This window comes from Dermacentor andersoni, chromosome 6 (genome assembly GCF_023375885.2).
Source record: "Dermacentor andersoni chromosome 6, qqDerAnde1_hic_scaffold, whole genome shotgun sequence".
Taxonomy (NCBI): Eukaryota; Metazoa; Arthropoda; class Arachnida; order Ixodida; family Ixodidae; genus Dermacentor; species Dermacentor andersoni.
In genome coordinates, this window is record NC_092819.1 from 62,019,478 (window position 1) to 62,080,425 (window position 60,948).

At 45.8% G+C, this 60,948-nt stretch overlaps 1 protein-coding gene across 1 annotated transcript; it reads right to left on the reverse strand.

Moving 5' to 3' along the window:
- Positions 1-28,945: 28,945 nt before the first annotated feature.
- On the reverse strand, positions 28,946-60,663 carry LOC126523038 (uncharacterized). Its single transcript, XM_055066276.2, has 11 exons — positions 60,203-60,663; positions 59,964-60,084; positions 53,510-53,558; positions 49,423-49,520; positions 47,047-47,127; positions 42,221-42,350; positions 39,621-39,796; positions 37,613-37,738; positions 33,401-33,643; positions 32,543-32,728; positions 28,946-29,432 (listed from the first exon to the last, which is right to left on the reverse strand). Exons 2-11 carry the CDS (start codon positions 60,057-60,059, stop codon positions 29,301-29,303), a joined length of 1,317 nt encoding a protein of 438 aa, XP_054922251.1. The 5' UTR covers positions 60,060-60,084; positions 60,203-60,663; the 3' UTR covers positions 28,946-29,300.
- Between the last annotated feature and the right edge of the window lie 285 nt (positions 60,664-60,948).

The following is a 60,948-nucleotide window of genomic DNA, read 5'->3' on the forward strand; positions in this document are numbered from 1 at the left end:
GTTTGATGTTAATTGTAACGTTAATTAATGCCAATTCTATCGAGTAACTATGCCTAAACACCAAACTCGAATAGAAAAGAAGGTTAAATTTATTTAGGTAGGGCATTAGACGACTGTAAATAATTATTTCAATGGCATTACTAAAGAAAAAGGCAAAATGCAAATTGGGCGGTAGTTATTAATGTTGTCACGAGAACCCTTTTTGAACACAGGGACTACTTTACAACGTTTCATCAAATCAGGAAATATACCTGTCCTAAAAATTTTGTTCGCGATATCTGCAAAAACAAATGATAAGTCTGCCGCAACCAGTTTTATTCTAAGAAGGCTGTATAGCATCTAGGCCAGGTACAGTAACATTAAGACAAGAAATTACTTTTAAAACTTCTTCTGAAGAAACTGGACGAAGAAAAATATGACTGAGGGCTAAGTGGGATATGGCCTAGAACACTATAGGCGGCAGCGTATTCTGGCAAGCGGCAAAATTATCACTAAAAGCATTTGATATGTCAGTCTCGTTAGTGCATACCCCAGTGTTGTAAATTACTTTATTAATGCCCGTGTCAGACTCAGTACTATTAAGAAATTGTTTAGTATGCTCCCATCTGCGCCTGGTATTTGTTCCGTTCTGAATTAGCCGTCTTTCATAATAGTCCCGTTTTGCATGTTTAAAGGTGCCTGAAAGGGTATATTGCCATAATTCCTAAATCTAGTTCGCAAGGCTATGTTGCAAGGCTGTAATTTCACTTTTATGTAAAGGTTATTATTTTTTGTTATAAAGAGCAGCAGCGTATTCTTAATCCATGGATTTCGAGGAGACGAGAATCTCTGCTTAGCGGACACATTAGCCGTGCAATCATTATTATAGCTTGTTATTGTTGACAAAATTATCGAATATGCCCTCTCAGGACAGTTTTCGTGAAAGACGTTGTTCCAACAAGTGCCTCGTACTTTCTGTATAAATTCCGTAACACTGATAATGACACCGGGGGGAGACGAGCCAGTGCCACAATGCTTACGCATACTTAGACGACTACCAGAGGATTTTCTGCGTGAACTTTTTATTAATATCTAAATTGCGTTTTACTTCGCTAGATAGCTTAAGTAACGGTTATGTTATCTTTCCTTCACCCCCTTTCCACAATTTCTTTTTTTTTTGCCCTTCCACTTTTGGTTGCTTTTGAAGCCAAACGCGCTCCGCGTCTCTGTAGACACGCTCACCCTCCGCGCGCCAGAGTCGCGCATGCGCTGTCAAGCGGGACAACACAACAACGGCACGCATGGGACGAAAGCACCTGGAGCGTCTGTATAGTCACTATTTATTTATTTATTTATTTATTTATTTATTTATTTATTTATTTATTTATTTATTTGTATTACCCTCAAGGCCAGGGGGCATTGCAGAGGGGAGTGGTATCAACAGTTTCAAAAGGTTACAAGAATGCAGTATGTTACAATAAAAAAGAAGAAATAATCATTGCTGATATTATACAATGTTAGATAAGGTACAAGTGAAAGGAACATAAAGTCAGGTTAGGAAAACTAGGCTGTAATAGTGGTTGGCGAATCGCATTAAAAGAAAGAAAACATCCTGCTTCTTTCAAAGTGCTTTATACTTCTACGTGAATTTTGTCCTGCACTTTGTTGCCTAATGTATGTACTTTCGTTGGGCATTCATGCCTTATATTGCGTCGTCGATTAATATGTAGGCTATCCTGCTAAAGCGCTATTTTGCAGCAGCGTGTCACTTAACGTGTGGCGGCCTTCAGTTAAATTGATGTGTACATTAATCGGCTGTTATTCCGCGGCTTATCTACGTGCATTTCGTGCATTACGTGCAACTCGCACAACAGTTCGAGCCGACAAAAGTTCGTCAACTGGCATTTCAATTACCCTGCGTGGCTTATGATTATAACAGTGGTTATAACTATTGAACTTTGCTAATTTTGCCAGCAGTAAAAACGTTAGGAGTAATTAAAAAAGAAATTTAAAAAGAAATATTAGCTACCAAGTTTAATGGACAAAATAGCACGAGGACATTCCGGTGCTATAGTCCATGTCATCCAGCGTGGGAATGGTCATCATGCAGCAAATCGTATTTTTGCCTAAACCTCGACCTTCTAGCTTTAAACAATCTTCTTGAAGCTAATTTTGTCGCTCCTATATTTCAATTACTATCAACAACTAGCCTCAGTTATCGCTTATTGTTTGCAACTATATAGCCTTAGTTATGCATAATTGTTTCTGTTATGGTGCTTTAATAATAATATTGTAATAATAATAATATTTATTTCCCATCAATACAGGGTTTAATGGAAGGTGTGAAACTAAAAGCGAGGAACGCTTGACGAAGGTCTCACACCTTTTGCAGCAGGCAACAGCACGGAACATCATACATTTACATTCGTATTAACAGATAACTTATCTCAAATAGAACCAATTACTGAAATACGTTTTGAGGCGTTTCATTTTGCCTCGTACATATTATATAAACCTTTAAAGAAAACAAATTTGGTTCGCAAGCCTCCGGCAAGAGGTAAAATAAAAGTAAGAATGAAAAATGATCACACTTGACGGTAGAACAATAATTCTGCAAGTATATAGGGAATTGTAGCGTGTTTGTTTATGTAGATAGACATTGTCGATGGGCCATGTTAAGAAGCTGTCGCTATTACGCCACGGCCAATAATGTAAATGCGTAGATGTGCATTTGAAATGTCCTTTAAGGAAATTTTCGAGTTATTCAGTTCATTTAAAAGCTCAGTTGACTGGAACCTGATCATCTTGTAGCCGTAATTTGTTCGTACAGTAGGCAACATCCAGGCTGTCATCTGTCGGAGTTGATACGCAGATTTGAGAGGATGTAAAGACTCTAACTTTGATATAAACTGTCATGATTCTTTTTTGTTCTTTCCTATAATTGCGCTATAACATGTAAGCATATAAAGTGAATGCATCTATCATTTTGTGTTCGTTAAACAAGTGTCTGGTAGTATGTCGGTGATGTATACCAGACACAATAGGAAGAATTATTTTTTGTTTGACCGATATCTGTTTCAAGTTTGTAATGGTGGTGGTCGCCCACACTAATGGACAGTAATTTAGATAAGAGCAGACTGGGGAATTAAACAGAAGCAACTTTATGTGACAGGGCATAGCTGTGCCATGTTACAAAACCTATAACTTGATAGGTTAACGATAGGTTAACAGTAAGGTCATACTTTCTTATTTTTTGTGCGATAACGGACCGCCTTAGATTTCTTAACATTTGTGTCGCACCAAGCTCTCAGTTTTTTGAGAAAGTATTCGCCTGTACTGCCAAGTTAATGTAGATATCGCCTTCTAAGAGTATAGTGGTATCGTCCTGATATATTATGAAACGCTCGAGCATTACCATCAATGGTGACCAGATCATTAACGTAAATATTAAAAAGCAATGGTCCGAGGAAACTGCCTTGTGGCACACCACAATTCACAGCTTGCATAGTTGACTTAAATTTGTCCATTGAAACAAACTTGTCGCGAGCAATAAAGGCGAAAAAGAGAGAAAAAAATGTGTGTCTAGAAGATCAAGAACAATTGCCAGGGTTAGCTTCCAGAAAATATCTACATTAATGACCCTCGTAGCTTAAAATATCGAGGTTTACTTATGCAGCTAGAAAAATACGGGATGTGACAAATTAGTTGTGCACGTAAAAAAAATACCTGCACGTAAAGAGATCATGATTCATGATTATACTGCGCTTAGTGTTACATTGACGATTTTAAGTGAAGGACAGGACGTGGACGTACGTAGCGTCCACGTCCTGTCCTTCACTTAAAATCGTCAGTGTAACACTAAGCGCAATATAATCATGAACGTCCACCAACTAGCCCCCTTCATTGCTTTAGGTAAAGAGATGTCGCGTACCTAACTCACAACAAAATTAAACCATAAAGAACAATAAAAAAGCCGTAACTCGTTTTCTTAATGAAGTTCAGTCAAATTGTAGTAAAATTCTTGCTCTGCCCGTCATCCCCGCAGTGGTTTAAGCGCCAGATTTCCTTCTCGTAATCTTAATGTGTTTACAGGAGGTATTCAGAGACCTGGACTGGGAAGAATTGGGATAAGAGTAAATGGAGAATACCTTAGTAACTTGAGCTTCGCTGATGATATTGCCTTGCTTAGTAACTCAGGGGCCCAACTGCACTGCATGCTTACTGACCTGGAGAGGCAAAGCAGGAGGGTGAGATTAAAAATGAATCTGCAGAAAACTAAAATAATGTTTAACAGTCTCGGAAGGGAACAGCAGTTTACGATAGGTAGCGAGGCACTGGAAGTGGTAGGGGAATACATCTACTTAGGACAGGTAGTGACTGCTGATCCAAATCATGAGAGTGAAATAATCAGAAGAATAAGAATGGGCTGGGGTGCGTTTGGCAGGCATTCTCAGATCATGAACAGCAGGTTGCCATTATCCCTCAAGAGGAAAGTGTATAACAGCTGTGTCTTACCAGTACTCACGTACGGGGCCGAAACCTGGAGGCTTACGAAAAGGGTTCTACTTAAGTTGAGGACGACGCAACGAGCTATGGAAAGAAGAATGATAGGTGTAACGTTAAGGGATAAGAAAAGAGCAGATTGGGTGAGGGAACAAACACGCGTTAATGACATCTTAGTTGAAATCAAGAAAAAGAAATGGGCATGGGCAGGACATGTAATGAAGAGGGAAGATAACCGATGGTCATTAAGGGTTACGGACTGGATTCCAAGGGAAGGGAAGCGTAGCAGGGGGCGACAGAAAGTTAGGTGGGCAGATGAGATTAGGAAGTTTGGAGGGACAACATGGCCACAATTAGTTCATGACCAGGTTAGTTGGAGAAGTATGGGAGAGGCCTTTGCCCTGCAGTGGGCGTAACCAGGCTGATGATGATGATGATGAATCTTAATGTGAAAGAGAGAGAGAGAGAGAGAAAATCGAGGTGATTTATTGAAACGCGGAGGTTTGTGTTGGCATCTGTATAGTCCCCTGCATGTTGTTCTACATTGGGAAGAGAACGAGGGCAAGACCATAGCAGAGAGAGAGAGACAAAGATGGGGCGAACGAAAACAAAAAGGGACAAAAAGGCTGAACTACATATTTACTTGTGACGCGATGTAAAAATAAGGTTTGGCCATTCTAGCATGTATGGAAAGCATTTCCTAGACCACTTCAGGCAAGCCAAGGAAAACAAGCCAACAGGAAGTGAAATACCCGACGCTGCCGCCTAGAAGAACAAGTCATGGGACCTAAGGTGCTTTGCATTCGTACTGTTTGACAAACTTCGTCCGTTTGGCTTTCATAAAGGTTTCTTCATCTCTAGGGACTGGAAGTTCCAACAGAATGTGCTCAAAAATTTATAGACGATAATAATTTTTAAGTTTTACCGAATCTTTAAAAGTCATGTCCCGGGGGCAGCCGTGATCGTATAGTGGTTTGTACCACCATCTTTAAAAATCATCTGTTGCGGATAACATAACTCTATTCCTTGAGCAGGATTATTCAGAGAAGCGAACATTACTTGCACGAGAAATCGAAACACATATCCAGCTAATTAACAAAAATGAACTAATTACCTTCCTAATTAATTACTTTACGGTACATATTGCAATTTAAGAATTGCAGCGGTGAGTTTTCCAGGTGCATGCAATTATAATGAATTTATAGAATTACTTCAACATGGACATACGCGCCATCAAGTCGCCGTAAAAATGAACTGTTCCACTTACTTTTTTCAACGAAACTCTATTTCATGCACTGAATCACAAAAGCAACTGGAACGCCGATGTACTTCGTCCCACACTTTGGGAAATAATATCTCTAAGCTGGTGTCATCATGGAAATTCATTTCAAGTGGATACGTCTTGCAAACTCACCGGCTACAATTCTTAAATTGCAGTATGTGCCATAAAGTGATTCAGAAGTTAATTAATGAATACTTGTTAGTTATTTGAGTCTGCATTTCGATTTATTGTGCTAGCAATGTCCGCCTCTTCGAGTAATCCATCTCAAGAACAATAATTTTATTATGCTATCTGCCACAGGATATTTTTGAAAATTCCGTAAAACTTACAAAAAGGGATCACCCCGTATTGCGCTAAAGTTGTCACGATACGTCATTTGTGGTGCCTTGAGCAATTCACCAAGCTTGGCATGAAACTTTGTGGTGGAAATTTACCGTTGTTCAAACGACAGAAAAGCCAGCGAACACTCAGGCCCAAAGTGCGGCTTAGCCACGCAGCAGCGACTGTTATAACGCAGTGGAACAGAAGCGCGTAACATGTACAGTGGCCTCAGAATGTCACTCGACTAGCGTTCATACGCAGCTCGCTCTTCCCCGTCCAATTACCGGCAATTCGTCAAACTTCCTCGCTGTCTGACATGTCTGGACGCCCGAATGGCGCCTTTTGTTGTGGTCACTGAACTTTCCGATCACAGCCCTTTCGCCACTAGTCTGTCCGTATTCTTTCTTATGGTATATATATATATATATATATATATATATATATTGTCAGAAGTGCATTTACAGTGCTGCTGTGTACTGTGACAGGGCAGTGTATCAGCCACCATTATTCTGGTGCTCAATCACTAAGTCTATTTCGCAAACAAGTTTTTTGGAACTCTAAGTAAATGCGTGCCTCTAACTTGACAAGGAGGCTTCCTTGACAAGCAAGCCTCTGAACTCAGTGTCGTGACGTCACGCGCTGCTCGTTTGCGGGTGCCCGTATGTGGACTGTCAGACAGCTAGCGTACAGCGTGAGCGTCACTGGCTGGACGTCATGGATCCAACCTTGCAAGCAATATGCTAACCACGAAGCGGCATTCAATAAAGCTGTGGTTCGACAGCAACGAGAATGATATAAATGAGCAAATATCAATGCAGCGTACCGGAATAAATGCAATAATCGCAAAAGTCGCGCATGCAACACAACCTTAACATGCAATCCCCTGTTGTATATAATGTTACAGGAATATGAGGGCCTTAATATAAAGTTTAGCATGAACATAATAGATTATTTGTTATAAGGGGCTTGCGTGTTTTCTGTGTAGCAGGATAGCCTCTTCGTATGAGTTCACGCTGGAGCTTTGGGCGTGTAATCTGGCGCTTTCAGATTTTGCTTTCTGTGAAACTCTCGTGAGTTCCAGAAGTAAAAATAATTTATTTTTATTTTCTTGTGTGTGCGTATGTGTGTGTGTGCAGGAAGAATTTTACACACGCTTCCTCAAACACGATTGTCTAAAAGCAGAGAAAGGCGGTTAAATAGGTCTCGAAAAAGCGCGCCTTTTTTAGTGTGCTGCGTGCGAATACTGCGTGTGTTATTTGGAGCTCATGTTACTTCCGCTAAACGACGTAAGCATAGAAGCATCGTATTATATGCCACTAACTTTCCTACTGTTTGTGTGTACGTGCATATGCGTGCGTGTGTGTGTGTGGGGGGGGGGGCGTGTGGGTGTGCATGCGTGTTAATAGCATGCGCTTTTTTCTTGCTGAAGTTTAAGAGCTCTTGTTCGACTGAAGTTGCTGCTTCTCGACTTCTCCTTACCCCAATGCCCAGGAACAACTAAAAAGCGGTAATTAGACGAAATCCAGTAAAAGCAGTGCATTCTACTTCCTTTACGATAAAGTTCTGTGATCTTTCTCATGATTGCATCGAGATAGTATACGGTATCTCGATGCAATCATCACAAAGCTATTTCATTTGTTCATTCTAGGTTGTCTCTAACATTCAGCATTCTTACTTAAAACTTCAGCCTTCATGACGTCAGTGAAATGTCCCTCCATTGAGCAAAGTTCGTTGGATTAGTACGTACCTCTAGCAGGTTTTAGGAGTGGACCACATTAAGTGAGAAGTATGTAACATACTTATTCACTCGCTTGTGCGTAAGAACAACACCAAATGTGGCGCTTTTCCGAACCCGCCTGTATACTGCCTATGGTAATAAGCAGTTAGACACTCAAAGATCACTATTGCAAGGTAACGCAATGGTTTTCCAGCAGCGGCTTTCCTGGGGTTTTCAAACAATGATAACCTCAGCCTTGAGCGAACAGTCCCACAAAAAGTCTTCAAGTCCCTTTATCTAGGCATTGGTTCCAGACTGGAACATTCCGCGTTCACTCGATGTTTATCGCTTTGTCTCCATCTTCCTGCGACTTCATTGTATTGTTTGCATATCGAAGTCAGTGTCCTTTTATAGCGTTATGTCACTATACGGGTTGTCCCAGCTGCAAACCTGCCGTGCGACTGGCCTCTCGAGACACTTTGCGTGTATTCGCGGGCTTCTTTCACGCTCGGAAAAACACTTTTATGTACCACGTATTGATCAACAGAATGCTGTATCGGGAGTTTTCATGTCGCTCTGCAATTTTCTGACTGACACTGTTGATCTAAATATAATATTTGAGATGTTGATTGATTAATTAATTATGACTAATTATCTAACTAGGTGAAATGAGAAAAATAATTTGAGTATCTCCAAGCGACAGGAAACAACATTATCTTGGTTCTGTCCAGCTACGTGGCATTCGCATATTTTAAAACTCTGGCTAAAGTTAGCTGGGACACCCTATGTATGATTCGTGAAAAAACATTGCCCACGCCGACGGCAGCTGACTCTCTGGCCGCGTACACATCGCTTCTACGGCTTGCACGAAAAAAAAGTTTCCCTCGGTAAAGATTCACATGACATTCGGTCATCCATAACTGGCAAAATAAGTTTCCTCAATTATCACTACACTGAGACCTGTTCCTCCACAGCCTCTTAATGTATGTTTTTCTTTTAGTGGGTTTCGTGCTTGTAATGATTCAATCGATCATATATGATAGGCTATGAGTACAGTACGCACAGTGAACCGAACGAATTTCAGCGAGCGGCAGCAAATAGAATATTCAGAAATGTAGAATTAATCTTTTTTTTTTTCATTTCTTCAGTATCTTGTAGGAGAGAGGCTGTTTTGGTCTTTCGCAGGCAGTCATTGCACGGAATTAAGAAGCATGCTTCCTTTTCTCGCTTTTCTTTTATTAACTGTGTGCAAGGAGGTTGTGGTACCTGTTAGACGGCGCCGGCTACTCTTCTCTTAATTCAACGATAAGCTCAAGAAAAAAAATACTACTTCAATTTCTTGACGTTGTTGACGACCAATTTTTTAATGCTTTGGTAAACCAAATGCTAAAGAAACACAATGGTCTTACCAAGGTTCCTTATTCTTACAGCTGCTGCATCCCTTTCCTTGCACATTGAACGCATTGTAGATATGATCACAAGATAGTAAATTATCCAGAACATATAACTAAAATGCTATCGCGGTCGCTACTCTGAACTATATTACGAGAAGTTTAATGCCGGAGACTTTGGCGCACTATAGGTAAAAAAATACAAGTATACACCACAATAGTGACTGCTATAGTATAATTGCGCGTCAAGCGCCGTGCATGAATGCCGACCAATTCTCTTTCCCCGATGCTGCTTTACTATTTTTTTGGGGGGGGAGGGGGGAGGGGAGGGGGCTAAGCTATATGCTGTGTGTCGAGCCACACAAATGAAAAATTAATGACCGTGGAAGCAGGCACGGCCCGACACCCCGAGCGATATAACGCCGTGCTCCCCCTACAGCCTCTGTAAAACAGAAAACCAGCTGCCGTGGGCGAGGTGTATCACGTTTTCGAACCGCCGCACCTCAACTCCTCACTAAGGGATGCGTTGTCCGCTTTTAATGAGCTCGCGAAGCTGAATCAAGGGCCATACGGTCGCATGTATGAGCGCAGACACTCCTCCGAATGTTCGGTCGCCCAAACCCCACTTCCCAGCGACCCGCGCTGCACGAAAAAGAATCACGGCTGTGTTACGTTCCCTTCCTGCTCCTCTTCCTCCCTATATACGCGAAGTGCAACAATATAAACGAGTAACGCCGTAATTGCCACCAAAAATGTGTGAATGGGGCATTCATACTTGTGTCAGTTGCGCCAGCGAGTCGCAAAACAGCATCGAGACCAGGCGCAGATTGCGCAGTGCCGCGTGCGAGAAAGGTATACAGTCTGATAGACTTCTCGCGCAGACGCTTAAAACCAGGTCTCACCTATTCCTGATTTGCCTCAAAACGACGGCAGGTGCACCGACGACAACGGCGACGATGCGTATATCACCGCCATACGCACAACAGAAACACCTAATAAACGAGCGCGGTTGAACATCCTCAGGCATGCCTGCTGCGGCGATGGCGATGCTATTGCAACGGCAGCGCTATAGATTGTTTTTCTCATACATCTACAATCCTGTGCCAGCACCGTGATGCAAGCCAGCTTTCGGTTAAATCGTATAGCATAAGATAGGGGGGGCAGGGGGTGCAACAATGTATGCGTACACTCGACGTAGACGTTTGTGGACCCTCGCTGCAACATAAAAGCCAAGCTTCATGCTCTGCCATGGGCAAGCGCCTTGGAATTATAGCAACTTTAACCTGATGCTTTGTGCGCAGTGAGCACAGTGCACCGGTAAATTTGTGGCTGCACGCCTAGGTCTCGACTAAGTTCAGATATCAATTTGAGGAAAAATACGTCCGATAAGCAATTTCGCTGCATCCAGCTAGAAATAAAAAGGGCGGTGTTTGGACTCCTTGAGAGGTTGGCAAAAGAGGCCAAGGAAATTTGTAAGTTTGTTTCATTTTTTTTTACTAGCACAAGCGCTCTCACACAAGCACGAGCTCATTTGGTCTATGAGCTCGAACTCGGGAACCGTGAACTCCGCACAAGAGAAGGGTACGCCTATACTATAGATGCTCTATTCGAGATATCGTGATTGGTTCATTGCGCTCCTTGAAGTTGAGGTACAGCGGAAGGTTGCCGACAAGTTCAACAAGCTCCGCAGCCAAACATCTTGTATTATTGTATAGTCTAACAAGAGATAGCAGGTTCCACTCATTAAATGTGACGCCGGGGAAGCGTTATGTCGGATGCGCGCTGTTGATCGGGACCGGAACGAAATTCCCAGCGATATAAGTGGTATACACTCCTGCTCGCATGCTGTAGCATTAAGTTACTCTCAATTATAAGGCATAATTACCTTCCACAGGGATATTCTACTCAATTGGTAGAACATCGCGCGCGTAATGCGAAGCAGTGGAATCGTTCCCCACCTTCGGCAAGTTATTTTTTCATCCAGTCTCATTTTCCATTAATTTATTTCTTTAATTCAATTAGTGAGCACAAGTAATTTCCCCTAAGTTTTCTTTTGTGTCAGTGTTTGTTTGCTTCTTATGATATTATTATTAAATATCGGGTCCCTCGGTTAACCCCCTTTCTTCTCGTCCTTCCACAGGGACTAAGACAATCTGTCTAGATCTGCGAATAGCTCCTGCTCGCATCTTTTTCGTCACGGCGTATATCGTTCCCGATGCCTTGATTTATAGTTTAAATAAATTATGTCGAAAATCTTGACATAACGGCGAGCTGCGGCCATAGAGTGCCTTTTATGGCCCAGTCATCTGGCGTGTAGCATCGCGTCGACATCTAGCGGGCTTGGCACGACCCATGAATGCAGGGTGGGCCTCCGAGACCTGCGGTTCGGAGCTGCACAGAAATTTCGGAGGCAATTAATGCTAATGCTAGCCATACATCCGTGTGGTGCTTTATTTGCGAGTGGCTAACAAATTTACACGCGGCGGACCCAGGTTTGAAACCTGGCCGGAGAAGATCAGGCCGGAGATGTTGCGCTGTAGTGCGTATAATATCAATGCCAGTGGCCACTCGTGCGATATTGCCATAAGCTAGATAACATGGCACAAACAGCTTTTTGCTGTAGAGTGAGACTGTGGAGAGGCGAGTTCTACATTCTTGAACGTGTATGGTTGGAAATTACACTGCAGCACGGCAAGACACTCATGTGCAGCATCTGCTGTTTAGGGCTCATGTAGCGGCTACGAAAAGCACAGTGATATACAAAAGTGCGGCTGCGATGATTTACATGTGAAAGAAGAGGCAATACAGACCATCGTCACATCTGAACAAGGACGAGGAGAAGGCTCCATAAGAAGAGAATGCATGTTCCATAGTCCGAAACATAGCAGCCAGATTCAGTGCTTTCGTCATGACACTTTAGACGCCTGTTAAATGAGTTATAGAACTTCCACAGTGGGGGGTGTATGAACCTCATGACTTATGCGAGCAAAACCGTATTCAGCTTGTCAAAGGTGATAAGTGCAGTGATGCTAAACTTGTTGTGCTACGAGGCTTTCCATTGTGCCTTGCATATCCCAAAAGGTAACCGAGCAATAAAACATACTGCCCGGAAATGCTTCAACAAACGAAACTCCATGGAAGCTTACTTGTCTGAACGGTCATCTGTTAATTCATGTGCTGCTTGCAAGTGCATTCACGCCCTGCACGTTAACGAAGAATGAGCTTAGAGATAACTTTCTTTACCAAATTGGTTACCTATTCCTTTAAAGTACGTACTGACTCGAGCACACCATAATGTGAAGGTTTAAGGTGGAAAAGCGGGTGGAAATTGGCGGGTGGAAAAGCGACCTGATACGGTGACCGCACGCCATCGCTTTCACTACTTCTGTCGCGTTTAATTAGGCGCTCACAGATGAACGAAAGTAGAGATGTGGTGTTACTGGGTTTTCTTTTTCTCTCGATATACTGCCGCTCAATGAGATGCGCACTTGCATAGCACATGGAGCAGACGATTACTGAACAACGGTACGAAACGCTGCTCGCACTACTCATGAACGCACTGATTAAGAATTTTTTTTAATGGTCAGTCGTAAACTTAAGCTGTGTTTACAGTTATCACGACGAGAGTAAAAAAAAGCACTTCAGAACGCTGCAATGGCAAATTCAATGGGCCTTCTTATACGAAGTATCCACGATACACCGTTGTGATCTATCCGTTGCACAGATCACGCGAGCTTTGGATGCGGCTTCGGCGACTGTGACCACGACAGTGTGCATGAATCTGATCGCCAAACGTTGAGACACGACTCGTTCGATGTCACCACATAAAGCACTCTCCACAGACATGGCATATTCGCCGTCGGTAAAGGCGCATACTTGTATGCATCCACTTGTGCCAAGCTACTGGACTAAACGACCACGGGCGCAGAATGCAGACGCGTTCACTGGAACGACCTTGCCGAACACGGAAGTGGGTCTGTCGAAAGCGTAATCCACATGGCGTAGCTTTCTTGCGCGACATCGAGGGCAGCAAACCCACGGTTGCGGGAGCTCCCTGTAGTCAGTCAGCGGGTCTTCGTCGATGGTGAACTGGAAGTCCTGGTACTCCTAGATGTACGATGTCCGGAAACCGAACCGAAGCGTGATGACATGTATATCGGCGTGACGTGTTGCAGTAGCAGCAGTCGCTAATGCTGCGCTGCTGCTGCTGTTGCCTTGGGCGCGTAGAAGATTCCCGTAGCTAGTGGTGGAACTGCGGTCGTCGAGTCGACAACACGGTTATCAGTTTTATCGATACCACATCTCTGTCTTAAAGTACTCCAGAAGTGGCAGGCGCTACGTCTTCAACGACGCCTCTTTGGAGACTCAGACGTGTGGCGCGTATCCGTGAGCGGAGAACCGGACCTCCACCGTCGGCAGCGGGTATACGGGTAAAGGAAGACCGAGTCCGCAGAAGGCAAGCCAACGAGGTGGGCGCACGTCCTCTTCTGTCGGTCGCCGCAACCAGCTCTGGCTGACGACTGAGGGTGACCCGTCTGTGGCCACGTACCACTCGGATGCGTGAGTTATATTGACGCCGCTGCCGCTGTGAGCAGCGCCGGCTGCGACGCTCACGCAGAGGACGACGGGGCCGCCCGCAGGTTCGCATGCCTGGCGCTATTCCTTTTATTTCTCCCCTCCTTTTTCTTTTTTCGAACCGCTTCCTTTGCTCTTCCTCGCCCTCTCTTTCTCATCATCTTGACTACCATGGCGGGCATCACGCACATGCACGAGGCCAAAGGCGTGCGCCGGCATAAACCAGCGGTGGCCGCGGATCACGCGACGAGCCGGCCACGTTAGCTAGCATGTCCCCGCCGCCAGCACAGCCTCGCGCACGCCAGCCGCACACACGCGCGCGAGCGCGAGCGGACCTCACGGCGTGCCAAAAGCTGACGAGGAATTGTCCACGGCAACAGCAACCCCCCCCCGCCCCCCCCCCCCCCCCCCCACCTCACCACCACTGCCGCTCTGCAAATCGCACCGTGGTGATGGTGCCGTGCCATCTCCTACGTATGCGCGCGCGCGCGTGCCTATACAGTGGTGTTCGCTAGCGCGCGCGCGCGCGTGTTGGCGACGCGAGTCGTGCGTGCTTCCTCGGGACCCTTCCGTGAGCCACGCAGAGAACGGACGAGCGTGCCACGGGGACTTGCACGGCATGCGGCAGCGCAAAGTGCTGCAGCCCGCCGGACGTGGAAGACCTGCCCGCCCGCACGCGCGCATGTACGCCTGCTATAGACTCGCACATGCGAGCCGGCGTTCAGAGTGTGCATAAAGCATGCGGTGACAGCAGCAGCAACAGCATCCGCATGCAACCATCCCCAGTGGACCCGTCGACAGTTCGTGATAAAAATCTCTCGCCCTCCCCCCTACCCCTACGCACCCGCCACTTCTCGCCTCTCACGTGATCTCGGGTTTGTGCGCCGTATAACTATATAGACGCACGAACCGACGCACAGAACGATGTCATAGTCAACCTTAGCCGAGCTTAAGCACGCGAAGTCCAATCTATAGCTAATAAAACGGCCTGCCTCACATCTAGGAATCGAAAATTATTGCGGCGCGAAAAGCGCGAATAACTACGGGCCCGCTCCTGCGAGCGTTCCAAAGACCGAGGACGTGCGAAAGGGCTTGGGTATAGTATTGGAGAGAGGGAACGCGTGCGTGATCGCGCGCTATCTGTATTCGAGGATCGCATGATCTCGGCGCTCTCGGCGCGCATGGCGCTCGTGTTTACCGTTTTGTTTCGCTCATTGAAATCGGAAATTCTATTTTCCTCCTTCCGCGCGACCTGCTGCCGTGCGTGGGTGTAATTTTGGGGGAAAAAAAGCCTCGGCACCGCGCTCTGCGCGCGAGGCCCCCGCGAGAACTTCGGCGAAAGCAGTCAGTGTAACTGACTTACGCCCCCAACTTCTGCACTCGCCTCGTTCACCTCGATTTGGAGCCGTGGCGTGAAGTTGCCAGTTCGCGTGAGTGTCTGTCGACACGCGCGCGGCACGCCTTGCGTTCAAAACATGCGTGTGTTCTTAGGGGAAAAACAAAAATTCACTCGCGGTGCACTGCGGTGGTGTTGCAGGCAAGGAAACAAATGGACCCGCGCCGCTTTCGTGGAAAGGAGGATCGGCTGTCACTTCGCGGTGCGGAGGCGATCGTTCTTCGATAAAAATTGAACTCGGCACGCGACCCGCGAGAAATTGCACGTCTCTTGACCAGCGCTTGCAGGTGCCCGCGTAATGAAGGAAGGGTACGCGGAAGGCGGTAAGTCGGGTGGTAGAGCATAAGCGAATTTGCAACTTCGTGGTACGAGGAACAGGAAGATCATACTTTCGAGTACGCGTGTACTGGAAGCTATTATTGATTACCCGTTCGATCCTTATTGCTTCACGGAAACGGCACGGTTCATCTTGTACAATGCACGTTTTCTTCTTTTGCAGGTGAACTACAAGTGTTTGGATCAGCTAGAGCTTGGCGTCCCTTCAAGAAACGAAACTCGAATATTGCACCCTACAGGATGTATGTGCGTCTCTTACTTCCTTTCTTTTTGTTTTCGATGGTGGTCCGCACCTCGCAGGTATACAAGCTAAGCGTACAATCTAACTCGGGCGCCTCACTTAGGTACAGCGCTTCACTTTTGTATAAAGGAAACATGTTATATTTACTCATATTTCATTCTCCTTGAATGACAGCTGTATAGTTATTAAGAATAGTTAAATGCGCATCTGTGCACAGTGCCCGCGCTTCTCCTAGACAGTATTTTACAAATCATTATGTGGTTTGTAGGGTATACACACAATACATGTATACTGTAGTGTGTGTACCACATGCTTGACAGGAGCCTCAACAGGTGGCCCTGCGTGCGTGCGTAGCTCACCGAAACATTTCCGTAGACGCTGGCTTCGTTGCAATAACAGAATTTAAAAGGTGAAGCAAGTTTCTCAGGGTTATCTTTATGCTGGTATCTTTCTGCAGGTCGTAAGTATTCATGTGGAATTGTAACAGAGAGCGTTACCGCCCTATGGTAAGCACATCGTCGTAAATAATTAGCAAATACAAGTGCAGTTTGCCGCTGCCGAGCCCATTGATTCAATGACTGCATGTGTCCAGTAGCGAAGTAGCCCTGCGACAAATGTTGCACGGCAGCAGTCGTGCAGCAGATGTGAGAACGAGTTCGGTAGTCCTTCGGAACAATTAATTTGCATGTTACAGCAATGGACTCAGGGGTGCATCCAGGGTAGCCTCCAGACATGGAAGGCACTTTTCACATAAACAACGTCACTCCGAATTTGGTATTGTATTTATGTAGTACATTCGCTACAGGGACGGGTATTCATCACCGCAACGAGCTTTCGCTTTTCAGCGAATTTTGATGGGTTTGATCCCTTGAGTGTTTTAACAACTGACGGGAGAATGTGGCCCCTGTTGTGATGCCAATAAAACCAAAATGTATGCATAGCTGTTCTGGCCATCAAGCGACGACCCAATTAAATACTGTTACCTTCACAATATTCAATTCAATTTGCTTTACTTCAACACCAAATTGTTGAGCTTTCGTGAAAGCCGGGTGCGTCGCATTAAGAAAATTTGTAAGGGGATGTCAGCTTCTCAACGCTTCATTTTTATCGTTAGCATCCTGCAGTTTGGAAGAAGTCATGCGGGATAGTAACTGAGAGCGTTACCGTGCTATGGTAAGCACATTCGCTCGTTGCTGCTGCCGCTCTTCCTCACGCCAGCGTTCTGGCAGCGAGTGTTCGCGGTCGTCGACTGAGATGTTTTCGTGCTTGCCTGTACGCGCGGTGACACCATGCTTGCTAATTTAGTTAGTAAGCGAATGTTTACAAGTTTATACGGCCGATAAAGCTACTATCCTTACTTCGTATAGCTGGCAATGCGCCAGGCTGTAGTCGCCGTAGTTAAAACTGTCATTTGCCGCATATAATTGTCATTTGTCGCAGACAAAATTTTTCATTGTAGTCAAAATCGAAAACCGTATTTAATTACTAGCGCGTCTTCAAGGTATTCATTTGAATCATACTCGTAACTGCAATGTCTTTCATGCCAGGGTGTAGGAGTGGAAGTGGATTTAGACAAGTCGTGTTATGCGCAATACGGATAACCGGTGGTCTGTTAAATTACCATAATAGGTGGTAAGTAAGTAAGAGTAGACGCAATCGTGGGTCGAAGTAGATTAGATGTGGTCATTATATCAAGAAACAAATTGACGTTGAATGAAATAGCTAACGCTCCTGGACTACTGAATATCTGACGTGGAGGGTTCATCCCTAAGGATTGAGATAGGCGCAAACATTTACCAAAGAAAGAAATCTACTGATGATGATAATATATCGCAGCTTCGCCCGAAAGGCAAAGCATCGATTGCGATAGCAAATTATTACACAGCTATACGAAGTTAGGATAGTAGCTTTATCGGCCGTATAAACTTGTAAACATTCGCTTACTAACTAAATTAGCAAGCATGGTGTCACCGCGCGCACAGGCGAGCACGAACACATCTCACTCGACGACCGCGAACACTCGCTGCCAGAACGCTGGCGTGAGGAAGAGCGGCAGCAGCAACGAGCGAATTGCCCTTCGTGCTGCCTCTCGCTTCAACGCGAACTAAGCGGCGATAACACTACAACGCACACGAAGCGATCAGCCCTCGGCGCGCCTAGACTTTGCACCCACCGCAGATTACTTTCAAGTTGGGCGTCACCCGCGCTGGCGGCCTAGTGGCTTTGGCGTTGCGCTGCTAAGCCTGAGGGCGCGGGATCGAATTTCGGCCGTGGCGGCCTCATATCGATGGGGGTGAAATGCAAAAAAAAGTCCGCGTATCGTGCATCGGTTGCACGTTAAAGAACCCCAGGTGGAAAAAATCGGGAGTCCACCACTAAGGCATCCGTTATAATCATGTAGTGGTTTTGGCTCGTAAGAGCCGAGAAATATTTTTTTTTTTTAAATATGGGGCCCACGCCGCGCCAAACGCAGCCGCTGCCGGTGTAGACCGTGCACCCTCGCCTCCCTCCACCCCCTTCCTTCCGCCTTGCACCCTGCCTTCCTCCCTTGCACGCATGCCATCTGTCTCAGCTCAGCCTCGCACGCTTTCACTCGCACCTAAAGCACACGGTGGCGTGGACACGATCTTATCGCGCTTGAACGTTATACGAAACATCACGGCGACGGCGACGACAACGGCGGAAATTCGCCTGGAGTGTTCACGTAATTGCTGTCGCCATAACAGCAATGAAGTCCCTGACATGAAAGCCATGAACAAGGAAATGATGAATGCTGGACTTAGATTAGGCACAACTTTTCTTACATAAGCGATCACAAATCCTGCAACTAGAAACGCGGAAGAGTGTGTCATGGGTCGTGTATACTGTCCTCCGTGCATTTCGCTGGAGGCTGTATAGGCCTGCCCAGAAAGGTTCCGAAACGAGAAACTTCGTTAAAGTAAAGGTTTTCTTGCCTTTTTTTTATTCTCTTTTGCCGCATGGGCACAAGACATCAATTTACAAGGAGAGGGTCCACGCAGGTCGCGAAAAGGCCGGCATAGCGCGCATTCCAATTTCTGACTGGATTCTCAGGCAAAGAGAACATTGGCAATTTAGATTGCTCATGGCGGTGGTGTTCTCAGAGCTTCCGTAAGCCTGCACAACCATACATACGTTAGCAGGTGCCATCAGGTAGGCTTGATGTTTGGCCAAAGTACCTCCTCAACCTTTTTTTCAGAACCCGTCGCTGTTTCTCAGTGCTGGTAAGTTTCTAAGAATGAAGTGGATTTGATTCACAGTCACGACAACTTCATTGCGAAAGATTCGGAATGCAAAAAAAGCTCGGGAACTCTCATGTAAGCGCACGTTAAAGACTGTTTTCGTGGTAAAAAAGAATCAGCAGACCCTTACTATGTCTTTCCTCATGCATAACCATGGCGTTATTTTAGGACGTTGAGCCATATCATTAGAATCAGTCAATCGCTTCATATATTTTTTCATGCTTTCTTTCTTTCATTTTGCCGCCATCTTATTTTCTCGTGCGCCTTGAATCGAGTGAACGCAAGAAGACACGTAAGAAAAAAAAATCAACTAAATGTTTCAGGGCTTCTGACACGCAATATTTTCGCTAGGAGGCCGCTGGGCTGCTACCGGCCAACCCGGCTGCGGCGAGGCGATTCGATTGGCCACCGCAGATATGCACGATTTGCGAATAGAGGTGTGGCCGGTCACCACCGGGAAGGAGAAAAAAACATGTTTTCTTTTTTCCTCGTTTCTTTTTTCTTTTCATATTATTATTTCGTTTTTTTTTCATTGGGGCCGTTTGCGAAGCCGCGAAAGCAAAACAATACTAACCCGGGGCCAAGAGAAGTCAGCTTGGAGGTCGAACTCTTTGTTTTCACTCGTTCATATCCGGCTTCGCCGCCGGCGGCCCTTCGACGTCGATACTGGAGGCCCCATTCGCTGTCGAAATATGCGGTGTTTTCAAGCAAGCTCGATTGTGTTAGACGGTGCAACTGTGCGGAGTGGATGGCTGACTGTCTAAACTTCATAGATATGGCATGCGATATGCCGTACAATGAAAATATATTGCCTGCGAAAGCAAAATTAAAACGCAACGTCATGTATATGATGTAGATGCAATATTTATAACGAACATCAATGAAAAGAATGACGTAGAATGGTTGCGGAATGAAACACATCGATTTAGGGCTAACTAATGAACATATTAACCTTAACCGAGAAAGTGCAAGAGTCGGGTTGAAGATTAATATGTAGAAGACAAATATAATATTTAATAGAATGGCAAGGGAACAAGAATTCAAGATCGTCAGTTAGCCTTTAGAATCTGTACGGGAGTACGTTTATCATGAGAAGAATGTACAGAGGAATACAAATGGGTGGGAATGCATACGACCGTCATTATCAAATCCTGACTGGGAGCTTACCACTGTCGTTGAAAAAGAAAAGTGTACAGTCATTGAATTCTACGGGTGCTAACAGATGGGGCAGAAACTTCGAGGTTAACAAAAAAGCTCGAGGACGAGTTAAGGACCGCGCAAAGAGTGATGGAACGAAAAATGTTAGGTGCAACTTTAAGAGACAGGAAGAGGGCGGTGTGGATCAGAGAACGAAAGGGGATAGCCGATATTCTAGTTTCCATTAAGAGAAAGAAATGGCTTTGGGTGGGCTATGCAATTAGAAAGGTAGATAACCGGTGGACCATTAGAGTTACAGAATGGGTGCCAAGGGAAGGGTAGCGCAGTCGAGGAGGGCAGAAAACTAGGTGGGGTGATTAAATTAAGAAATTTGCAGGCGCAAGTTGCAATCAGCTAGCGCAAGACAGGAGTAATTGGAGGTCGCAGGGAGAGGCCTTCGTCCTGCAGTGGACATCAATATAGGCTACTTCTGCTGCTGCTGCTGATGATGAATGAGCATCTATTCTCGTTTCCAGTCTGCAGTCCGTGTGACATGGGCGTAATTCTGGCTCGTGTACTTAGGTAAGAGTCCTCACAACATTTAGCGAACTGATTCATAGCGGCATGACAAGGTACTCGAATTGCACATAAGAGGAATTGCACTCCCCGAGTACTGGACGTCCAAAGTGATGCAGCGAATTCACAAAATGAGAGCGCACTATTTCGAAGCTTCACAGTTGTGGAACTCATCACCACCGCCGAAATTCCTTGGTCTGCCTGTTAAGCCCACAAGAGAATGTTATTTATATATATTATGTACATGCATATACGGGTCTTATGTTATCGCTCTTGAAAATTAGTAGTTGTTGTTGCTTCTTAGACTCACGAAATGCCGTTGTCGTACCGGAGATGTTATGTTTCTCAGCTCGAAGGTATACGGAATCAAAAGTGAAACTCTCAGTTCTGTACAATCTTGCTGCAAGAAACATGTGTTCCTACGCATTATGCCAAGCGCGTGACGCTATGTGCGCGAGTGGCGCGTCACAAGAGAATTGCACGACACAATCTGAGTCTTTTCTTTCTTTTTTGCTAATATAAGCTGCGCTCAAACTTCCTCCGGCAACGGCCGGCGGCTGGCCTCCCAGTTCCTTTCTTCTTTTTTTTCTCGATAGGCTGCAGGTATATATTTAGTTCCTCTCCGGTACTTTCCTTGCGTCATACGGAACCGAAAAATTTCTGCGTAAGAAATCTACGGTGTTTGCAGCCATCTGCGTTTCCTTTTTCGCCTTCTGTTTCCTATCCGAGTCGGCCGTCGAGCCGACAGGGTTGCGTGTGCGGGCGACGAGCGCCACAGCAGTGTGACCGATGCGTCACGCAACTGTTATCAGGTGTTCGCACGCACCGCCTGTCACCCTTGTCGCTCTCACTTGCCTACACCCCCTCTTTGCTTTTAACCGAGTCCGTATATCCCACCCTCTTTTGTTTCTGTCGTCGTCGTCACAGTGCAGGCCGCTGCGCACGAAGCTCGTCTGTCTTGCGGCTTTAAGGCTTCTGACAGTTTCTGTTCAACTTAAAAGCGAGACACTGCGTCCCTCTCGCCGACTTTGCCACCCACATTGAGATCCCCCCCGTATCGCCTTCCGACAACGCGAAGCCAGGCGGAAAAGGAGAAACGGCAACGAGTGGAATCGAGCCACACCCTGTCTGTCGCGTGGGGTTCGCTGGGACACGCTCGCTACGCTATTGGTTTAATACGCGCGCACGCAGATCTAGCGAGTCTGTGCGTGCGCGTAGTGGTGTTTGTGTAATCGAGAGTTCGGCGGCTGCCCGTCAACTCGCGGGAAAGTTGACATATGGCTTGAAAGAGAGAGAGAGAGAATGATGTATTTGCCGAGGCAGCTTGGGGTGAAAAAGTAAAAATAGAAATCGGACTTCGAAGCAAGTATGAAAGTGAGGAAGCAAACTCGAAAGCTTACCGGGAAGAAAAAGAAGTATTAAAAAGTGTGGTACTGAAGTACGACGGCGCCAGCGTTTTATAATCAGACCGAGAAGGCTTTTGCGGTGATTGCGAACCTGACAGGGTATAGTTTAAGGCGAGATATTTTTATCTGGACAAAGCAAAATAAAAGAGGGAGGGGCAGGGGAGAGGTAGACACGACCGCGGCTTCATGTGTAGTTCCTTCTCCTGAGCACCGAAAGTCGAGCGGACGTTAAAATAGCGAGGGCGTCGTGCTTGCGCCTATGAATTTCGTAGCTGTTAATGCTGCTATTCATGCCTATCATGCGCATGCATGCGTAAAACGACATAAAAAAGAAAAGCTGAAATACTTAGTAATCGATGGTTAACGTAGCCAAAACTAATCCGGATAGCTCCACCAAGGCATCGTCGATCTTCCAGGCGTAGCTTTGTGGCGTCCGACCAATGAATTGTTCCTATTATAATTCACAAAAAATTACACCAGACAATGATTTCCAGCTTCATATCTAGTAAAATGTATGTTTAGTCTAGTTGACTCACTTTCGTTTAGAAACTACCAAACAGCATCAAAAGAGGTGTGTGTGTGTGTGTGTGTGCGTGTGTGTGTGTGCGTGTGTGTGTGTGTGTGTGTGTGTGTGTGTGTGTGTGTGTGTGTGTGTGTGTGTGTGTGTGTGTGTGTGTGTGTGTGTGTGTGTGTGTGTGTGTGTGTGTGTGTGTGTGTGTGTGTGTGTGTGTGTGTGTGTGTGTGTGTGTGTTAGCGAAGACTTGGTGCGTTTCCCTGTCACAATTTTTCACCATCTTTCATCGGCTGCCCTCCTTAAATGCCAGCACTTTGCCCTTGAATCGATGCAAATCAGCTAGCACCTGCCGGCCTTCGTGCGTTCAAAGAACGTCGGAGCTGCGCACTCTCTCACATCTCCATATTATATATAGCAACCGTTAAGTGCGTCCGTCTCGCGTTTGTCAATCCAAAACGTGACCCTCCGTCCCGCAGAGTCGAGTCCACAGACGCTAAATCGCGGTGCCAAATCTCGTATATCCAATCCAGGTCCGGCAGATGCGTGCATGGCAATCTCCGAAACCGCGTTGTTCACATACACATAAACGCATTTACATGCGCGGCCAACCGACAAATCTGCTCGCATACTGAAACGCGTAGACTACGCGCTGCTCCCCCTCGTAGGCCCCGATCGCTATCGACATTTCCTTTGCTTCTATACCATGCAACTCACCCCCCCCCCCCCCCCCCCCCGCTTCACTCTTTCTTTCGACGCACCGTCATGTCGTGTGTATCGCAGCATGACAAATGGTGTTTCTTTCCCGGAGAAAACGGACCTCGGCAGTACCACCTTTTGACCCGGCGACAGTTGGCATCCGCAGACGAAACCACGTAATACTTAGCGAGAGAAAGACAAAAGGGCCTTCTGGGAATGAATGGACGACTTTGTTTTTGTTCTTAGTTGTTTTTTTCTTTCGTTGTACGGGCACTGCCCGGGCTTTCTGCTCCTTTAGCCAAAAGCACTGTGTTTTACAGCCAGCCTGCGCCGTCAGCTCATTTATATTTTTCTTTCTTTTCATACATGAAAGATGCCTTCATCGTTGTTTCTTCAGCAGCGATAATCTACTGTCGCCATCGCCGTAATTGCTCGACGGGACTCCAGCGGCTGCAGGAGGCGGTACGTTGCCCCCAGTTCGCCCATTGTTTTCGACGTGCGCGCGCGCTGCAGAACTTTGAGTGCGCGCTCGTAGATGCGAGAGCAGCGGACGCTGAATTCGTCAGCCTCGTAACCAGACGGCACCCTTGTTTTTGTTCCTTTGTCGCGTGTGGTTAGGGCCTTAGAGCGCTGGCCCTTGCATCTGAACATGCACCGAAGCACAAGCTGTTTCTAAGCTATACTTCAAAGAAATTTTCGAAGAGCAAGAGCTTTACTATATAACAGAGACACGCAAAAAAGTAGGATATCAGAAAAACTTAGTAGCGCTAGTCATGGACTTCAAACTTGTCCTTTAGGTAGGAACTAATGAGCCACCTTTTGTATAGTTTAATACAAGTAAGCATGAAATGCGTTATTGCTGCTTAGCAAGTCAGTAAACTCTCGAGAACACCAATTCTCGGTGCTTCGTTGGTGTAGCGAAAACAGCGCCAAAGAATCGGCGCTTTAGCCATCTCACTCTTACTAAAGTTAGCTGGGACACCCTGTATATAGACAAGAGCGCATAAGGCGTGTTATGCGTTATCTTTAGTTTGTGTTGAAGTAGCAGCGCTTATAGCGTGTTTCTTTTTCTTTACTTTTAAGAGGTTCGTCGGTATTTCTTGGCTTAGGTCTTTCTTTTCACTTGTAAATTTGTTTGTAGTTTCGCAGCCCGCAGCAAGCGATAATTCTTAGCTATTTGGCTTTGCTTCTTACATATTTCGACCTTACTCCTTGCCATACTTCATAAACGAGAAAAGAAGGAAATGCTCAATCAAGCCTGACTAGCAAACTGCTTCTTTGCAGACTTGTTCCGCAGGAATCCACGACTGAAGGCGGCGCAGACAATCGCGATTCAAGGGCGAACTTCGCTTTACCCGTTTCCATACCAACCATGCAGATGCAATGATGGAGTGATGGCTTGACGTAGTAAACTTCAGTGTGCTGTTTACAAATCTGCTTAGTTTGCCAGCGGTGCTAGTCCACCAGAGCCTCAAAATCCAACTTATGTTATTTTATTTTATAGCAATTTCTTCCCCTTAATAGCCAACATTTTATGAACTTCTTTCAATCTTCCCAGCAACAGGACACTGTCGTTTGCGGTTACAAGTACTTTAAGAGACACTTTGTGCTAGACGATTTAATTTCGGTGTGTAGTATGTGCGCAGGACGCGGGTTTCTCTAGGACGTGTTTGTGGTGCTGTAGAGCCATACGTTGAGCGAGGCGTTTGCCGGTATGCAAACGTGTCCAACTTGGTCGCGTGGCCTATACTTACTTGAAAATGGTCACTAAACGAGAACGGCGCTTCTAGCAAATAGCTGTAGACCGATTCGCTTAAACATGCTTCCACATCTGTGTGAGATCTGCATATTGTTTTATTTTATTTTTATCGCCATGCTATATTAACTAGACACGAGCTGACGCTGTACGGATCTTACGACGTCAGCAGCAGCTATAACCCTGGAACTTTAGGCTCCCTTTCGTTTGTCCCTGTGTCTTTTTCTGGCTTACCACCAAGACACCGCTCACGGCAGGACTAGCGTTTTCGGTGCCTCACCGTTCCTACCATTAGTGGAACTGGCGCTGCAGGAAAACCTGCCTCCTCTCGCGCTTTACGAGTAGAGATGGACATCGGGTGCTGCGTGCGCCCACCGCACGAAGCACTCTTTCTCTCGCCACACTTTTGTGTCCACACGGGGATGTATCATCGCCCCGCGGCTCTGCAGCCTGACAGGACGGCGCTTACGCGCGCTATAGGAAAAGCAAGAGCGTGCGATGCCGAGTAGCTTCGCGGGCGGGCGCGCGCGCGCACACACACAACGTGGGGAAGCCGCGCGTGGGACGGCAAAGGTCCGCTCGTCTGGCCGCCGCTGAGTCAATTCATTACCTGCAAGCCACGGGCTGCGGTCAGCCGCGTCGCGTGACCGTGCCGCCAGGCCACGCCGACCGCCCCCCTCCGCCTAATGGTACGTTCACACTGAGGAATCCGGCGTCTACAGCGAATGGAATTCTCCTGCCGCCGAAAATCGCGTAGTTCACACTGCTTGCGGACCGCGCCGCCGGAAAGACATACAGCGCCATCTGCCCCATAAAGTGCTAACCTCCAATCAAGCTCCGGATATCCCGGATGTTCGCGCGGCTCGAAATTGCGCAGTTCTCTCCGCTCGCGTCAAGTTCGTGTGTTTACGTTGCGCCAAGACAATGATGAACCCCGAGCAAGAAGAGGCAGTACTGCTCGGCCTGTTGGCAAGCACCTTTCTGGCGATGCATGACGCGCAGAAGCATTCGCCGAAGAGACGGCGGCAGCGGCGTTGGTGGATTCGCCCAGCTCTGCAAGAGCGCGACTCGGCCGCCATCTTTGGAAGTTCTGTTTCGCGCTCCCCGATTGGTCAGCGCCGCGCGGCGGCGAGGCAATCCGGCGGCAGCTGCCGCAAAAATCGGTACGGGAGCGATCGGCGCGGAAGGGGCTATTCCGGCGGATCTCGCCGCCGCCGAACTGGGTTCCGCCGAACTGGGCGCCGCTCCAGACGCCGAATGTCTCAGTGTGAACGGGGCATTATGGACCGCCGAGCTACGCGTCGCGAACCGTACACTCCACCGGCGCTCTTCCCATGCCCAACGCGAGGCGCTCAGGTTCACGGCTATATGCTGTACTGTACGATGCGGTGGTGGCGGCGAGACCGGCGTTGCGCTGAGCCCGGAGCCTCAAACCGTCGAGTCATGGATGGGCAGATGCATACTGTGCATATCGATAGCTGTGTGGGAAAGCACAACTTGTGGCGTGGGATCCCTGTAGAAGTGAGCCTAAAATAATGACGAGTTTTCTCGGCTCCGAGTAAGCGTGCGATTGAAATACGCATTCTCATTAGTCTTGTAAAGTTGGACGTTTCTTTCTTTTCCCGACTTCGGCCGAGCAGTCGTCCCTTTTCCCAATGATATACATACACGCGCGTCGAGTCAAAACATTAGACGCCAGCATACAACGAAGGCAAGGAAAACAGAGGAAAGTAAACGTATTATTAAAGCTGATAGTGAAATTTGCGGTGAGTTTCGTATTTCTAATAATTAGAGAGGTTGCGAGTTCCGAGGTAGCGCGTTCGGATCGTGCGGCGCCAAACTTGTTTTCTGTCACTCTTATTTTCCATTTCCTTTCGTAAAAGTACCGAGTTAATCGTAAATTAATAACCCTCGTCTTTAATTATACAGTTAATTTCACCAAAACTCTCGTTGGCTTCATTGTCCGTTGGCTTCTTACTGGAGCTATCAAAAGAATTACGCGTGTCTTCATGCTACTACTCCTGATCGACTTGTACTGGCGGAGCTGGTGGACAACGCTATACAACGCTATGACAGTACAGGCAGTGCTATACATTCACTGCCATGCAAATAACGACACACAACGACACAATTAACAATGCGAAGTGTTGAAGTGGAGGAGGAAGCCCAGTAAGCGACCTGCTTTTATTGATATGAAAGCATCAAATGGCCCCATCGAGCGAAAAAGCCGGCGTCTGTAGCAGCGAAACAGCACCTAAATTCGCATTTGCTGCGACGCCAAGTCACGTGAGCGCCTCGACAGGGCAGAGCGGGCGAAAGGGCCACCTGCTGCATCGCTGGCGCGCCAGGTGTGGCGTGAGGGGAGAGGGCAATGCCACGACGCCACGTCACCGTCGCTCTCGGAAGCATGTGTTATCCACGCGTTCCTTGACCGCGCAAGCTCTCGCCTGCGTTCCACCTTTGCCTTGGTAATCGCTATAAACGTATAAAAGAAATGAGTTCGAAAGGAAAAACGTTGTCGGTAGTGAGTTTCGAATCTACGACCCCATGCTCACAAGCCAAGTATCTTACCCGGATCGGTGGATGGGTGGATGCTATGAGTGTCCCCTTTGGTACGGGGCGGTGGGTTGTGCCATCAAGCTCTTGTTATTACATTGCCTAATCTCCTACCTATGTTCAAAAAAAGAAAAAGAAGAAAATCCCACGAAGAATTCACATCACCAGACTTTCTGGACCCTTACTGGGAACTTTTTTTTTGTACGCCTCCGTTGTTTGTCGTTTCCCTACTTCCACCAATCTTCCAATCACCCCTTAGTAATCTCTATTGCGGACATGTTTACTTACCCACTGCTCTCGCTGAACCAAAGGGCGTCAAGGAAACAAGAGGTGCCTAAATCGACCGCTGGGCAGATACTTTCACATACTAATAAAACATGCTCGATCGTTTACCTAGCTTCACCGCAGCAAGCACTTGCTTCTTCCTTGTATCTCGCTTTATAAGTGCGTATTCTAGGGCATCCTGATCTAGCTTCGAAAAGTAAAGAGCTTCCCTTTGAGTTATGATAAATTATTTCTTTCCTAAACGCGTTTTTTTTTCCTCTTGAGTAGTTGCTCATAGCAGTTTTCCATTGCTGCCACCCATGAGATTATCTCAGCCTCTCTCACTTTCCGCTTGACTTTCTTTGTTGCCATGTTGCTCATCATATACCGGTCACATACTTGCTGGGAAGCTTCCTAGTTATTTTCCTCCACCACGAATTAATGCTTTTCCTGCACAAATACCTGAACACTCTCCCAGCCCATTACCATATTTCCGACTTCCTCAGTAGTTCTTCATAATCAATTTTAGTCTGAGCTTCCCTCACTTCAAAACTTGTCCAGCCCATATCATCCTACACAGCTTCCTTAGTAGCCTTCCCGTGAGCGCCCAATGCGAGGCGTCCCACTGACTTTTGGTTGCCATCGAGTCCATCGTACCCAATGGGCTAAACGAGCGCCTCGTAGATATCAAGCCTGTGCACTGTGCTTTATGACATCATGCTACTTGGACCGAAATTTACATTGCCAAACTGGGCGTGACGAAAACGGTGACGTCAAAATCAACGCGGCTTACCCGAGAGCGACCCCAGTAGATTCTATGGCAGTCGGGCAAAGCAGCATGAAGTCACGGATCGAAGTGCACCGGCCTTGTGGTATCTTGGAGGCGTCGGCCAAGCATCTCAACGCACTTGCTTGACCGCGAGGAGTACATAACTCGAAGGACCGCTCAGCGGCGTTCCATTCACGACTCATGAGAAGTTTACTTAGGTGTCCTCGGATCTTTCTCGTGATTAATGAGATTGATTATATTTATTGGCGTCTCTTTAGTTATATTTTATGGGTTTTTTGATGCGCGCAAAATGCTTCGTTTGTGTTCATTATTGTTTTAGCTGTTTAAAGTATCCTTAAACGTGTATTTGGCGCTGAAAGAGCCTATCTTTTCTACGGCGTTATTTTTTCGTGATACCGCGACAATAAAATTAAATAATAACCAAGAAGATCCTCGCGGTAGGGTGATGTTTAAGAGTTCTAAAGACAGGAGCTAAGTGCAAAAAAAAAAAGCCAGGTCAAAAGTAGGCGCGGTCGACACAGGTGCTTGAGCGAACGAACGAACGAACGCCTGTGTGTCCACCGTGCCTTCTTTCGTCCTCGTGATTCCTTGCACATAACTACTTTCAGTCGGAATGTTCCGGCAAGCCCACATCGCTAGCCCTTGAGACCACGTTGAACTTCTGGCACTCGACGGCGACGAAGATGCACATGACGATCACGAGGCACGACAACAGCGCCACCGCCACGATAAGCACCTGATCATCGCTTGAGTCAAGGAAGTACTGAATCCGGCTTTATCAGATGAGCCGTTTCGCACACGTATACACTCGCTGCTGAATGGGGCAGTGTCTAGCTCTGACGGAGGGGGGGGGGGGCGGTATTCTGTAAGAGTTCACCTAGTGAACTGTCCGTTTCGGCCGCTGCTGATTGGATGCAGCTGTACGAGCGAGGAGGAGACGAGCGGTCCCAGGCAATCAGCAGCGGCCGAAATGGACAGTCCACTAAGTGGACTCCTAGAGAATACCTGCCCTGTTGACACGAAGAAAATCGACGCATCAAATATTGTGACGTTCCCTCACGTGAGTCGTACACCAATTATATAAGCATACAAATACGGTAGCGTCACATCTGCACAATGAGACCACGAGTCAGCATTGTTGAATGAATGAATGAATGAATGAATGAATGAATGAATGAATGAATGAATGAATGAATGGCGCTGCCCGCCGCTGCGGTGAAATAGTGGACTATTGGGAGCGTATACGCTCTATTTCAGTATCATAGTAACAGCGCCGGCTTTGATAAGATCTTTGCACGCCCGTTCATGGACGGCCATTACCGAAAGGATACGTCTCTAACGACTCGAGTGGTGACATCAAGGAGGTGGGTCAATGGGCCCACTCTTAATTATACGGGCCTTTCCCTCAGAGCCAGAAACCACGCTGTTCGTTCCCCCATTACCACGCAGGGGGCGCAGCTATACGGCAGCAGCCATCTGCTCGTACCGATCATTTTCCGGAACCATATGTCAAATCTGGACCAGCGGCCCCCATAACGAACCGCGTGAAATCACAGGTTCGTTAACCCTCCCACCAACTCCCTCTTGCTAGATATCTTCTTTTTTTTTCGTCTTTGTCTGGTTTCCCCGCTTGTTGTTTTCCATGTTCCTCTTTGGCTCCGGTACTTAGGAAGACGAGCGAGGAGGAAAGCAGGTCACGTGGTTCTGACGCCCTACGAGACCCATCGCGCGCAAGCATATGAAAAAAAAGAAAACAAGGAACGAGCCACGGTTAAGAGCAAGAGTGAGCGAAAACGTTGGAAGGGGTGGGGGGGTGATTTTAGCATGCTATGGCCGAAGGCCTGGAGGGGGAGGGAGGGAGTAGAGACCTCAATAGTCCAGAAGCAATAGAAGAAAGAAAAAAGTTGAGCGAGTATAATAGAGAGGCGATTAATAAATACTGTCAACACTGCAAAATGCGATCAACGCTGACTTGAAACTTTGTCCGACCACTGCACTCGAAATAATAAAAATTCAGAAGAGAAACAGAGAAAGAAGTGCGCATGTGGTGGAAAGGAGCATAAAATAAAGTGAGGCTAAGAAGCACTGCCACTGAGGTTAACAATCGAAAAATTTGGGGAACAAGCGCACCCGTAAGAAAAATAACAAATATATGTATATTTCAAATAACTACGCTGTAAGGCACAATACAGACCACGGTGCTATAAAGGTTCTAAGTTAAGACATAACTTATTTGCGTTGCAGAGCAGATCACGTGAGGCTGAGAAAGAGAGAGATAGCAGACAAGGAGGTTTGGGCAGTGGACGGGACAAGCGGAACGGGAACGAGTGACCGCGGCGCAAGCTCCAAACGAGGATGGCGGCGCTGGTGCGAGGACTCGGAGAAAGAGATTTCGGGTGTGGATCGTTGGCTACGCCTCGTGGGGAGACAGACTGCGTAGCAAACGCACACAACGCAAACGAATCGAGAAAGAACGAAAAGCGAGCAGACAGGTAAAAGGCCGGAACAAAGGCACAGAAAAAAAAAAGAAGAAGCAATAAAGGAGGCTGACCCGCTCTCTCTCCTTCTCTCTCCCCACACTGCTTGGCCCCGTCCGCATGACTCACGTAATCGTTTTCAATTACGGCGCTACGCCCATTGGGGGACCGTTGGAGAAGTACTAAATTATGCATTCCGGCAATCGCGGCGCGAGCGCGTGCAGACAGCGCAGAGCAGCGATCGACGCGGAACAAGACAGCTCGATGTATACGGAAGAGTGAAACAACGGCTCGAGCATGAGGTCGCGGGATCGAATCCCGGCCACGGCGGCCGCCTTTCGATGGGGGCGAAATGCGAAAACACCCGTTTGCTTAGATTCAGGCGCACGTTAAACAACTCCAGGTGGTCGAAATTTCCAGAGTCCTCCGCTACGGCGTGCCTCATAATCAGAAAGTGGTTTCGGCACGTAAAACCCGATAATTTAAAAACAACGGCTCGCGTCAAAAACAGGCAGGAGACCGCGAGAAACGCAAGGGGGCAGGAAAAACGAGAGGCGTCGCGGACGCTCCTGCTCGCGACACTTGTATCCCCACTGAGCACATAGGGTGAACTGACGTAATAACGAAATAGTTTTATTCGATGTATCGCCTTTATTCGAAGTTCTGCGAGCTGCACCTTATGTGCCGGATTATTCTGTGTGAAGTAGCGCGAAGCGGGAAACACGCGTGAGAGGGCTCGGCGCAGCATACACGGTGGACCTTTGTTTTTCTTCGTGTCAACCTACACAGCCAAATAGCGCTGCGAAGGCGACTTCGCCGCGTGGCGGCAGTTTCTCGAGGCTGTGAGTGCATCACCCGATCGTAACCGACTGACGAAACAGCTGAGATCACGAGTCTCCGGACTACAGTACATTGCATTTCCGGATTTATAGTATGGCTCTTTGAGAGTCTTTTTACTTTTAACGAAGTGCCTTTATAACAAACTCCACCTTCTGTCGCGATGATTTCGTTATAAAGACGGAGTATACCATACATATACCTCGAGCATGTCAGAAGGTTTCGTTAGCTTATTCTGTGTGGCTACCTTCTATGTATGCTTGATGCGCTGTCATCAGCAAGCTGATGAGCGCGGTGAGGTCAACGTACACACACACACACACCATATATATATATATATATATATATATATATATATATATATATATATATATATATATATATATATATATGTACGTATAGCTGAACTCACCGCACGTCTGTGGCTTGAGGCGCGCTATAGAGCCCCTATGCGCGTGGACAAAACGGCGCGGTCTTTCACACAGCGCGAACAGCGCCACGAAAGGTAGGATTACGAAAGAAGTAAGGATACGGGTAGCACTATGTTCTTCATGTGGGTGTCGCTGACGTACGAGCTGTACCACGAAGCGCCATCTCCATCCGCTGCAGAGGGGTCAGAAGCAGCGTATTCTTCGGCAGACGCATCGGCTCTCCCACCGTCCCCCATGGCCCGGCCTCGAGATTTCGATAGCGCCATCAGCCTCATTCTGCGCTCCAGCTGTAATGTCAACATTCGAGAGACCTGGAGTCATTGTCCCATCGCGACACGCTTTAGGTTTCGAGCATTCAGATTCAGACAGTTTGTCAGGCAACGAAAAATGCAGGAAGTAATTGGTGCGGTAGTTATGCAGAAAGTATCGATGAAGTACATGTGCGGCGCCGCACTTCCTTCTTTTATAATTTGACGCTTCGTAAGCATGCAGCATGAAAATCTCCGCAAGCAGGCTGCTTTTCATCCTTCACAGGCGTTTATAGCATGGGTTTTTCGTTTCCTTTTTGTTGCGTTGATGCTGTTCCAAAAGTAGAAGTACTTAAAGCTAGGCCGGATATGAAAATTAGCACGTGGTGGCCTGTGTTCTCCTGCACTAGCATACAATATGTATGGTCAAAGCCGGATTCGAACTTCTGCCATTGTTGTTTTCTGCACACCACGGGGAAATTAGTAGAAGCCTCTACATATACAACACACTGAAGGCTCTAAACACACCGCTTCACATAAACTTCAACGGGCACTATACCGTATTACAGATCGGACCTGGAAAGGCGCGTGCTGGTTAAACAGAATGAAACAACTGTGAGGAGGAGATGCACGAGGCTCCAGCGAAGCCAGGCGGCTGCCAAAGTCAAGAAGCTCGAGGGCATACAGCTGATTGGACCAATCTCGCGTTACCTCTCCTCGGCGGCGCTTCTTGGGAATGTTGGCGAGGAAATTCTTCTTATGGTGCCGGTGGCGGTGGGTCGGCGAGGAGGAGTTGGCGGCAGCCGTGGTCACGCCGACGTAGACGGTGCACATGTGGTACACCATCAGGTCCGGGTTGAAGCTGCCGTAGTCCAGCGGTTCGCTCTCCCATCCCGGGTCACACAGGCACCACTGGTTCGCGGGATCCGGACGTCCCTCGTGGCAGTTCACCTTCTGCGGGTTTTGTTTGGCGCCATGACGTCACAGACATCCTTCGAGCGGCAACAGCACGGGATCCATTTCCGACGTAAACGCTCCCGGTGTGGCGTTCATTTTACGCTGAGCGATGACTAAACGCTGTAATTACGATCGAAACAACGTGTGCGTAACCAGTTTCTGTTTAAAGTGAATGTACAGGCCGCCATTGGAATCTGAACCTGGCAACGTTTAACGTTAGAACGCTATCTAGTGAGGCGAGTCTAGCAGTGTTATTGAAGGAATTAGAGGGTAGTAAATGGGATATAATAGGGCTCAGTGAGGTTAGGAGGACAAAAGAAGCATATACAGTGCTAAAAAGCGGGCATGTACGGTGTTACCGGGGCTTAGCGGAGAGACGAGAACTAGGAGTCGGATTCCTGATTAATAAGGAAATAGCTGGTAACATACAGGAATTCTATAGCATTAACGAGAGGGTGGCATGTCTTGTTGTGAAACTTAATAAGAGGTACAAAATGAAGGTTGTACAGGTCTACGCTCCTACATCTAGTCATGATGACCAGGAAGTCGAAAGCTTTTATGAAGACGTAGAATCGGCGATGGGTAAAGTCAAAACAAAATACACTATACTGATGGGCGACTTCAATGCCAGGGTAGGCAAGAAGCAGGCTGGAGACAAGTCAGTGGGGGAATATGGCATAGGCTCTAGGAATAGCAGAGGAGAATTATTAGTAGAGTTTGCAGAACAGAATAATATGCGTATAATGAATACCTTTTTCCGCAAGCGGGTTAGCCGAAAGTGGACGTGGAGGAGCCCGAATGGTGAGACTAGAAATGAAATCGACTTCATACTCTGCGCGAACCCTGGCATCATTCAAGATGTAGACGTGCTCGGCAAGGTACGCTGCAGTGACCACAGGATGGTAAGAACTCGAATTAGCCTAGACTTGAGGAGGGAACGAAAGAAACTGGTACACAAGAAGCCAATCAATGAGTTAGCGGTAAGAGGGAAACTAGAGGAATTCCGGATCAAACTACAGAACAGGTATTCGGCTTTAACTCAGGAAGAGGACCTTAGTGTTGAAGCAATGAACGACAATCTCATGGGCATCATTAAGGAGTGCGCAATAGAAGTCGGTGGTAACGCCATTAGACAGGAAACCAGTAAGCTATCGCAGGAGACGAAAGATCTGATCAAGAAACGCCAATGTATGAAAGCCTCTAATCCTACAGCTAGAATAGAACTGGCAGAACTTTCTAAGTTAATCAACAAGCGTAAGACAGCGGACATCAGGAACTATAATATGGATAGAATTGAACAGGCTCTCAGGAACGGAGGAAGCCTAAAAACAGTGAAGAAGAAACTAGGAATAGGCAAGAATCAGACGTGTGCGTTAAGAGACAAAGCCGGCAATACCGTTACTAATATGGACGAGATAGTTCAAGTGTCTGAGGAGTTCTATAGAGATTTATACAGTACCAGTGGCACCCACGACGATAGTGGAAGAGAGAATAGCCTAGAGGAATTCGAAATCCCACAGGTAACGCCAGAAGAAGTAAAGAAAGCCTTAGGAGCTATGCAAAGGGGGAAGGTAGCTGGGGAGGATCAGGTAACAGCAGATTTGTTGAAGGATGGTGGTCAGATTGTTCTAGAGAAACTGGCCACCCTGTATACGCAATGCCTCATAACCTCGAGCGTACCGGAATCTTGGAAGAACACTAACATAATCCTAATCCATAAGAAAGGGGACGCCAAAGACTTGAAAAATTATAGACCGATCAGCTTACTGTCCGTTGCCTACAAAGTATTTACTAAGGTAATCGCAAATAGAATCAGGAACACCTTAGACTTCTGTCAACCAAAGGACCAGGCAGGATTCCGTAAAGGCTACTCAACAATAGACCATATTCACACTATCAATCAAGTGATAGAGAAATGTGCAGAATATAAGCAACCCTTATATATAGCTTTCATTGATTACGAGAAAGCGTTTGATTCAGTCGAAACCTCAGCAGTCATGGAGGCATTACGGAATCAGGGTGTAGATGAGCCATATGTAAAAATACTGGAGGATATCTATAGCGGCTCCACAGCCACCGTAGTCCTCCACAAAGAAAGCAACAAAATCCCTATAAAGAAAGGCGTCAGACAGGGAGATACGATATCTCCAATGCTATTCACAGCATGTTTACAGGAGGTATTCAGAGGCCTGGAGTGGGAAGAATTGGGGATAAAAGTTGATGGAGAATACCTTAGCAACTTGCGATTCGCTGATGATATTGCCTTGCTTAGTAACTCAGGAGACCAATTGCAATGCATGCTCACTGACCTGGAGAGGCAAAGCAGAAGGGTGGGTCTGAAAATTAATCTGCAGAAAACTAAAGTACTGTTTAACAGTCTCGGAAGAGAACAGCAGTTTACGATAGGTAGCGAAACACTGGAAGTGGTAAGGGAATACATCTACTTGGGGCAGGTAGTGACCACGGATCCGGATCATGAGACTGAAATAACCAGAAGAATAAGAATGGGTTGGGGTGCGTTTGGCAGGCATTCTCAAATCATGAACAGTAGGTTGCCACTATCCCTCAAAAGGAAAGTGTACAACAGCTGTGTGTTACCAGTACTCACATATGGGGCAGAAACCTGGAGGCTTACGAAAAGGGTTCTGCTGAAATTGAGAACGACGCAACGAGCTATGGAAAGAAGAATGATGGGTGTAACGTTAAGGGATAAGAAAAGAGATGATTGGGTGAGGCAACAAACGCGGGTAAACGACATCTTAGTTGAAATCAAGAAAAAGAAATGGGCATGGGCCGGACATGTAATGAGGAGGGAAGATAACCGATGGTCACTAAGAGCTACGGACTGGATTCCAAGAGAAGGGAAGCGTAGCAGGGGGCGGCAGAAAGTTAGGTGGGCAGATGACATTAAGACGTTTGCAGGGACAACATGGCCACAATTAGTACATGACCGGGGTAGTTGGAGAAGTATGGGAGAGGCCTTTGCCCTGCAGTGGGCGTAACTAGGCTGATGATGATGATGATGATGACACGACACGCATTTCGGTCGCAGATAACTGCTGTCGCAATTGTGATATAGAAGCGTCTGACACTTTGCAACGTCACGCCGAAGGTACATGGTGAAAATAGTAGCACGAAAAAAAAAAAACATCTTAACTCAACTCAGCTGTACCAGTAACCGGGGCTGTTTTTTTAACATATCAATTGAAGGAGTTTCACAGGACAATGGATACCTTAAATCTTTATCAGAGATTGAATAAGCGATGTCATTGTAGCTCCAGAGACAGCTCCGGCTCAACCACTGCTGATATCTGTATTCAGTTATGGTGCAGAACAAGATATATCAAGAATTCGACGAAACCTTGGCTGGTCAGGTAGCATGTTTAACAGAACAAAAATTACGGTTACTGACCGAGTCAGTAGTTTTAGACGATCCGGAACCCTTACGGGTTCCTTCTTGGACCAGATATAATGCGGTCTTTTCTGACTCCCTTTTGCTCCGAGCTTGCCTGTTTACTTTATTCCAGCCATGACACTACATTATTGTCTTTCAATGTTCACATACTCTAGAAAAAAATGATCCTCCGCCTGACTGCAGCACGAAGATATTAGTACACAAATGATATACCCACCACAGGTTCCTCAGAAGAGAGCTTTGTAAATAATTCGGCTTGGTCCAGGGATCGAACACGGCAACAATGTCCTGCCGGGGCAGTCGCTCTGCTTTTAATGAACCTTCGACCACCTTGCTATAGCCTCAGCAGAACTAATCTGCCAATGTTCTTGTATACATATCTGTTACCGCATTTCGCTAATATTTCTGTCCCTTCTTTTATAATCTGCTCCCTACTGCACCGCCATATTGAGTCCTTTATTATGTGGATATTGCTACGAGGCACGTGCGATCCCCGCGACAATGTCGAATAGAGAAAATCGTTCACATAGAACGTCTAGAAGATGTCTTACAATTGGGTAGCCGTGCATGGATCGAAGCGGCGACTTCTTTTCCTGGAAGCTCTCGAAGAACTCCAACTCTTCGTCCGACAGAACCTCGCTCACACGTCGGCAGGTATTGCTGCCAGCCAGATACACCTGCGGCGTGTGTAAAAAACGCTGAAATGTGCGCCGTGTCTGAAGGTGCTACCACGCAGTTCCTCAAAAACAGAACTAACCAGAAATAGCCATCTAATATTTTCACCGCCAACGTCGCCGTGACAATACCACCTAAAACACCATCACCTGTTCCACCGTTGCAATATTGCAACGGTCAAACCAGCCTTTCAATATTTACGTGCCTGCGAAACTCGTATTCCGGTGACACCACGTTATTACGTATACTTGCCACTTCCGACTATGTTACCGTTCCAGGCAGCCCTGCTATTAAAGCTTTCTATGCTTACGGCATATTTTTGTAAACCGGTATCAGTGACTTGGAAATCCTAATGGCGATACAGATAGTCGCTAATAGTTTGTCTGTAGTCTCAAGTTATAATGAAACGAATTGGACAACTTATGTTAGCCAGTGCAAATTCTTCTTTGTCAGCACTTTCATTCCAATACATGATGAATTCGCTTCGTCAGTCAGGGGGATAAACCGAAATTTGTATCACACAAGTCCTCGCGAACCCAGATGTCCTACAGCTGTAGAATGCGCTTTCTATGCTACAAAGCAAAAGGGCGCGATTTGTCACACGCGCCATGAGTGCACGCCATGCCAAAGCCCGCCGTGGCCGCACAAACTGCAAGGTCATGTTGATAGTGAAGCACATGCATGTATGCACATATATACACATATGTACACACACATTCACAGAGACAAACCTATGGCTGAATCCCCCAAAACAGCATGTGGACATCAGGCATGTATACATTATTTATGCGAGTAGAAATCCAGGGTTAATTCTTGCGACCAGTGTTCTTTTCCACGCATTAAAATATTAGTAATATTTTCCCAGTTTGTGCAGAGTTCCTTCATTCTGTTCTGGCATTATCCTCGTAATACAACATAATAAAATTGTTTAAATGAATCCAGGTCCGAATTTTGTATTAATATATATTTTTCTGTTCTGCATTGTTGCCTTATTCTTCGTTGTCTCGATTGTTGTCACTTTACGTATTTGTACGTCGTTTCGCACGGTATTTGTCGCCCTCCTTGCTTGAGCCATGTGTCTGCAGCATTCAACAAATAAAATAATGAGCATGCATCCAACGTGACGGGGAATCAAACCCTTGCACCCATGTTCGGTAGCTGAACGCCACCTAGACGGCTCTCTCTCTCTCTCTCTCTCTCTCTATATATATATATATATATATATATATATATATATATTTATATATATATATATATATATATATATATATATATATATATATATATATATATATATATATATATATATTGCGCTCGCGACGGCGAGCTTTAAATACACGTGTGGTGGGAAAATGCGTATAGTTGAAAACTATGCAATAATTATGACCATCTGGTGCTCACAGAAATATCTGACACGCGAATTGGACAGCGATAGGTATGTAAAAGTTAATGTAATGCACTTTTCGGGTAGTTTGTCAGAGCTATCGTCCTTACTTGCCACAAAAAGTCGGCAAACAAATAAAAACTTCATTTCTCCCTACAGCAACGATTCGACTCATGAAGGAAAAGAACCAGTCACAAAAGACAAAAGGACAAGAAGAGATGTTCACACCACAACGACTGGACTATCAACAGTCGTTGTGGTGTGAACATCTCTTCTTGTCCTTTGTCTTTTGTGACTGGATCTTTCCTTCAACGATGTACCAACTGGCCCGGATGTCAACCATTCTGCAACGATTCCACTGACTCGACATAACGGTCCGACGTAGGCGTTAGCCATGGGGCAACTAACCACCTTTTATAGACGCGTGTTAGTATATAGTGCACGACTGCTTGCGGAAACTAAGTGAATTTTTTTTTCAAGACAGGCGACTCTGCCCTCACCATCTCCTCCTCCGCGTTGTCCCAGCAGTTGGCCGTGGGCTCGCAACGCTGGCTCGTCTCGTTGAAGAAGTTACGCACACCGTTGTACTTGATGTCGCACAGCACGGGCTGACACGACCGTGTCGGGTCCAGGTCGGGGCTGCGGCAGGTCTTCAGCTCGGACGGACTGAAGAAGTCTGGCAGAAGGACCGCGAGAGTAGCACCGGAAAAGAGCAATTAGAAATCCCGCAGTGCTCTCTACGTGACATTGGCATAAAGCTTGCCCCCATCACTTCACCCGTTTCACAAACCATAATAATAACCATCGTCATCGTAATCATCATCATCATTTTATTTTCATGCCCACTGCAGGATGAAGGCCTCTCCCAGCGATCTCCAATTACCCATGTCTTGCGCTAGCACATCCCAAGTCGTACCTGCAAATTTTCTAAGCCGACATTCTATAGTCGACATTAAGAGGGAAAAAATGGAGCTGGGTAGGCCACGTAATGCGTAGGACAAACATAACTGTTGACCTAGTAGGGTTACAGAATGGGTGCAAAGGGAAGGAGATCGCAGTCGAGGACGGCAGAGAACTAGGCGGTGTGATCAGGAACCCACACCGCCGCCTTCCTGTCTCACATTTTCCTTTCCATCGCTCGTTGCATGACCCTTCACTTCTTTTCAAGCTACTTTGTTAACCTCCAAGTTTCTTTCCCATATGTTAGTACCGGTAAATGTAATGATTGTGCGCTTTCATTTTCAAAAGATACCGGTTAAGCCCCCGAACGGGATTTGGTAAAGCCTGCCGTGTGCGCTCCAAGCCCTTTCTTTTCTTCTATAAATTGTTTCACAATAGGCTAAAGAATTTCCTTATTAGGAAGTTTAGAGTTACTGTTTTTCACGGTTTGCAGTGTTTGCTCTTTAAAATTATAACCTTAAGGTCCTAATGGTGGTGAGTTACATGAGGCAGTTACAATGCGGAACATTGGCGAGAATCTCGCGCAAGGATTCACGCACGCCAGCTACGTTCGCAACAAGCCGTAAAAGAAATGTAAATGTTTCCCAGTTAGAGAAAAGCTAATTTTAACGCATATCGTTTGTTTATAATTGTACATTGATAGCTCGTTAATATGTAGATCTCGCTGAAAGAAGTTTTTCCGTTTTTAGTTGGATAGATGGCGCAGCGTTGCGTGAGCGCAGACCTGAGGACGAATTCACAAACTAAGTAAGACCAGTTTCTAGCTTAGGCATTGGACAGTTTGCATTTGGTGATAGTGCATGGTCACTATCACAATTGGCTGCCGCTTGTTCTTACTAAGTTTTTGAATATGAACTGCGATCTATGAAAAGCTTGCACTTTCTGGGGCTTGTCTTCGAACAATTATCGGCATCTATCTTGCTTGTCTTTCGTTCCTTTAACACTGCGAACTATGCAAGCCCTGTATTCACGAAAACGAGTTACGCTAAGCTTGTCTGTAAGCGAAATTTCAGCCAAATCGTGATGCTGGACATATGATTAGCGAAGCTAGTCGGCCAATGGAAAAGAGCACTTATGAACGAAAAAAAAAATCATTAGCCATTCCACTCTGTGAAGGTGTTTGACCAGCGAAGCTATTTAGCACACGACACGGAGGTGACACATACTTTTGAACAAAGGTACGAACTAATTTATTGTCTTGATGGATGGTCATCGTGATGAAAGGTACGCACACTAATTTATTGTCTTGGTCGGTGGTCATTTCACTCGCAACTGCAACCAAATTCGTTGATAAAGTCAAATCGATGTACGTACGCCGTTGGGTGGTCGGTTAGGCCAGATCGGTATGACATCGCAAGGGATGTGTCTGCAACACGGAACGGGCAAACCGTTCCCTTTTCGGTACCGACACATCCACATTTAAATAATCGACAGCAACAACAGGGGTAGTGTCATCACAGCTGATTCGCGCAAACTGAGTAGCCATAAACCTTACGGGAATATGAGCCATTACATTTTTTGCTTGCTTACGGGGTTATGAGCCATTGCTCACGCGGGTATGAGCCATTGATGATGACAGTTTTCTACATGCTGTTCTGTATGTGGTATGCGTGACTAGAAAGAATTTAAGCCCTGTTGGCTTCACTTCGCTGAGCGCTTGTAGCCTCTGCCTTACGGGGCTATGAGCCATTGCATTTTTGCTTGCTTACGGGAGCATGAGTGCGGGAGTATGAGCCATTGATGACGACAGTTTTTGTTCACGGAGTACAAAAATGCACGGAGCCCTAGCCATATACAACATCGCTGTCAAAAATTCTAATTTCGGCCTCAAGTAGTTTCAAGTCACCTGCAACATGAGTGTGCCATGGAGCACAACATATAGCGTTATTCACTGTAGAATTTAGAGCGCATATACAGTGCTAAGCTAAAGAAAAAAAAATACAAGCATGCACGCAAGGTAGATGGCGATTACTGTTTGGGAACAAGACGTGTCCCCAAATAGCATATTCTTTTCATTATTTTTTTAGCGTGCTTTGTGAATCGCTGTCTGTGTTCATCAACGGTGCGAGCTCAGACTCCTTGCTAACTGGCAAGCTTGAACGCTGCACGCAGTGCGTCAAGGACTCGCGCGTTGACCTACCACGAAGAAAGGCGGGCGCATTGGATCCTGCCCTGGGCACCGTTGTATTGAAGGAAACCGTGTGAATCAGCTTCTCGCCATCCGGCACTGCAATCTCGAACTCGCAGTAGCCGACCCGGTCCACGAGGTACTGAAAAAATTAAATGCGGCATGCGGTTTACGACGCGTCTCTCAAAATTACAGCTCGCAATAGGACAGCAAACGTCTTATTACAGAAGGCACGGCGCCCCATCGAAGACGTCCCGCTCACCGTGAACGCTCTACAACGAAGTATACGCGATGCAGCCACCCATAGGAGGCCAACTTCTTACTTCGTGACCAACGAACGCGCTTCTGTGGACACCGCGTAATTGAGGCAGCGCGAAGCCGCCTTGGTTTGGCCACAGACTTCTTATATACGATAAGCTTTGCGAGAGGTGTATGTCATTTGTTCGCAGCCTCCTTTATTATATCGTTTCAGATCCACACAGCTTGCGGCGAACACTCAGGGGTGACTAGTATTGGGGTGAGCACAGACGCCCGGTCCGTTAAAGAGACGGTCGCTTCCGCACATGCTGGAACAGTCGCAAACACAAACAGTGGTTCCCGACCATGGCCAAAAAAAGAGAGAGAGAAAGAAAAACCACGAGAATCGACACAGGCACTTTGAGCATCACGGAGAAAGAGAGAGGTTAGTTACAGCCGCAGTAAGCAACTGTCAGAATGGGTGTCAGAGTTCAATTACACAAAGCACGTAATTGCCGGATACCGGAGCCCGCCCAGGTAGTTTTCCGCAACCGCTGCGCGCAGCCGTTCCTGTGAGCGAAGACCGGGTGGCCTTCGCACCAATCGAGACGTAAACGCAAGACACACATCTGGAGCCCGTTTAATTTCGGGGGCACCCGTGCCTCTTTCATTGAAGCGGTGCCACCAGGCCTGTCAAACGTATCAGCGGTTACGAGAGCCTATGGGTTATTTACAACAGGAACCGAAATTGGGTGCAGCGCGGCCATGATATTTAGAAAGATTAGCGTGTATTATCGCAACGAAGACCGGGACGCCAAAGCCAACTAAGATTCGTTAGAGCGAACTGAGCTTAGATATCGTAGTGGCGTAGGGCAAAAAGAATTTCTTTTTTTATGCTATGAATTTGAGAGAGTTGGAAACCTAAACCACCTCTTATGGTTCTTCTCCCTCAGCGTATAATATTTGCCATTTCTCCTCACGTTCGTGGACACACCGTGTGGCCACCGAAATCCTGCAGACAGAGATGGTCATTCCCAAACTAGACAATCATGTTTTTTTATCGACGCACTTCCTTTCCACCGAGCTCAGACACCTGCCTTCCATGCGTAATTAACATCCATATAGCACAGCATGGCACCAATGCAGCGTATGTAATAGCGCATCGCTGATGTACACTGAAGAACCAATTGTGCTCGTCGCAGGCACCTCGTCGATGTAGCTCATCAAAGTAGCTACAAACTACATTTCCTATGAGTTCGATGCAGCGTTCTCGAAGGCACAGCAGTGAAACAAGCCAGTAAGATTACAGAGGCCGTTAAATGTGTCTCGGCGTCCCTCGCAAGCGTTTCCGATAAGCGCCTGCTCCAAGCGCCTAGCTGCTCCAAGCGCCTAGCAGCTCCAAGGCCAAACACTACAAGTAATATGTCGTGGTTTCGGCCCCTGCAGCCACTGAACGCTTCCAAATGCAGTATGTGCGCCTACTCATATGTATACATACAGGTTCAAAACGTTGTTGTGTAGCCACGGGAGAACAGCTGCAAGCCGCAGACCACTTGTGGCCGGCGATACAGCCCAGCGAAAGACCTGACGTAATTTATTGCGCCATGTTCAGCGGAGCTGCGCCTCCACACCCGCCCACACCACTTATTTCTCGGCTCCATTCCGGTGGTCGACACCACGCCGCCGTGTTTAGCTGCAGGCCGCACCCTTGCGTCCACTGTTTATGAAGCAGCACCTTGCGGTGCTGCTCGGTAATTGAAGAATGAAATGGTCGAGCTGTAATAGTAACAGGCCAGTGTGTAATTTTAACCGGGAGCTGTTTGTGTTCAGTTATCGCCTCCCTTTGTGCCGAAGAACGCACGAGGGGGCTCGAGTCGCTCGAGTCGTACGCATTTCTTGAACAGGAGACACGTGCAACTGCAGTTTTGTTTGTTCAGAGGCACTTGCAATTGGGCCCTTGTCTCTGACTTGCCACTTCCGGTTTCGTGCTTATTATGGTTCTCTTCAAGGCGGAATTGGGCCTCCGCTCGAAGGCTCGTTTCTTAAGGACTCGTCCGGCTGACGAAAGCAGCGATTCGTGCGTTTCTTATACCTAATTAGCGGGAAATTAGAAGCGATTATGAGCGCTGCACAAGTTAGAAAAGCGGGCAAAACTGTTCGACGCTCTTGAGGTTGTTGGCTAATAAGAAAGTAAAACAACACACGCGTTCTATTACAGAAGATATGCACCGTTTTGAACGTACTGGCTCCGACAATATAAACCTGTCTCTACATCTCACACAGAAAGCTTCTAATTTCGCGTCCAGCTCTCAGAGACGATATAAATGTGAAGTAACATATAGAAACAGCGCCTGGGGTAAGCTGCGGGTCAGCAGAAGACGTCATCGGTCGATCACAATTCACCGCTGTTGGCACTGGTCACTCGAATACCACGAAAGTCATCTCTGACGTTTCGCAGGGCTCAAGACTTGGCACCTCCTCTCCTTTTAAGCTTTATCAACGATCCTTCCTACTGGCATTTCTTCCCCCATCCGACTCTTCACAGATGATTGTGTCCACCGCTGTCGTGTACCTTCTGTTCAAGACCAGATAGCGCCACACAGAGACCTAATGTTAATCAAAAACTGGTGCATTCACTCTTTAATGAAGCCCAACATTAGCAAATGCCAGCTCAAGCATGCAACGCGCAAACAGTCTACGCTCATATACATACTCCTACTCCTTGAATTGAACAACTACAGCCCTAGTTGACTCGTACCGTTACCCAGGCGTCACTACTTACAAATAAGCTCACTTGGTCTGAACACATCGAACAATTAACGGCTGATGCGTCGTCGAAAGTACTTAGGGTTATAAGATGAAACCTTACGCTGTGCCGACTTTCCACCCGAAAACTCGCCGATGAAACATTTATTCGAACAAAGCTTGAATACGCGTCTGCGATGTGGAATCACCCCCAGATATACTTAGCAGCTAACACATTAGAAGATATATACAATTAAATATATAATTTTCCCTATGTTGTCCTTGGTGTCTTTTGTTTGTTGGCTTCTCATGATATATATATATATATATATATATATATATATATATATATATATAAATTACTTGTACTTAGTAATTGAGTTAAAGAAATGATAACTTAATAGCAATGAAAACGGATGAAAAAGACAACTTGTCGCAGGTGGGGAACGATCCCATGTCTTCGCATTACGCGTGCGATGCTCTAACCAATTGAGCTACCGCGGCGCCGTTTCCCCATCCACTTTCTTGGGTGTCTTTTTTTTTTTACTTTTAGAACTAACCTTGGGAGTGTGAGCCAACGCCAGCACTCACAAGCCTTGGCGGCGGATGTGTAACATCCTTCCTGCCGCAGGCGTCATGAGTACGTGACCTTTTTTGGTGAAGGCAACTAACTGGTCAATAAACCCACACACGCTACCTGAAGGCATTAATGCTGCCGGATTGAAGATCCTCGTTATGCAATGAACGAACCCTCGTTCAGTGATGAAACGCACTGAACGGCTTTGTATATATATATATATATATATATATATATATATATATATATATATAATATTCAAAAGCGCGCAGTGTGTTTTATCGCACCTTCGTACAGTCATCAAAAGAACAATACACAAATGAAAGTATCACTTGGGCTCGATACGCTACATCACCGCCGCAAGATCGCCAAACTTTGCCTCTTCCGTAAATTGTACTACAAGTTCAGTCATCTATATGGGAAACTTCTCAACTCTCCTACCCACGCATCGCGTCGCCTTTTAAGTTCTTGTAGTGTGCAGCATTTACGCGGTTCTACAAACAGCTTCTACCAATCATTTTTTTTTCATTATCGATTGAAGAGCGAAACAAGCCAGATCAAGTTATTAACGAACGTAACCTTTTAAAATTCTAGCAGCTGCTGTCAGATCATTTCAAAAATTAACACTGAGTTACTCCACCAATGTTCTGCAGTGTCTGACCAAATGTGCCTTTGTTTTACATGTTAATATAAAGCCAAATTTTGCAATGTTATTGTAAGCCATGTTTGATGGATTCTTCTTGCATCCCACGCTTATATAATATTCTGAAAGGGGCCTTTAAGAGTATAATATATGTTGTTGTTGTTGTTGTTGTTGTTGATGATGATGATGATGATGATGATGAATTGCATGTGAGATACAGCAAGCAGGGTGTATTGATTTTTCGATAAAACAAAAGCACAGGTGCAATACAGCCACGAACAGGGTACGGCGAACGAGTGGACTGGACACACCTTCTTAAATCTAAAAGCAAATTCTTCTTCAGGTGCACGCGTCACAGTGAAATACAATATTGCCACGCGTACAATGTTTTCTTTGTTTTCTTTTTTTGTCGTTGATCATTACTTTATCGAATTTTAATTGTTACTAAATTATCTCTCAGCAAAGGACGCTCTTATACCGTATAATAAAAATTTCTTGAACGTCGCCGATTCTATCCATGGCGAACGCGACGGGTAGGACAGCGCCAAGATATAGGTGTTAAAAGCTAGCATACTGCGACTGTGCGAACTGGTGTAAATGATGTACGTTCGCTAAGACCTTCGCACGCTGGCTCACCATATTTGCGTAGTAGGCCGTGAGGTTCCGGCTGTCTCCAGGATAAATGTCTCCCATGTCGCCTCCAATCAGCAACATGGACTGCAGCCAAGAGTCGCCGAAAAAGCAACACGCCGGCAGTTAGTCCCCACAAGTTGAGTCACTCGATGTGCTGCAGCCACTATCGCTAAGCGGAGTTATGCGTCACTAGTTGGCGGGCACTCTTTTATAAGCACACGGGTACAGCCAGTAAGTAATACGCATCGCATAATCACAGGCCTGATTGGGTTAACGCGACACCAGCACCACCTAGCATGGTTGTGACACAGGTGATGCTCTTGATCCAGGCTGCGCTACGTCACCATCATATTAATTCAGGACAGTTAGTTAGTGAAGTTATCCACCTCATAATTACGGAAGAAACGTGACACTGCATGCGTGAAAGTATTACACGAGAAGCTTTATTACCCACGGTGCACCTATACCTCCCCGCCAACACACAGACGCACACGCACGAGCGCACTACTAAATCCCATGCTGACGAAACATGGTTTAGCTCGGAATACTTCCAGCAACGGTTATTCGACTATATCGACCCTCTTCGCGAGGCAGTTTGTTCTGGAGAAACGAGATGGCGCTTTCGGCGGTGGGCCGCAAGTCGCCTCAGCGACAGCGCACGAAAACGAAACCGTTATCGCTTCCACCTTGCTTCTGTGCGATCAGCTGTCGGAAATGCAACTGAGTTTTCGCTAGCGCACTATGCTCCCATCAAGCCGGATTTAATCATGCAGGTTGATTGTGCGTAGTAGTGGGCTGCAAAAATAGTGACTGGCATATGAAGGAATGGAATGAATCTGTGTAGCCAAGTTCGCGGACCGTTGCTGCAACTGTCCGTACGTGTTACCGGCACTTCGAGCTGTATATGGCTTTCTTTGAGGATATAGAAATTTGCTCATGCGCCAACGTTGTATCGCTAACCTTCAAAGAAAGTGCTTCATCCCCGGAACGTCGACAAGAGTGAGTACCGCTCGTTAAACAATTACAAAGGGAGTAGTGCCGCTTCCTGTCGTATACGTTTCGCGCACAGTATTTACACACATCTACCCCAACGGGCACGAAATATTATACGCCCACGCTATCGTCAGCGTGTCAATAAGTGAATCGGCGCACACTTGAATATATGCGCACCATATACGCACAATAAATGACGGACTACACCGATAGCGCACGCTTGGTCAACGCTGAATGTTGTGTCACGGTGCACAAGAGTAAGCGAGTTACTAGCGATAATACATCTTTGCTAAAAGGTACTACAAGATACAATTTATCGGAACTGAGCACACCCACGAGTGATTAGGCAGAAATAATCAGATAGTGACCACACCAAGGAAATTTACTGGGTCACATATGTGACAGGTCGCTGCTTCAGAATATTTCCCAAATAAAGAAAGATGAGCAAAATACACTAATCCTGATTCATTTCATGAGCGGAAAGTTTTGAAAGCTTGCAATACATATTTAGCCTCGCTTTTAAAACGAGCACCCTATACGCTGCTCGAGCCGTTTGGACAAAGCTTAATCAGCTTCCAAAGCGCTTTTGCTTGTTCTCTGAAGCTGTGGCCAAAGCTTCGTGTCGTCCACCCAGTCATCGTCTATGATATTTCCCGAAACAGAGACTTGCTAAGCCGCAACGGCGTCATACACACTAATTGTAAACGCGGGGGCAACGGAGGCAGTTGAGGCAAGCAATGGACGCGTCACCACGTGATCAAACGTGGCAGCGCTCACGGGATCGCCGCGAAAAGGGTCAATAGATTCGCTATCCTCTCTCCTCCTTAATTTATGCCACTGCCTCTATAACAAGCCCCCACACCACCGTGACCAATGCTACGGATATCACTGCAGTTGCCCTATTGCATGCGTCGAGGCGGTGAATAAACTCGTTGACGTGCCCTATACAATACCATCTAGATGGCTTACGCTTTTCACACCAGACACCGCCTCTGTCGTGGTAATTTTAGCAGACCAATAGGCTATGCATTTTAAGAGTACCTTTGTCTATGCCGTAATAGGTTTTTCTTTCGTGAAAGTCAAGATTTATCGCCAAGATATATGTCAGTTAATAGGTGCACACATAACAGTAATGCCACAAGGATGAATGAACTCAGACGATTAAGAAAATTTAACCAGTAAAGCCGTTGCAAGCGACCTAAAATGTACATCTGGCTATTTCCGCGCTAAGAATTGTGTTACTCTCACAATTTTCTTGGGGTTCTACAGGCAGCCTCGATACCAGCGCATCGCGGAAAGCTGCAGCAGCACGCATGCATGACAATGCGACAAAGCGTTCAGAAGCAAGGCCCATAACCGCAACCACATAATGGTTGTTTTGCTTACGTCACAGTCGATGTCGCCGGGTGCCACTTGCTGGCAACACGAGCGGCTCACGAGTGACAGGGAGAGTGGATCGTGTCCTAGGTTGCTCACCGTCACGTCTGCGCACGCGCGCCGAGACGCAGTGAGAAATGTAGCTGCAGCTCGACACGGGTATTCTAAAGCAAGCAATAACAAAAGCTCGTCACGCGTTTCTTGGTTACGAAATGTCACTGATTCCATGTTGTTGCTATCGCGCCCTTCATTGGCTCGAGCACCTACGCACGGCCGTCATCCCATGGATATGCCATAGTATATCAAGAGAAAAGGTTACTTGTAGTAATCACTTCAGAACACCTATACGTGGCCGCGTTTATATGAACGCGATAACAGCGTAACAGCCCAAGCAGCTTCAATTCTAACATTGCGTTAATGCACACGAATCCATGCGCATGCGCAAGCAAAGCACATATATCTTCAATCCTCCAATATACTATACTTAATTCATGAGGGAGTAAGTTGGTTTTAGCTTACATGTGGAGACTGCTAGTGCATCATCATCAAAGTCGAGAAAAGATTACATGCAGCGTTTGGCGGGCAAGGCCTGGAATTCGGAAGACACGTTTTAATGGGGCGGTGACGGTTATCGCGTTCGATTTTGGCTGCTGCGCACTTTGCAATGGCAATGTCGGCCCACCGGCAAGTCCGGAATTACGACACAGCTTCTCGCTTTCAAGCTTTTTTATGCGATTAGCATTCTTTTCAAACTTTGGACACTTTCAATCAGCCAATACGTCCGTCCTCTGACGCTGTCATGATGCCGTCGTGCTCATTTCTTCAGCTGAAGCGCATAGGCTATAACGGAGCCATCTACGCAATGGTAGGTATTCAGGTATACATATATGGTCACATCTTCGAGGAAGGATGGCTCATATTCTTAATTGCCCGAGTAAAATAAAACGCATAAGCATTACTTCTTTAATTAATTTCAGCGTGAAGTAAACAATCATAACCGAAACTCAGAGGCACGGGATCGAAGCTGCACCAACTAGCACAACTGGAACTTCTATTCAAGCATATAGTCTGCGTTCATGCCCACGGTTATGCACTTTTCAAGACGACTCCTTCTTTTCCGAAATTTTATTTATATATGTCTCTCTCGAGCTCTCTTTGTTGTCGCTTGTTGACGAGTAAAACGAAAACAAACGGTGACGAAAATAAAGGGTGATGGACCGAATAACAAAGTTGGAATAAAATTTTTGTGAAAACAGTTAACTGCTTATTCTACACATTAAGCAATGCGCGAAACGCCAGGGTAGCACGCAGTTGCGGATGCTGAGCCAAGAATGGCAGTGCGATATCAGCTGGATCCTAAAGCAACCAGCGGCGACATGCGGCGATCAGATATAGCGGTTTCCGTCAAAACCCAGTTCGATAGAATCTTACAAGAATCTTCCCATCCTGCAACTATAGTCCTGTACTTCTTTCCACCTTCCACAACCTAAGCAGCCTGTCAATCAATCAATCAATCAATCAATCAATCAATCAGTCAGTCAGTCAGTCAGTCAGTCAGTCAGTCAGTCAGTCAGTCAGTCAGTCAGTCAGTCAGTCAATCAATCAATCAATCAATCAATCAATCAATCAATTTTTATTTGCCAGGAGAATAATAGGAGGGACACCTGGGTAAAAAGCTATCGCAGCAGCTTCACGAATGCCCAGGGTCAATTACATGGTAGTGGCATTCACGAAACACATATTTTCTGCCGGAAACATCAAGAAAATAAATGAACACAGGAAACCATATCTCTAACAGCAAAAATAAATGCTCCTTGAAAAATAACTACACCAATAAAATAACACATTTTGAAAGAAAGAAACAGGGCTTTATATATAATGATTTTCGAAAGGTCGAAAATACATTGCAACGTCAGGAACATACATATCGGAATTTAGTGCTAACAGAATAAAAAGTTCTATAGTACGTTGCAAGGTGTTTGAATTATTCTAAATGATTTTAAGGTATCTAAATTCAAATAATTTTACAATATAATTCATTGCCATTATGAAGAAAGTGTTGCGTAAATCTATTTTATTTAGATTAACTGTGTATTTATATTTGTTAAGTACTGCTGTTATATTATGTGTTAAAGAGGCACTAAAGTGAAATACGAATCGAGGTGAATACAGGACATGATTAGAGACACTAAAGGGAAATCGAGAAATTGAGGTAAATGCAGGACATGATTAGAGACTCCCCCGGGACATTCAAGCACTTGCCCGATGACGAAAGCACTTCTCAGTTAAATTCTGTCACCAGTACTCAACTACTCGTTGCAAAAAAAAAAAAAAAAAACCTCGTATTGTACTATAAGATGAAATAAAATGCTACTTGTCCGTTGACAACGACGCAGGCGGTCGAAAGGTTTCGTTCTAGCTCGATCTGCGCCGCCCAGGCTTTCGCGTTTCAGTACTTTCCTGATCGCGCAGTGCTGGGTTAGTTTTGCTGGCTCGCGAAACTTGCACAAACTGCAAGTAACAGAGAATTCAACTTCCATGTGATGTCGCGGGATGCCCGGACTAAAGTGAACTCCCGAACAGTCTACGGCACTTGACCAAAAAGAAGCCGCAGCGGTGAATCCGCCGCTCTGGCTTGGCTCGGTGCCGCCGTCTGTCGGGCGCCGCTTTACTCACCGACGGCAGCAAAGGGCGGTGATGGCGTATGCAGCGTCACCACTCCCCCCGGTTGGGTGGCGGGAGATTTGCATTTCAAAAAAAGGCATTCGGACCCTTAAGATACAATTTTCTCGTGAACTCAGTCTTTTCATGGCACGAAACAAGCGTTGCGATGTTTCTGGAATGGTATTTAAGCAGTCCACGTCGACTTAGTATTTGCCTTTAGTGTCCCTTTAAGGACTGCAGCTTGTATACTTAAGCTGTTTCGAAACCCCGGTACTTTCCGTACCTTGGAGTTTTGCGTACATCTTGTATCAGTGTGGGGCTCTACAGTAGTAAGTGACGAACAAAAATTTGCAACGTATTCCGACACAAATTAAATAGTTTTTAATAGACTATGCTCATAAAATTTGCCTACGGGATTTAGGCATGATTTAAGAAATATATTATTTGTTGGTGAATGTCGCTAAATGTAGTGATCTCTACCATCTCTACTATCTGCTACCGATCTCCACTATCTGGTAGGGACACGTAAGGTAGTTGATAATGATGACTATGAAAAATGAGAAGGAAAAGGAAGAAAAAGAAGCTGAATGTGATGGTGATGGTGATGGTTGTGGTGCGTCGTAGCGGCAGTGGGAGCATATTTTGATGGGGGCACAGGCAAAGGAGGCGATAGCACGGGCCACTAAGGTCATTCTTTTTGCTTCTCCGTATGCATCCTAATCTTTAAGCACTTATTTTTTACACTAAGCTTCATTACTTGCAGAAAATAAGTTCGCTTAATTGCGTGTTTTTTCTTTGCTTCGCGCCAACGTACTTCCAGCCGTCTCAGCTTCCGCCGAAAATGCAATTTTCGCTATTGCGCTTACGAGCTAGAGTCACTGGCGGTTTGGTGGTGCCATCTACTGGAAACAACTACAACGGACAAGCTACTACTATCTCGGAGTCAATGCTACCACACGGAGCAGAGGTTCCTAGCGGGATACTTGAAACTGCAAAACAAAACCGAGGGCTGTGTGACAACAGACTACACGCGAAAGAATTATTGATCTACAGGGTCACTTCGGGTATGTTCGAACCTGATCGTGTGGCCGACTTTGTTATTTCAAATCTAAATCTTTCCCTTTGGCGCAGGTGCCACTAATCCTTGAAAGTGATTGTCCTTAAACATGTTTCGTTAAACATTGTTTTTTTTTGTATACGTTCTTCTTCCTTTAAACAATGTCTAACCAACCCGTCTAACAACAGCTTCTGCTAGAGTCTAAAAAGGTCAGAAGAGAGAATTTTGAACTCCCAAGGTATTACAAAACACAACGGCGCCGGCCAGCAACGCAGAGCGGGTACCATGCCGAGATGCGACTTAATTATGAATTCGGCAGATACGATGGCACGCTTGCACGCTTGCAGAATGCATTCTTGTAGCTGAGGTGCTTACAGAATACAAGGGCGACGTCTCCTTTGTGTAGGTCCATGATTCCGTGTCCCTAAAAGTGCAGCAAAAGGTAACTTTTGTTAACGGTTATGTTTTTCACTGTGGAGATTCATTCATTCATTCATTCATTCATTCATTCATTCATTCATTAATTCATTCATTCATTCATTCATTTATTCGTTCGTTCGTTCGTTCGTTCATTCATTCATTCATTCATTCATTCATTCATTCATTCATTCATTCATTCATTCATTCATTTTCAGCATAACCCGAACATCTATCAAAAAGAATAAATTGGAAGTTAAAAATCAAATTAAATATACCAGGCACTTCAATGATCTCAATCTTTAGCTCTGTAGGCGCGCAGCGTTTCACATGCTTATCATCACTCTGCGGAGGCCATAAGCTGCAACGCCTGTAAATTGCGAAACCGGTAAAAAAAAAAAAAGAAACAGTTTCCTGTAAAGCTGGTAGCTAGAAATCATACGGCAATTTATCGATTCTTCCAGAAAGTGAAACAATGGGGGCGTACCTATAACGTTCACCATTCACTAGTCACGGCAGCAATCCCCAAACGCCCGATTTTTTTTCCCCCGATCATCTGCGTCAACGAAAGCGCCCTTTTTCTTGCTCCAATGGCGCGACGCATTGCCGCTGCTATTGCCACCCCTTCGTACTTGTGTACCAAGGGGTGGCAGTACCAAGGTGGCAGTGTACCAGTACATAAGTTCAAACAGCAAATTCCTCAAACAGAAAAGACATGAATAGAGTCAATTTTTTTTCTTCTAGCGTGATCACGTCAAATTGTAATGAGCGTTTGTTGCGCAGCCTCGCTTTCTAGACGTGATGGAATTTTCAACGTCAACATGGGCACCTGAATCACGCCACTTCAAGCTATGACGAAAGTGGAAACGTACAATCCCATTCAAATCCAATCTAATTCGCTCGCGTTTCACTTTGTGCCGGTTCACGCAGAGTACAGATTTGTTTTAAGTGAACACGCCTTCGAACTCACCGGCTGCACAATCCGTAAATTGCAATACGCGCTGTAAAATGCTTAGCTAAAAATTGACTAAAATGACTAAAATTGTTCTATCTCCAACAGGCGTTTTTTAAAAATAATTTTGTATAATCTAAAAAGAAAAAGAGAAAACAAAAACAAGAACATGCGTTATATGTCGCGTGTTGGCTTTTCTTTCTTTCTGTCCTTTCTTGCTGTCTTTCTTTCAACTGTAATGATTAGTTATTGACCTATCGAGGGACCGACAACGATAAGTCATGAATCACAGAGCCTCAAGATCTCACATATCTCTTGAGTTTCGTTGTCAGAGCGTTTATCGCAAGACTTATCGCAAAAGGAAGATTTGACACGGCCTGACTTTCTGAAAACCAGCTAGCAAATTTGGAATGCTGAGGCTCTTCGCATTCATCACCAGCCATGGGCAAGCGTCAAGAATGCAAGGTAGGTTTCACTACTGCAGAGTGCCTTTTACAATACTTCTTTTCGTTGAGCTTGCCACCACAGCCAGTGCGCATGTCGGTGCAGCGAAAATGTGCTCCCTTAAATATCGATGTTTAGTTGCATAATAGAATTAACGCAGGAATAGTCAATCGGTCAGTCAGTTGGTTGGTTGGTTAGTTAGTTTGCCAGCTGATTATTTCGTTCGTTTGTTAGCAAAATAATTTATTAGGTAGTAAGTTAACTTTTCAATTAATTAGTTGATTAATTCTTGTGGGAGTTATTAAATAACTGTTTGGTTAATTAGTCAGCTAGTTTTCGGGTAACCCAATATCTCCCGATTTTCGCACCCCGGAAAATTTAATCCAAATAGGGTTAAACCCGATTTCTCCGCAAATTTGCCCTTTCGTAAAATATAATAATAGATGGAGGAGTTACGAAACTAAAAAACGCTGCCCCCCTCCTTATTCTTTTTTTTCTTTTGAACAAGTGGTCCCAAATATACAATTAACACTATTACTATACGAATACGGTGCATGCCTCGTTTTCGCTTAACACTCAAGCGAAAGCCGGCATATATAACAATAGTGTGTATTCAGCGCCTGTCAGCATTGAGTAAACGAAAGCTTGCTTTTTTTTTTAGTAACCGCGTTTACATGAATACGATAATGGTGCACTGAATAGCATTCGCTGCGCGTCGCACACATGTAAACCGCGGTAATGTGCTACGAAGCTAATTACCGCAGCGCTAACATTGCTCTTCATTCCGAACGGTAGCTGTGACGACGTTCAAAGAAGCGTGGCTGGTTTTTGGTATTCCTATAATTTTGTTGCAAGAGCGTATATTTGGAAATAGTAAAACAGGACGACAACAGACATGCTCGACAGGTTTAAGAAGTACAGAGAAATTCTCCCAATGACAATTATGATGTACATCAAAAAGGGCTTGTAGGACAAGAAAGAAAAGGCATTTTACACCTCCTGCGAAGCATGATCCAGTGCATTGCTTTTTGTACTTTCTTTTCCTTTGTTAGAAGAGTGCAGAGGACAATGTAAGGAAGGTGTCTCCAAACAGGTCTCTATTTATTGTTTTTGTTAATGTGATTTCTTTTCATTGTATAACTATGCCTCACAACGAGTATCTGTAAGATCAAAAGGATGGATAGTTGGGCGAGTTGGTACGGTAACATATTCTTGATGTATAGCGCGAAAGGACACAAACGAGGACTGGAAGCAGACAAGACGAGCGCTCGTCCTGTCTTCTTCTAGCTTTTGTATATGTCCTTTGGCGCTATAAACTAAGAATTCGTAAGATCATTTCATCCCATTATTTGCGAGCTGCTCGCCTTGCCATTACATGTTTCTGCTCCTGAAAAGGATTTCGCTTGTTTAAATAGGACGTTTGTGTCCAAAAGTAGACTATCACTTGTGATAATCGCTTGTAAATATTAGAAAAAATGTCGAATTTTAAGCTGCTAGACGACACCCCCCCTCCTCCGCCCCCCCCCCCCCCCCCCCCATCCTTCCAATTTCTCCTCGGTTTTCCTGTCACGCAACAAAACATCAGATTTCTCTCTGGTTTTCCTCTTTAAAGGTAACACCCTATTTTTACCCTCAGAAGTTTAAAAAATTATAAAACCCGAAAATGAAGTACCCTATCTGTAATATGCAGACTCCGTACATATTCGCGTTTATATGCGCACTTATTGAATAGGAAGAAAACTGCGTGAACGTTTGAACTACATAAAGGTTGTCCCCCGCAACTTGTGCCAAAATTTAAAATCATGTGAGCGCCGCGTAGCTGGACAGAATCAAGGTAACTTTTGTTGCCGTCGCTTGAAGCAAGTCAGGCTATATTTTTTTATTTCGCTCGATTACATAATCAGTCATTGTTAAATAATTATTTTCTGAAGTAATATAGTTAGAACAAAATTATCAATCAGAAAAGTAAAGGCCATCACGAAAAATTCCCGATCCACCTTTGTATCTTCTTTCCATCTTTGTATATATATATATATATATATATATATACTTCCTCTAATGCACCTACCTTGTTAGAAAACACGCACCCCTGGGACGAAAAATTCATGCTGGGGCGTGTGAATCAAAGATAACCTATACAGTGCTAACCGTCAACCGTTGTGTGGTTGTTATTGGTGGCGGCTGTAATAGAATACTTTCGCTCGTGCTAAAGCGTACGCGCACAACCCCTGGCTTCTAAAACGCATCGGCCGCTGTGCTGTCGCCCTCCTTTTGATTTCACAGTCAGTACAACGCGGTTTCCTGCGATTTATTTAGTGGCTATGACGTTGCGATGGTAATTAAGCAGGAGGTCGCGGGATCGAATCCCGGCCATGGCGGCCGCGTTTCGATGGGTGCGAAATGCAAGGACGCCCGTGTACCGTGCATTAGGTGCACGTTAAAGAATCCTCCACTGCGGCGTGCCTCATTAATCATGTCATAGTCTTGGCACGTAAAACCCCAGAATTAAAAAAAAAAAAACAAGAAAATTCGCCCGCAAGATTGGGTTCGATATATCCACCGTTTTTTGTTTTTTTTTTCTCTTTTCAGTACAGAGCAAGTTTTTACTCTAAAATAAAGCGTATTTGCGAGGACTTAGTTACGTGATGTTTACGGCTGGTCGACGCTGTCGGCTAGCAGTGAAAACTACAGATCAAGTTAAGATCATGTTGGCGTTTTTTCTGTCAAGTTAAACACATTTCAAACGTGCTCAACACGTTGCCAAAGTCTATCTTATTGCTTGTTGTGCTAACATCCCTGCATTCTTTTACTCCACACCGACGTATCCTAGGTCGCAAGTGGAACATACATCTGCGGGAGTTCAGGTATGGGTATTAAAAACCAGAATTTGCCCCCTGTTCGCTCGTTGGGCTAAGCGAAGTCGGCCGGTCACTTTAGCTATAGAATTAACATTACTTTATCAACACGTCGTTGCGGGTCCGAATTGCAGCTGGGGCGGCCCAACTCCAGTTGGGGCGGAACGCAAAAATGCTTGCGCACTGAGCTTTGGGGCTCACATTAAAGTATCCGAGGTAGTCCAATATAAATTCGGAGGTATCTCCCTATGGCCTCTCCCATAACCATATTGTGTATTTGTGACATGAAACCCCGTATTTTTTGTAGGACTATAGGGAATTTAAAATAAAGCGACAATCCAAGTAAAGTAAGTGAACTTGATAAAAATGAGTATCTGTTTGCACGCAACTAAGAAGCAGCCGCACCTGACAGTAGCTTCAGTGCACTACGCGTACGTGAAAAAGTATTAAACAGCCATTTGAGAGCAAGCGTGCGAAGAGCACATCATTTTGTTAACGAAGTCACCTGCATTTAAGCTATAAATCTACAGAGAACACGTCACTTCTAGGCTGTATACGAGCGCGATGCGAAAACGTAGTTAGAAGGTGTTAGACGTGTGCTGAAGGACGGGGAGCGATCACGTGTCAGGAAATTGTGGTCTAAAAGCGCACGTCTAAATGTGCAAGCGAGTGCTTCTCCGTGTACCTTTAAAGCATGCGGTGAAGCCGCATATGAAGGAAATCACTTACACTGTACGGCCACGCAGGTAAGCGGCTACCACTGGCGGGTTGGATTTTGTTAACGAAGCGCTGCAGTTGAACTTGGATTCCCTAGCGTACACTAATGTCACGTATTTTGATCCTACGTAAAGCAAGCTTCCCCGCATAGACTTAACACGCGCGGAAAAGCCAGATGTAAAGGAAGACACGGGGAATTCTGCCACAAGGATTCTAGGCTAGAGCTGCAGCATTGGACTTGTCAATGACGTAATACCGAAGACCTATACCGGAGAAAGAAAAAAAAATGCACTGGTAGCGACATATTGTGACACGGCAACCATAATGCGCCAGGAATGTTCTTGCTTGGCGTGCCTTTCCTTTCCTCACTGATTAAGACTTCAACTTTATGGCACTGACGATACGTTTACACCAGCAGATAAATCAAACATATTCGCTTATGCGCAGCGCCCAAGAAATGTAGGACATTTCATCGCCCATTATTTCCAGCGTGCTTTGTCTTGCATTGTTGCCCTCTCAAGGTTATACCAAAGGGTGATTGGAGTTGGCTCTTCACTGCCTATGCATTTGACGCTCTAAATTCAATCCAATAGAACAAACTGGGCTTTTACAATGCATTTCACCTCATGCGCGGGGCGTTCCGCTTGCCTGAAGACGAGCGGCGATGTCGCGGTACGCTAAAAGCGTGGTCTTTGAGATTATGGCGCGCCGCGCTGTTGCAACGGCTGGATGCCGCAGTACCGGAGGGAACGCAAGATCGATGGACATGAAAAGCATTCTCTTGCGACGTTGCACAGCGCTTAATAGAGATAGAAAACTTACGTATCATCTCCTGACCTGCTTTACTACACATCGAGAAAGCCCTGGCACAACGAGAGCATTTCCTCCTTTTTTATTTTTCTCTTCATCGTATGCTACGCCCCATTTCGATAAAAAAGAAACAGCACAGCAACAGTATCGATGAAAGACGAGACAATACAAGCGCTGTCCTCTTGCTGGGCTGTTTTTCTCGAAATGTTGCTCATCCAACTAGCCCAACTTCGCGCGCTTGTAGGCTACGCCCGATTGACTTCCATTACGGGGTGCAATGTAGACACCCAAAAGAGTTCATGCGTACTTTTGTTGATCGCAGTGTTATAAAATGTCCTCCTCAAAGCTGTTGTCGTCTACGTTTTCCGGTATTTCTATATACATCTACGCTGTACTGAAACCATTTGGTACATACGTTGTATAGGACCGCGCTTTTTTGCCGACAGTCTTCAGACGTAGCCTTGCTTTAGTAGCCACGGTTGCAGCTATTGTCCTGAGAAACTATATGAGGAAACTAATACAACTGGCAAGAAGACTAAATTATGGCTCGCCGCAGACAATATGACCAACAAAATTTTTTTCTTTCTTATTCTGAAGTAGTTCGCTTGCACATCTTTCGTCCTGCTTTGCTCACCTTAATTCCTAGCGGTAGCTGGCCGACATCTCTCTTGGTTTGAGCACATGTGGTGCATGTGGCGAGCAGAAGCAGGATTCCAGGCAACAGAAGCATTTCGTTCCGGGAGAAGGTATCGACACTTGCAAATATTTGGAGAAGGCTCAATGAGGAGACAGTTCCACGCCAAATAGAACAGCAGAACAGCACTAATAAACTTTCATTACCGATGCACTCCAACAATTAAACACTGTACTTACTGCACGAGCAGTATTCAACTGGCACGCACTCTCCTCAAGCTTGTCTAATCAGACGTGGTACCGTCGCACGTGTACACGTGTAGGCTGGACCAGTAGTGCCTCCAGCTGGACCTAGGACAACCCCAGATAACTGAATATTAAATCTCACTACAAAATATTCATTGCGGGAGAGCGGACAAAGTCGACTGACTTAAAGCTCCGTTGGCCCAGGTGTTTATAGAAGTGCGGTTGTTAAACCATGGGCGTTTCATCCTGAGTGTAGACGCAAAAGAGGTGCCCACCTAGGGTGGCACTTCTCGGAGGGCACAACGCACGTGATGCCACACCTTACCCCGATTCAACAACGCTCTTCAAACCAGCAGGCCACAGAGAACAGTTCAATTTTGCAACGTTGGATTCCACTTTGTATATTTACTGAATTTCCCCAATCATCTTTTCTTTTCGTCATTTTCTTTTCTTCTTTTTTTTTTTTTGGGGGGGGGGGGGGTCCAAAAGATATAAATAAACCGATACGCGGAAACCTGTATAGTGTACTTACTGGGACATAAAAGGAAAAAAGAAATATCGGTGTTATTTTAAGTCACAGATCAACTGACATTAGAGAGGAGAACTGCAAGTTTACCACTGAGACTATAGTGCGATACTCATACTTCTTTTTTTGTAAGCCCTAGTGTAAGCTATTCTTCGCACACCTGTCAGTTCACGTGAACAGTGCTTCACACGAAGTCCAACATTCGCATAAAACG

Bases quoted from the DNA above. Each gene is read 5' to 3' on its own strand.
- LOC126523038 (XM_055066276.2), bottom strand. From the start codon at position 60,059: ATGCTTCTGTTGCCTGGAATCCTGCTTCTGCTCGCCACATGCACCACA. The intron at 33,644-37,612 runs GTAAGACATCTT...CAAAACCCGCAG, and splicing joins CCATGCACGGCTACCCAATT to AAGGTGAACTGCCACGAGGG. The intron at 29,433-32,542 runs GTATCCTTACTT...AGCGATGATCAG, and splicing joins TGAAGAACATAGTGCTACCC to GTGCTTATCGTGGCGGTGGC.